Genomic DNA, 72,089 nt, shown 5'->3' with positions numbered 1-72,089 from the left:
CCATTGTACGAGATAAATCCTTCTCATGGTTAGGATAAATCTGACCACTTGGCGACCCTGTTTAATGCTGAGGTCCGTGGATTTCCAGCTGATTTTAGTGATGACTTTTCTAGATTTTTCGTCAACCTACAGCTGGTCTGAACGACAACTTCATGACCTAAATCAAGAAGCGCGTGTCTTTTTCGGAAGACTTTACTTCCTTTTAATGATGGAATTGATTCATCGTGTAGATCCATCTCTTCTTTTCTTTCATCGGGTAAAACAGTTTAGTTTAGTCCAAAGCAAAAGTATTTTCAGTTATTTGTTACAAATATATGTGACATATGTTTAAAATAACTTGGTAAATTTTCCCACACTTGGCTTTTTATTTTTCTTTTTATCGTCCTCTATTCCATTTTAAATGAATTTTAACATTTTAGTTTGTTTCTCAATTTATGTCCTTTCCGAGGTAACAATAATTTCGGTGTTAAAACCTAGTTTTATCGTTCATAAATATGTATAAACATGATTTGAATTCATTTAATTGAAAATTTTTAAAAATTTTACTAGAATTGGGTAGTCAGTATATAAGACTAGGGCTGTTCTTTTTTTATCAGAGAGCACTAGATTCTAATACAACTACTGCTTTACTAGTATTTTTAATGGTAACCAAGTGTTTAATATAAAAATTTTAAAATCCGAAAGAATTTAATCCCTTCCCACACTTAAGATCTTGCAATGCCCTCATTTGCAAGAAATCAGTAACAATTTAAATTATTGAGGGTGATTTGTGTGAAAATGATTAAATTTTTACCAAAGTTTCCAAATATATTGGCGTTTGTTTGCTGAATGATAAATGGTGCACATCATTTGTTCATTCCGTCTTGTTGTTATTTCACATGTATTTTGCATCATTGTCGTCAAAATTACTTGCTTTTGCTGAACTTAATGCCAGTCTTTGAAAATGCGTTGTTTTACCCTGTTGTGTACATAAGATAAACTGCAAACATATATACATATTTTTGAAGTTTGGTTTATTACCCCACATTCAAAAATTATTAAAATCTAAGAATAAAAGTTAGATAATTATAAAAATGATTACAATATTAACAAAAATATTAAATACATCAATAATTACAAATTACATAATAATAAAAAAAAAATAAGTAAACTAAGGATGATATTGGTACCAATAGGGATTCCACGCATAACCATAAGTGCTATAGAATGCCTCGGCAGGGTCATACGTAGGATATGGTGGCTGCATCTCTATCGACCAAGGAGGGAAGACGGGTTTCGGTGTAGGAATATAGTTTCTACCTATGTGTTGGCAATGCGCTATGATCTGGTTCTGATGAACTTGCCAATCTTCAAATGCTCTCTGTCTAGCATTTTCGTATTCCTGAGAAGCTATAAACCTATGAATTTCTTGCCCCCCTCCTACATTACCTTGTTCCTGGTTTCTCTCTACCTGTGGATGTCTACCATTGTATCGTACTGCGGCGTTATTTTGCCGCTTCAACACTTTCGCACCATGGTATACATTTAAACCTATAGTGTCGCGGGGTTCTGGCTCTTCTACTAATAATCCCCCCCGACTTATATCCACACCGAGATATTCACCAATCAAAGTAATAAAAATACCACCTCCTATTATGCTATGTGGACGCATCCCTCGAACCATAGCTGATAAATAATAACCCACACAATATGGTATACTTACAGCGCTGTGTGGGTCTCGAATACACATATGGTAAAACAAATCTTGTTCATTTACCTTTTCTTTGTTTTTACCCCTTTGTGTAATCGAGTTAGCTAAAAATCTATGTATTACTCTTAATTCGGCTCTATCTATATCCAAATAAGAGTAGTTTCCCCCTTTAAAACGGTGATGGCTTGTCATTTGACTCCACACACCGTGTGTATCAAAATTTTCATCTATTTTCCTACCGTTTAGTATCAATCCTCTACAATCGGCAGACGCTAACTCCTCAGGCGTATATATACGTAAAGCCTGAGCCATGTCTAGTAAAGACATGTGGCGCATCGAACCGCCTAACAAAAATCTAACAAAAGAACGATCGGTTAAACTAGCTACCCGATCATTCAACTCTATACTACATAACAACTCTTCACACCATACTTTATATACAGGTCTGCGTATGGTGAATAAACATATCCAGTCATTAAAAGAAGAATTACCATACCTCTGTACCAGTAATTCCCTAATTGGCCCGGCCAATTCTACAGCTTCCAAGGGTCCCCATTCTATGACCCTCGGTACCTCAACAACCTTAGAGTGAAGAGTATGCAAACCCCGTTGATATTTTGGATAATCTATCCAAAGTCTGTCAAATCGCAGGTTCGGGTGCAACTGTTCCAAGTGCATATCTGAAAAGGTCATGACTGGATGAGGTACATCCTGCTTGTAGTAGTTATCTACCTCCTGTTGTTCCAAGTTCTCAGCAGGAGCATGGCGGGCTTGGGATGAAGATTCACCCCTTTCATTCTGTAAAACACATCAAACACAAATTTTGTGCATCCAAATATGCATTAGTGTCAGCAAAATCATCAATCAAAATAATTACAATGACATTATCAATTTATATCAAACTTAAGCTTATTTTCACATTTTTATCAAATCTACACTTTTTCAAATAAGCATATACGAAAATTTTCGCCAAGTTCATAAGCATTCAACTCAAATAATATGTCAAAATAATCATTACTAGCAAATAAACAAGTCTCAAATGGCATTATCTTTCAAAAATCAAGTTCATGAATTTTGGACTTGAAAAAGTCCACTTTAATTCTCAAAATCATGTTTAGGCTCAAAGTTTGGATCATTTAACTACCTAGACATGTTACACTACTCAATTTAGCCACAATTCATGACAAAAATCGGCCATAACCTGTTTATATCAAAAAGCCCCAAATTGCTCAAGAACACAAACCCTAGATTCTAAAGATTTTGAAGTTTTTGGCTTCAAATCATGTTAACAAGCATCAATCTAGGTTATACATGCATAATATACTAACAATTTAACACTAATTACACTAAAAATTAACAAAATTCAAATTATGAAAATATGCTCAAGAACACACTAAAATTCGGATTTAAAGGTGATTTGGGGTGTAATTGTACCTGTTTTCTTGAGTAGTTCCTAGATATCATCCTTCTCAACATGATTTTAGCAAAAAATTTGGTGATTAACGGTTAAAAATTGAGATTTTTGGGGGTGAAATTCGTGGGTTTTCGGGTGCAGTTTCGCTGTTATTTGGGTGTTTATGTGTGTGTGTGAGTTATCTGATCGAGCAGCTAGTTTTATTTTTTTTCTGTAATTTTGTCCCTCCGCGAGTCGCGGAGGTTTTCACTTAAAACTCCGCGAGTCGCGGAGTCATTTTTTTTTTTTTTTTTTTTTTATTTTTTATAATCTTTAACTTATAAAACAATTAAGAAATTAATTTTAAAATTTTGTTTCCCTTGTTATTTAGGACGAGGTCGTTTCGGATCGATGTCCTAGTCCGTCCCTCGACAAAATTTTAAAATTTGTCTTTTTGTAGCGATTGTTTTAAAAGCTAAGATTTTTGGGTTTTTTAATGTTTTTGGCATACTTTAAATCAATAAGATTAAAAATAATGATAATAAAAGTTCTCGTCCCTCCCTCGGGTAAAGCAATTTCGGTTCAGAGACCTAGTCTTCAACTTACGACGAATTTTAAAAATCATATTTTTAACTTAATGAGATAAAGTAAATTTTTGTTTTTAAATTCACACGACTTAAATATAAAATTCAAAATTAATATTAAAAATTCAAAATTCACACCAAACTTAAAATTTGAAATGCATAAAATTAAAATTTCATATTTTAAAACTTAAAAATTCACACCAAACTTAATTTAAAAATTCATAAATTCATACCAAACTTATATTAATTTTTCAAATATTTACAATTTTAAAAATATTGTTTTTACAAAGTTTACAATATTAATTTAAGATTTAAATATTAATTTTAAAAAACATGGTAAAAATAAAATTGAAAATCTTTTTGTCTTTTTATCCCACTTTAATCAATCAAATATTATCAAAAATATGCGCCCCTCTTTTCGGTAAAGTAATTTCGGTTCCAAGACCTAATTTAACTCATGACGAATTTTTGAAATATTTTGGTTTGATTGTTTAAAGATATTTATACCTTAAGAATAAACGTTAAATTTCGCAGTGATGTAATAAATTTTTGAATGATATCAATAATTTCGGTCGCCAAACCTAATTTTATTTAATACCAATTTAATACTTTTTAGCGAACAAATTAGCGTTTATTATCAAAAGGTTAAAAATAAAAATAAAAATAAAAACTGTACAGACATACCTGTGAAATAGATTTCTTAGTTATATGATCTATTATATTCATAAGATAGTCGGTTTAATTGGTCTTCCATGGCTGCATAGGCGTAACCTCGAGCATTCATTGTCTTTTCTTCTAAACATATGAACGGTCCGTCTCTGCATAAAGTAACAAATTCGGTATTTGAATAGGTTTGATTATTTGAACATTTACCTCCATGTGACCATTTTCCGCATTTGTGACATTTTTCTAGGTGTCGTGCTCTTCTTTTTGCTGCGGATTTTGATTTTCCTTTACCAAATTGTAACTTATTATCTTCGCATCTGGATCCTTTTCTAACTCCGTCCATTCTTTCTCTGATTACTGATACTAATTCACTCGGTAGTATGTCATTATTTCTTTTAGTGATCAAAGCGTGTAGCATTAGACCATGGTTTAGTTCACAGGCAGTCTTCATTACGTAAAAACCTAAAAAAAATAAAAATTCAGAATGGGGGGAGAAGACTAGTTCTTTAGGGTCTGCTAGGGAAAGACCATACGTGTTCCATTTTCGAGAACTACACGAAAACAGACAATCTAACTCTAACAGAAATTCATATTATTCTTTAAAGACTTGATTCTCCCCACACTTAGTTAGCTGTGGTATCGAAATTGTGATTAACTTCGTTGTCGACTTCCATCGGACCATGTATGTAATGTTTAACTCTGTGACCATTAACTTTAAATTCAATCCCATTTGAATTTATCAATTCTATTGTTCCGTATGGGAAAACTCTTTTTACTATGAATGGTCCAGACCATCTTGATTTCAATTTTCCAGGAAATAGCTTGAATCGTGAATTGAAAAGAAGAACTCTGTCTCCTTCTTTGAATTCTTTTGAACTTCTGATTCTTTTATCATGCCATTTCTTCGTTCTTTCTTTATAGATTAACGAATTTTCGTATGCTTCATGTCTTAATTCTTCTAATTCGTTTAGTTGACTTAATCGTAGACGCCCGGCTTCATGTAAATCAAGATTACATGTCTTCAAAGCCCAAAATGCTTTGTGTTCAATTTCTATTGGAAGATGACATGCTTTTCCATACACAAGTCTAAAAGGTGTGGTTCCAATTGGAGTTTTGTAGGCTGTTCTAAAAGCCCAGAGTGCATCCTCCAATTTAATGGACCATTCCTTTGGATTTGATCCTACGGTTTTCTCTAGAATACGTTTTAAAGCTCGGTTTGTATTTTCAACTTGTCCACTTGTTTGTGGATGATATGCGGTGGAGATTTTATGAGTTACTCCATATCTTTTAAGAACTTTCTCAAGTTGATTATTACAGAAATGAGTACCCCGATCACTTATTAAAGCTTTCGGTGTTCCAAACCTTGCAAAAAGACGTTTTAAAAAGTTGACTACAACTCGTGCATCGTTAGTTGGGAGAGCTTGTGCTTCCGCCCATTTAGATACATAGTCAATGGCTACGAGTATATATAGATTATTATGAGATTTTGGAAATGGACCCATAAAGTCAATACCCCAAATGTCAAATACTTCACATACTTGGATGACATTTTGTGGCATTTCATCACGTTGACTTATTTTTCCGGCCCTTTGACATGCATCACAGGATTTGCAAAGAAGGTGTGCGTCTTTGTAAATTGTAGGCCAATAGAATCCAGCTTCATAAACTTTTCTTGCTGTTAGTTGAGGCCCATAATGCCCTCCTGTTGGTCCTGTGTGACAATGGTTTAAAATTTTACTAGCTTCATCTCCAAATACACATCGGCGTATTATTCCATCGGGACAACTTTTAAACAGATGTGGATCTTCCCAGAAATAGTGTTTTATATCACTGAAGAATTTCTTTCGTCTTTGGTACGATAATCCTTTTTCAAGGAATCCACAAACTAAGTAGTTTGCATAGTCTGCAAACCATGGGATTTCTTTATAATCTATCTTCAATAGATATTCATCAGGAAAGTTTTCTTGTATGGCCGATTCATTTAGAACTTCTAATTCGGGATTTTCAAGACGAGAAAGATGATCAGCGGCGAGATTTTCTGCTCCTTTTTTATCTCGGATTTCAATATCAAACTCTTGTAAGAGTAAGATCCAACGGATTAATCTTGGTTTAGCATCTTGTTTTGAAAATAGGTATCTAAGAGCAGAATGGTCGGTATAGACCACCGTTTTTGCTAGAACGAGATATGATCGAAATTTGTCAAAAGCAAAGACAATAGCAAGGAGTTCTTTTTCAGTAGTTGTATAGTTCGTTTGTGCTCCTTGTAATGTCTTACTAGCATAATATATAGGTTGAAATCGTTTTTCAATCCTTTGTCCTAAAACGGCTCCCATTGCAAAATCACTTGCATCGCACATTAGTTCAAATGGTAGATTCCAATTTGGTGTTATCATGATCGGTGCATTAGTGAGTTTTTCTTTAAGAATATTAAAAGATTTGATACATTCATCTGAAAAGATGAATGGCGCATCCTTTTCTAGGAGTTTATTCATAGGAGTGGCAATTTTAGAAAAATCTTTTATGAAACGTCGGTAAAAACCGGCATGCCCTAGAAAACTCCTAACTCCTCTAACATTTGTGGGATGTGGAAGTTTAGCAATTACATCTACTTTAGCTCTATCCACTTCAATTCCTTCTTTTGAAATTTTATGTCCAAGAACGATGCCTTCTTTAACCATGAAATGGCATTTCTCCCAATTAAGTACTAGATTTGATTTTTCGCATCTAATTAGCATTCGTTCCAGATTAACTAGACATGATTTAAATGTATCACCGAAGACTGAAAAGTCATCCATGAATACTTCCATGCATTCTTCTATCATGTCGTGAAAAATCGCCATCATACACCTTTGAAAGGTTGCAGGGGCGTTGCAAAGTCCAAATGGCATGCGTTTGTAAGCAAAAGTACCATAAGGGCACGTGAATGTGGTTTTCTCTTGATCTTCGGGTGCTATTGGAATTTGAAAATATCCGGAAAATCCATCTAGAAAACAATAGTAACTATTTCCGGCTAATCTTTCCAACATTTGATCTATGAAAGGTAAGGGAAAGTGATCTTTTCTGGTGGCGTCATTTAATTTTCTATAATCAATACATACACGCCATCCTGTTACAGTCCTAGTAGGAATAAGCTCATTTTTCTCATTTGTAATGACAGTCATGCCACCCTTCTTAGGTACGCATTGAACTGGGCTTACCCATGGACTATCAGAAATTGGATATATCAAACCTGCATCTAGCAGTTTAATAATCTCTTTCTTAACTACATCTTGCATATTAGGATTTAGTCTTCGTTGGCGTTGCACATACGTTTTATGACCTTCTTCCATAAGGATTTTATGTGTGCAATACGAAGGACTTATTCCTTTAATATCATGAATCTTCCATGCAATGGCTGGTTTATGAGCTTTCAACACAGAAATGAGTTGTGATTTCTCATTTTCAGTAAGAGAAGACGATATTATTACAGGTAATTCAGATTCACCATGTAAATAAGCGTATTCCAAATGGTTTGGAAGTGGCTTTAACTCTAATTTCGGAGGTTCTTCTATTGATGATTTATATCGATATCTGTCTTCTTCTTTTAGCATTTGAATTTCTTCTGTTGTTGGTTCATATCCATTAGCTATAAGTGTAGCTAACATTTCAGCTTCATCAATTGGTTCATTTCCTTCTCCTAAAGAACATTCTCCTGTTCCTTGTAATTCTGGAAATTCTTTTAATAATTCTGCATGTGCATCTATAGTTTGAATATAATAACATGTATCATCTGTAGATTGTGGTTGTTGCATGGCTCTATCCACTGAAAAGGTAACACTCTCATCCTCTATACTTAGGGTCAGTTTCTTACCGAACACGTCTATCATTGCTTTAGCCGTGTTTAAGAATGGTCTTCCTAATATGAGAGGAACTTGAGAATCTTCTTCCATGTCCAGAACAACAAAGTCTACTGGAAATACTAAAGTACCAACTTTAACTAGCATGTTCTCCATTATCCCTCTAGGATATTTTATTGATCTATCGGCTAGTTGTATGCTTATTCTGGTTGGTTTCAATTCTCCAAGGTCTAGTTTAGCGTATAGTGAATACGGCATTAGATTTATACTAGCACCTAAGTCTGCCAATGCTTCTATTGAACTAAGACTACCCAGAAAACATGGAATTGTGAAACTTCCTGGATCAGATAGTTTTTCTGGTATCTTATTCAACAGCACTGCTGAACAATTAGCATTCATAGTAACAGCCGAGAGTTCTTCCATTTTCTTTCTATTCGTGATTAGATCTTTCAAGAATTTAGCATACCTTGGCATTCCTGAAATCACATCAATGAAAGGAAGATTTACATTTATCTGTTTAAACATATCCAAGAATTTGGATTGCTCGGCTTCAAGTTTTTCTTTCTTCATTTTACTCGGGTAAGGAAGTGGTGGTTGGTATGGTTTAACATAAGGTTTATTCTTAACTGTGTTATCTTCATTAACCTTTTCAATTACCGGTTCTTGTTCCTTATCTTGATCAGGTTGTGGTTCTTGTGGAATAGGAATAGTTTCATCAGAAGTTACAGGTATTTCAGGTGTTTTAAGTGTTGTACCACTTCTTGTGGTAATAGCTTTAGCTGTTTCATTCCGGGGGTTAGCATTTGTATCGCTAGGTAAACTTCCCGGTTTTCTTTCACCTATTAACCTTGCTAAGTTACTCACTTCTTGTTCCAGATTTTGAATAGAAGCTTGTTGATTTCTAAATGCTTGAGCATTTTGTTCATTTGTTTGTTTTTGAGATGTGAAAAACTGCGTTTGAGTTTCAACTAGCTTCGTCATCATATCTTCTAAATTCGGCTTTTTATCATCGGTTTGTTGTGGTGGTTTGTTTTGAAAATTCGGTTTTTGCTGATTATAAGTATTATTGGATACTTGTTGATTGCTAGGACCTTGTTGGTTGTTGTATGGAATATTTCGGTTATAATTCTGGTTTTGATTGTAAATCGGTCTTGGCGGTTGATAATTATTCTGATAATTATTTCCAGGCCTTTGGTTTATGTATGAAATATTCTCTCTTTGTTCCATTGTTAATTCATTACTGAGACAATCTTTTGTCAAATGTGGTCCTCCACACTGCTCACAACTAATTCGTATAGCATGAATATCTTTAGTCATCTTTTCCATTCGTCTCTCGAAAGCATCTATTTTTGCTGAAATGGAATCTAAGTCATGGCTAGAATCGGCTCTAGCTGCTTTAGATGATCTAATGATATCTTTTTCTTGGTGCCACTCATGTGAGTGGGAAGCAGTGTTATCAATAATTTTGTAAGCATCAGTTTCGGTTTTCTTCATAATAGAACCACCAGCTGCTATATCTATGTCTTTTCTTGTAGTGATGTCGCATCCTTGGTAAAATATTTGTACTATTTGACAGGTGTCTAAACCATGTTGCGGACATCCTCTTAATAACTTTCCATATCTTGTCCATGCCTCATATAGAGTTTCATTTGGTTTCTGTGTGAACGTAACAATTTCTGCTTGAAGTCTTACGGCTTTAGATGCAGGAAAGAATTGTTTAAGAAATTTATCAATTAAAACGTCCCATGTATCGATCGCCCCTTCAGGTAACGATTCCAACCAATCTTTGGCTTCTCCCTTTAAAGTCCAGGGAAATAACATGAGATATATCTGTTCATCCTCCACTTCTCGTATTTTAAATAGTGTGCAGATCCTATTAAAGGTACGTAGATGTTCATTTGGATCTTCCTTCGGCGCACCACTAAATTGGCATTGATTAGTCACCATGTGTAGAATTTGTCCTTTGATTTCATAATCTGGCGCATTAATGTCTGGATGAGTAATTGCGTGACCTTGGCCAGTGCGTTTAGCTCTCATTCGGTCTTCCATACTTAAAGGTTCCAGATTCTCCATAATTGAATTTGTTGAATCGGTATCACTAGATGATTCTGATTTAATAGTTCGTTCCTCAACAATCTCTGTTTGAATGATTGGTGGTTCCGGAGGAAAGTTTAATGGTTCAGGATCTACGAACCGTTCCTGAATATTTTCTGGATTCTCAATTGTGAGGTCGGGTTCAAAAAATGGATTATCGGAAATTTGAACTGAAGTACTTGGTCGACTGGATGACGATTCTAAAGAAAAATCAACGGCGGTTATATTTGTTAAACGATGTCTTGATCGAGTTACAGGTGGTGAACGTACAAAAGGTGGTGAACGTCTTGCTCGGTGCATTCACTGAATATTCTATTAGTTTTAAAAAGGAAAGAAAAATTATAATAAGTTATCCAATCAATAGACTTTTCTGATTTTGCCCACGTTTCGAATAGCCAAAAGATGCAGCAGAGGGGCAGGATTCGTTTGGTCTCAATATAATTGAGGACTGTTTGGCTCCAATAACCCGGTCCACGTACAAATCCAACTATTACTACGAACCAGAAAATTTTGATGTCTATTAATTTAACCACTTAAAATAAATTTTCGTAATTTTAAGAAATTTAGATAAGAAGTAGAAAAAAATTCTAAGTCCTAAAACTAGAATAGCGAGAAATAAAAGAGAAAAAGAGTTCGTCGAAAAATGTCGAAAAAGAAAAATGGTTGAAAAATAAAAGGTGACGGAAAAATAAAAGGAACTTATCAAAACTTAAAAATACTTAACTAATTTAACCTTATTACTACAACTAACTTAAAATTATAATCGCAAATTGAAATTACTAATTGGAATGATAATTGATACATAGTAAAAGGTCTAAAAATATTAAAGCTTACAGGAAAAACTAAATCCCAAATGGAAATAACTTAAAAAGAAACTAAAACTTAAAAAGGCGTCGCAAAATTCTAAAGCACCTATATCTTAGTCTAAAGAAAAGGCACTTAAGGAATTCTACGGCAAAGCCTAAAAATCTAAGAGTAAAAATAACTATAGCAAAAACTAAGTTTAAAATTAATTATGAGCTAAAAATACAAAAGTTACGCTACAACGATTAAAAAGGTACAAAATATAAAAATATACAAAAAGTTGTAAAAAGTACAATTTTTATAAAAATATTATTTTTATGTTATTTATTTAATAAACTATTAATTTTACAATTTTAATAAAACTAATTAAACAAAATACATATATAAAGTAAAAAGTAAAAATAAAACTAAAATTAATAATAATAATAATAATAATTAAGTTAAATAATAATAATAATAAATTAAAACTCCGTAATTAATGCAACTTTAGGGTTTTGTCCGTGTGTCAGAAGACCTCCGCGAGTCGCGGCAAATAAAGAGGAAAACCCCGCAAGTCGCGGGGTTCAGGAATTCAGTTGACAGCTTTTGTTTTTACGCGTTTTTCTTTTTATTTTTTTTTATTATTTTCTGTTTTCTGTTTTTAATTTAAATAAACGATTTTTAATAAAATTTATATTTTTATAAATTAAAATAAAGATAAAGAAACTTATAAAACTTAAATATTTAACAAAATCCTAAAAATACTTATATTTTTGTTTTTCTTTTTATATTTTTGAATATTTAAAACGTATTTTTACAAAAGCGAATTTTTAATAAAAGTAACTAAAATTTTAATTTTTTTTTTTTTATATATTAGCGTTGCGCTTCCGGCTTTTAAGATACTTCCCCGGCAGCGGCGCCAAAAATACTTGATGTCAAAGCAGAGGGGTATAAAATACTATTAAATTTTAGCAGAAAATACTATTAAATACGATACAATTTTACACAAGATATTTATTTATTTATAGAATGGATATACTTAAACCTTGCTACAACACTTATAGGCAGTGTACCTAATCGTACAGTAGTGTAGTTTTTAGTAAGTCCGGTTCGTTCCACAGGGAAATCTTTAAACAAAGCTCAACGCTATATTAGTTTACTTTTATAAAAATACAAATATATATATATAAGTAATATTATTATTATAAAGGGGGGTTTTACCGTTTAATGACCGGTTTGTCGATTTTTAAACTTTAGTCGCAGTTAAAACCTAATGTAAAATATAAAATAAATACAAGACTTTAAATTAAAGCGTAAAGTAAATAATGATAATGAAATTGCGAATAATAAAAATGCGATAAAATAAAATTGCGATAATTAAAAAGTACGATAATTAAAAGTGCGATTAAATAACAATAAATAAAAGTGCGATAATTAGAAGTGCAATTAAATATAAAATAAAGGAATTTAAATATGAAATAAATGAATTATGCTTATTTAAACTTCCGTAATCATGATGTTTGACGTGTTGATTTTAGTTTTATGCCCATGGGTTAATTGTCCTTTGTCCTGGATTATTCAATATGTCCGTCTGGTTTTTGTCCATAACAGTCCATCAGTCATAAATATAAATTGCAAGTGTCCTTGTCAAATTATTATTATACCCGAAGATAAATATTCCAACTAATTGGGGATTCGAATTGTAACAAGGTTTTAATACTTTGTTTAATGAATACACCAGGTTATCGACTGCGTGTAAACCAAGGTTTTACTACTTTGTTAACAATTACACCAATTACCCTTGAATGTAATTTCACCCCTGTTTTAATTATTCTAGTGGCTATTAATCCATTCCCGTGTCCGGTTAAATGAACGATTATTCGTACATATAAATACCCAGCCCATCGTGTCCGATCGAGTGTATATGGTAATTTATAGGGACGCCCAATTGTAAATCTTTATATTAACATTAACAAACTTTCATTTAGTTAAACAAATATAAAGCCCATTAATAGCCCATAGCCTAGTTTCCACAAGTGTCGTTCTTTTATCCAAACCCCAATTATGGTACAAAGCCCAATTACCCAATTTTAGTAATTAGCCCAACATCATGATTACTTCGTTTTAAACAAGCATAATAATAACTTAGCTACGAGACATTAATATAAAAAGGTTGAACATAACTTACAATGATTAAAAATAGCGTAGCGTTACACGGACAGAATTTCGACTTACACCCTTACAACATTCGCTAACATAACCTTATTATTAGAATTATAATTAAAATTAAAATATAAATTATAAATATAAATATATTACGTATATATTGAGAGAGATTGAGAAAATAAGATGATAAATTCGATCAGAATTCGGTTGGCTTTATAGCCAGAAATGAAATTTGGGGCTCCGCGACTCGCGGCAAAAAGCCCTTCAAACTCCGCGAGTCGCGGAGAGGTATTTTCAATTCACACCCTTGGAGTTTCTGGCTGCCGACAGTTTTTAATATATATATATAATATATATATAATTAATATAATTAATTATATATTATATTATATTTATATACATAGTTAACTTGTAATTTTTAGTCCGTTGCGTCGAGCGTTAAGAGTTGACTCTAGTCCCGGTTCCGGATTTTCGAACGTCCTCGCGTACAATTTAATATCTTGTACTTTGCGTTTTGAATCTTGTACTCTTGTGATTTCGAAACGTTTCTTATCAATAATTGGAACCTTTTTGATTGTCTTTTGTTCTTTTGAGCTTTTTGGTCGTTTGCGTCTTCAAATCGTCGAATCTGTCTTTTGTCTTCACCTTTTATTATTTAAACGAATATCACTTGTAAATAGAACAATTGCAACTAAAAGCTTGTCTTTCTTGAGGAATAATGCTATGAAATATATGTTCGTTTTTAGCATTATCAATATGCGGTGCTCATGTCCAAACGCGTTCCCAACGCTTCTTGTAACGTACGCCAAAATCTAGAGACGAAACGACCATCTCTGTCGGAGATAATCGATAAAGGTACGCCGTGTCGGGCTACAATCTCCTTAATGTAAAGTCGTGCAAGTTTCTCCATTTTGTCGGTTTCTTTCATGGCGAGGAAGTGCGCGGATTTGGTGAGGCGATCGACAATGACCCAAATAGTATCATAACCGCCCGACGTTTTCGGTAATTTGGTGATAAAATCCATCGTGATCATTTCCCACTTCCATTGCGGGATCTCGGGTTGTTGGAGTAATCCGGACGGTCTTTGGTGTTCGGCTTTGACTTTAGCGCAAGTCAAACATTTGGCAACATATCTAGCAACTTCCTTTTTGATGTTCGGCCACCAATATTGTTCTCTAAGGTCGTGGTACATCTTATTGGCACCGGGGTGAATCGAGTATCGTGACTTATGGGCTTCATCTAAAATAAGGCTTCGTAGATCCCCATAACTAGGCACCCAAATTCTTCCGGCGAAATGTCGGAGTCCGGTTTCTTTAACTTCGAATCGAGAGGTGAGGACGTTCAAGTGTTCGAGGGAGATGTTTTCATCCTTGAGAGCCTCATCTTGGGCTACCCGAATTTGGCTATTAAGGTTGGTGTGAATGGTGATGTTTAAAGCTCGGACACGGAGAGGCACCGCTCTTTCTTTTCGGCTTAAGGCATCGGCTACTACATTTGCCTTCCCGGGATGGTAACGAAGCTCGCAATCGTAATCGTTTAAGGTTTCAATCCACCTTCGTTGTCTCATGTTTAGTTGCTTTTGATCGAAAATGTGTTGGAGACTTTTGTGGTCGGTAAAGATAGTACTCTTGGTTCCATAAAGATAGTGTCTCCACATTTTAAGTGCAAAGACAACGGCTCCGAGTTCGAGATCATGCGTCGTGTAGTTTCGTTCATGAATTTTGAGTTGTCGAGAAGCATAAGCAATGACTTTCGTTCGTTGCATCAATACACACCCAAAACCATGTTTTGAGGCATCGCAATATACAACAAAGTCATCATTGCCTTCGGGAAGTGACAAGATAGGAGCGGTGGTTAGCTTCGTTTTCAAGATTTGGAATGCGGATTCATGTTCGGTCGCCCAAATGAATTTCTTTCCCTTGTGAGTCAATGCGGTTAGAGGACGTGCAACCAAAGAGAAATTTTCGATGAATCTACGATAGTACCCGGCGAGACCCAAAAATTGACGAATGTGAGTAGGAGTAGTAGGAGTCTCCCATTTGCTAATGGCTTCGATTTTCGTTGGATCGACTTTAATACCTTGGTCACTTACAACATGACCAAGAAATTGAACTTCCTTTAACCAAAATTCACACTTGGAGAATTTGGCATAGAGTTGTTCTTGTCTTAAAAGTTCAAGCACAAGTCGGAGGTGTTCCTCGTGTTCTTCTTCGCTTTTTGAATAGACTAAAATATCATCGATGAACACGATAACGAATTTGTCAAGATACGGTTTGCACACGCGGTTCATAAGATCCATGAACACCGCCGGTGCGTTAGTGAGACCAAATGGCATGACAAGGAATTCATAACTACCGTAACGAGTCCGGAAAGCGGTTTTGGAGACATCTCCCCCCTTAACCCTTAATTGATGATAACCCGAGCGGAGATCGATTTTCGAATATACACAAGACCCTTGTAGTTGATCAAAGAGGTCATCGATGCGAGGAAGAGGATATCGGTTCTTAACCGTCAATTTATTTAGTTCACGATAATCAATGCACATTCGTAGGGATCCGTCTTTCTTTTTAACAAACAAAATCGGAGCGCCCCAAGGTGAATGGCTAGGTTGGATAAAACCACGATCAAGTAGTTCTTGGATTTGACTTTGCAATTCTTGCATTTCGGATGGAGCGAGTCTATATGGTGCACGTGCTACGGGTGCGGCTCCCGGAATAAGATCGATTTGGAATTCAACCGGTCGATGAGGCGGAAGACCCGGCAATTCGTCGGGAAATACATCGGAATAGTCACTAACAATTGGCACATCATCGATGTGCTTCTCATCGGACTCGACTTTCTTAACGTGAGCAAGGATCGCAAAACAACCCTTACGGAGTAGTTTTCTAACTTTAACACACGAAACGAGGTTGAGTCCGGTGCAACTCTTATCGCCATAGACGATCAAAGGTTCACCATTCTCGATAGGAATTCGGATTGCGTTAAGATCACAAAGAATGTGAGATTTCGTTTTGACTAACCAGTTCATACCGATTATTACATCAAAGCTTCCTAGTTCCATGGGTATCAAGTCAATTTCAAATTCCTTACCCAAAATGTTTAACGTACACCCCCGGTAATATGTGTTGGCACTTAATAGTTTCCCGTTAGCCACTTCAATGGTATAAGTGGTATCTAATGGAAGAGGTGGAGTGCTAAAAGAATGAGTCAAAGTCTTGGATACAAAGCATTTATCGGCACCCGAATCGAATAAACAGGAGACATAAGAATTGTTGAGAAGAAACGTACCCGTGACTAGTTCAGTGTCATCCCGGGCTTCCTCGGTGTTGATGTTGAAAGCTCGGCCGCGCGTATTGGTATTATCTTTCCTTTTCGGGCATGCATTTCTATAATGACCCGTTTGACCACATTCGTAACAAGTGCCCGTCTTTGGTGCATTGGGCCACTTTCGAGCAACGGGAGTGGCACTTTTACAATCGTTGGCCTTATGACCAACTCCTTGGCACCGGTGGCAAATTAACTTGCCACATTCACCAAAGTGATGTTTGTTGCATTTGTTGCAAAGAGGTAGATTCCCGGCATAACCCTTCTTGCCGTCGGAAGTGAAAGATTTCTTGGCAAAGTTGTTGTTGCTTGATTGGGAGGGTTCCCACTTTCTTTTGTTGCCGCCCGATTTATCCTCGGCCTTAGGTGCCGGAACTACGATTTCGTCAACCGTTTCAATTAGTTGGCGAGCCATGTTCATAGCGGCTTGATGAGTAGTGGGTTTGGATGACATCACCCCTTGTTTGATGCTTTTTGGAAGACCGAGCATGTAGAGCTCAATCCTTTGAGATTCGGGGTTAACGAGATTAGGACACATCAAGGATAGTTCGGCGAAGCGTTGATTATAAGCTTTAAGATCGTTTCCGACCGCTTTCAAAGCTCTTAGTTCTTCCTCAAGCTTTCGGGTTTCTTCGCGCGGAAAATATTCAACAATCATCTTTTCCTTTAGATCGGCCCAAGAGAGGGCATGAGCTTCATCGGTACCCACCGATTGAACATAGGTGTTCCACCATGTTAGAGCAATTCCGGAGAAAGTGTGAGTGGAGTATTTGACCTTGTCTTGGTCCCGACAACCGCTTATGCTAAAGACGGCTTCCGTTTGCTCAAACCATCGGGTGAGCACGACCGGTCCCCCGGTTCCATCAAAAGTGTGAGGTTTGCACCCCATGAAAGCTTTATAGGAGCATCCCTCGTTTGAGTTTCCGGCTCCATTGTTGTTGTTATTGTTGTTGTTGTTGTTGTGGTTGTTATTATTATTGTTGTTGGATGAGTGACCGGCCATGGCCGCATCTACGGCGGTTGCTATCATCCGTTCGAGAGCTTGTTCGGGAGTTTCATTGCGGCGTACACGACGAGGAGCCATTGTTCCTTCAAGACACAAGAATATCATTGATTAGTATTCTCAATAATACTAACCGTGATATAGAATAAAGATAAAGAGAAGTTTTTCCTCGACTCGCCTTAAATTCTTTATGTCATAATGTCGGAACGTTCATATGAGTCACCGTAATATAATCCCGGAAATTATATTACCCTGATTCATATGTGCATTCGACATCATTTCATATAGTCAAGGTGGCGTGTCAATCAAATTAAACAACGTGAGATTAAGATGAACTAAGAGTAGATATGAGTAGAAGCGTTCGAGTATAAATGCACAAGTAGTCAAGTAATTCCTACTTCAAGTCTATATGCCGGTTGTAGTCTAGACTCACCAATGTACCCTATGACTCGGGGTCGACACCAATGAACTCTAAATCCCTACAACCAACGCTCTGATACCATCTGTAGCGACCCGACCAAATCGTCATTGACGGCGTCGTCTACTTAGGTCCCGTTACGTGGTCATAAGTCTTTAAAACAACGTTTGACCAAAAGATATGTCGCCTTCATTTCAAAATAAAGATTGTTTCAAAGTTTACAAGAATTGTTCAACCAATAGTTAAGTTACAACGTTATAATACGAATGAAATCTAGGCGACACGATTTAAAGTAAAGTCAAAAGACGCTCCATGAAATGCACGTATACTCGACATCCAATGCAAGTATCAAATAATGAGCGGAAGCATGTATCATGTATCGTTCAAGGACCTGAGAAAAACATAGAAATCTGTCAACGAAAACGTTGGTGAAATCATAGGTTTAAGTAAGTAAGTACAAGTGAACCACAAGATTTGCATCAATGAAATAATAGTAATACATTCCAAAAGTTTGTTTCACGAGCACCCAATTATCAATGCTTAACATTTCCTTCCATTGAACCCCATCACTTAGTGCTAGAACATACACTGTTTCTCGAAAATATATTTCATTTGTAAACGGTAGCGAACCGTTTGAATGAGGGTTTGTCAAACCCATATGGATCCATACAACATAAGTTCTCGCTTACACCCGGCAAGTGTAACTAATGATAATCGAATTGAGGATTTTGTTCTAAACTCGTATGTAGAATGTTTGTTTTCCTGTACTTGTGTTCACTTAGTAGAAGAAATGTTTATGTTTTCTCATCCCAAATGTAAGTTCAAAAAGAGTAAAAGTGGGACTATGATCTCACCTTGTATGCACGAACCAAAAAGTACTTCGACAAGTAAACGTGCAGTAACAATGCTAGTCTTGACCTAAACAAATAGGTTGTATCAATAACGAAAGTCACGAGGGGTCAAAGTTGTTCAATTAGTCCTATGGCTCAATACGACTCGATTACGAAGCATGTGAAGCAAATAGTCAAGTTTCATGCAAGGTACGCGTATAGAAACAAGTTAGAAAGATTACATAAGTAATTGGTCAAGTTTGATTAAAAGTCAAACTTGGTCGGGTCAAAGTCAACGAAAAAGTCAACACGTTCGGGTCGGGCCTCGAACGAATTTTCTGAAGTTTTTAATCATATATAAGCATGTTGGAACAAGTCTCATGTGAAACGGAGGTCTAGAACGTCCCAAACATTTTTCGTTAAATGACAATCAAAACAGCCCACTTTAGGCTTATGGGACGGCGTCCCAAAAGGCCTAGACGGCGTCCCACTTTGAAGGGCAAGACGGCGTCTTGGACCCCTAGACGGCGTCTAGGTTTGAAAGTCAGGACGTCGTCCTGGGTATTGGGACGGCGTCTTGGCTTGTTTCCAGACCCTGGTTGCTGAAACTCCTAAGTGCACGAGTCCAAACATAAACCAACACAAATTACAACCCGCAAACATTCAAGACATGTATTTTATATCACCGGAAAGGTATTTTGACGAGGAACACAACTATGCACTTATCATCAATCAAACTTTCGCATACAACAACCAAAAACCGCATTTAGTGACCCTCATTCAATGCATATAAGTCATAAATGCTATTTAATGATTCGGTAACCAAAAGACATGAACAATATGCCGTTTCGAAGGTAATTAAGCATACAACACAACCTAACACTTATAATTAACACTTCATGTCATTTAATGCTTCAAAATCCATTCCTAGTTCATGAAACCCTAACCAAAAGTTACCAAATTTCATAATCAAGTTTAAGAGGTTTCTTTGATCAATCTTTACATCATAATGAAGCTAGTAACACTAGGAACAAGATTAAAACATGAAGTCTTAGCATCTAACAACACATGAACACTTAAAACTCAAGATTAAGCATGTTAACTTTCCATATGAACTAGTTACTCCAAAATATCAAAAACGAGCATACAAAACACATAACCAAACTAGACTTGAGCCATAGATACTAATTAACAAACTTATAACTTAAAAATCTCAAGAACACAAAGATTAGTGATTTAGAAAGTTACCCAAAATTGATGAAACCGGTATGAAATCGAAGAGGAGATCACGAGGAGTTCAAATATGTATTTTGTTTGGCAAGAAGATCACTAGCTCGGTTTTGGATGATGAATCTTTGTTCTTGAAGTTGAGAGGAAAAGTTGAAGTATTAAGAAATTGGAAGAGATGAATGAATGGATAGAATGAGAGTTTGACTCTTTGACCTAGTCACAAGTTTCAACATTTGGCAAGATTGGTCCCTCAACTTAAATCGGGTGCGGGAATTACCTAACAAGATAATTCAAACGCATATTAACGAGATGTGTTATAAACATCTAACGGAACTTAAATAGTTAAACGGAAAAGTTGACGGAAAAAGGCGGGATGTTACATTGTATTGTATTTTGGAATTTGTTTTTGTGGGTATCACAAACAGAAAATCGAAAACATGGAGGATAACATAATAGTAGATACAAATACAACAATTACGGTGGATCGGATATCACAGCTTCCTGAATCAATCGTCCATCACATACTCTCTTTTATAAATTCTCCAAGAGACCTTGTTCGAATCAGCGTATTGTCTAAAGAATGGTTTGCTATAACGGCTTCCCTCCCATATCTAGAGTTCAATATTCATCATTTTTATGCAACAAAACCATACAAGAGGAACGTTTTTTTCAACTATGTTGCTTATACCATTTCCAGATTTCGCAATCAAAACTTCTACCTGCACACTTTCAAGCTTATCGCAGAACTTCGTGAGTCTAGAGACGTAGATACGATCGACGAATGCCTTGGATTAATACTTAAGAAATGTTTGCAAGTTTTGGTAATAGATGTCGGTAGAATGATATACGTAGCTAATCGGATGCCAAGGTACCGTTTACCTGACATACTCTTATCTATCTCTTCTTTAACATCTTTGACAATAAAGCAATGTGATCTGCCTTCATCTTTGATTATTGATGGAGTCAAGTTCAAGTCTTTGAAAGTGTTGGAACTTGTGGGCGTCCGTATAAATGAGGAAATGATCAACTATCTAACCACTTGTTGTCCTCTTCTTGAGAGATTATATGTGTTATGGTGTGATGGTTTTACTAAATTCTGTGTTTATGGGAATCAAAATCTTCGAGAAGTTTGGATTGAATATGGTATGGAAGTGAAGAGAATAGATATTGAAGCTCCGAATCTATCTCATCTTTTCATATTTAAATGGTGTCAAACTAGGGATCCATGTATGAACTTGGCAAAATGCAAAAAACTAACTACATTGATTTTTACCTATCTGAATACAAAATTATTATCTGAATTTTCAACCAGATTCCCCTTCATCGAGAATTTGATTTTGTACAATCCCATAGGTTGCAACAACTTGACGTTTTCAAGTGACTCGTTGAGGACATTGGCGCTATATTCACGATGTAAATTAGAAAATATTAAGATTGATGCCCCTAAGTTGCTTTTCTTCAAGTATTCTCATCCTCATAGTTATTCAATGTCTAGTCATTTGGTAAGAAATTCAACTGAGTTGAAAACACAAAAGCTTATGGAATGTTACCCTGGTGATGATGTTGGGAGTCTTTGGTTCCAGCAATTAAGGGGATTTTTTGACAAGAACAATGGATTCAAAGTTCTAAAGTTACATATAAGCGCGGTATCTACCTATATACATCATCTAATCATGTTTTTCTATTTTGATTTAGGAAAATGATATCAATTAATCCCAACTTTATTTTGTATTTACTAATTGTCTTTGCAGAGTTTCGTAGATGTTGTGGAACTGATTGGGATTAAGTCGCCACCTTATGAGATTGAGCATATAGTACTAGAAGTCGACACCATAAAAGAATTATCTGTTTATGTAGCTGTTTTGGATGCTGTAGTTTGGTGTTTCCGTCCTGGATCTCTAACTTTAACATCAAAATTCGCTTTCATTAACTTTGAAGAACGGAACCATATTGTCAAGGTATGAGATATGTTACAATATGTATTGCTCATCGTTGAATAATATCTATGGTAACCATCACAAGATTACTTGGTGTTTGGGTTCTTGATATCCTGATAAAGGTCTCATTTAAACCTCCCTAGTAGTATATCTTTAGGTGGCTAGCTAGGGAAAAGGGTCAGAAACGGCCATGGAATACATTAGTTAGGCCGTGTACATGTGTAAATTACTCTCATTTTCTGGTACACTTAACAGGATAAACCTTATACATTTACCCGTTTTGAATATATTCTTGATCACAAGGATGATCCATTAAACATGATTCATAAATAATAATAAAAACCCTTATTTTTTGTTTTTTAGTTAACATATGACAAGCTACTTCAACAAGAAGATGAAAGCCAAACTAATATTCAGATTGTGTTGTCATCTACTTCCAAAGCTGAAAAACACTTCAGTTCCTTGACTTCATTGTTAACAGCATTACCTAGTGATCAACTAACACAAACAATTACCTTCGTCAAAGTAAAAGGTACACTATCTTTTTTATCAGCTTATCTCTATTCACATGTGCATTAAGCATGGAACTTTATAAAATTTTCGATACTTATTTAGTTTGAAATTTATTTTTTTTGTCCGAGAATGAAGAAAAAAAATTAACTTTTTGATTTATATTACAGATGTTACGTATTTTACATAAGCTGCCCATTTTGGTCAATCTCTATCCTACAACTTTCAATTCTGTGAAGGTTGCACAATACATTGAGCTGATTAGACTTCTTCTACAGTTCGGTGTCCTGCCTGCTTAAGAACTCATTTAGAGACTATGCTGATTAAGGACTTCTTCTACAGTTGTAATATGCTGCAGAGTATACAAATGCTCTACATATTTTGTGCCTTTTTATGTTTACACTTGTTATGATGGTCTTGAAGTTACACATGATAAATGTTTATATACTGCACATATTCAGCTTTATTATTCTTTTAGTTCGGCTAATGTGTTTTTTAAAATGAATGAATGCCTCTGTTTTGCTCAATTGTAAGTTCAAAACAGAGTTGCCTTCGGTTGGAGTGAGTTCAAAACAGAGTCACCTTCGGTTGGAGTGACACCCAAATACATGAACAACGTTTTTTCAAAAATGAATGAATGCCTCTCTTTGGTCACGTCTTAAGTTGCTCAGTTGTAAGTTCAAAACAGAGTCACCTTCGGTTGGAGTGAGACACAAGTTCACGAACGAAGGTAACAAAATTTAAGAAATTGTGAAATACAATCAATTAAAATATTATTCAACAAGAAGAGTAACTTTCTAACTCGTACGTTCAAATGATCGATTGAGATTGAGATTTTGTGAAAATGTTTTCAAACCTTCAACTTTATTACTTTTTTAATTCTACTATTCAATTGAGATTTTGTGAAAATTTTATCGTTCTCAAGTTGATGAGGTGCGTAGACATTAACAATGAAAATGTTCGATTGAGTGGGATGGTATTCCATCATTGATGCTAGCCAATTCTGATTCTTCCAATGATCGATAAGAGACTATTAAGGACTTCTGCTGTAGAAATCATTTAGAGACTATTAAATTTGAATCATTTTGCAGTATATATAATTCATCGTACGTATATTCTGTTTTTCTATGTTTACACTTGTGATGATAGTCAACTTTCACATAACAATGTTTTCAAACTTCAACTTTATTACTCTTTTGATTCTACTATTTAGCATATGTTTAATGTTTACTATAAGCAAAATGAATGACTCTGTTTGGTCGAGTCTTACGTTACTCAACTGTGTTGTCAGTTGGAGCGGGAATATGGTACACGAACAAAGTTAAAAAAAAAAATACCGAGATTTTTTGACACACATTTAACTAAAACATTACTCGTAATAGACAAGAGCTGTAACCCTTCAAACTCATTACTCCATTCCAAAAACCTCAAGTCAACATAACCGATACACAAACAACTAAAATATCAAAAGTTATAAAAGCTTAACAAATGTAACGTTTTCTCCTTTTCACCAATTCACAAACAGGTAAAATATCAAAAGTGAATGTATAAAAGCTTAACAAATGTTACGTTTTCTCCTCTTCACCAATTCAGTTTATAGTTTCCCTGGTCAGTGACGGAATTTGGACATCACTTATGGGGGCCAAAAAATATATGATTGTTTGAATCGCTATATATGTTTTTTGGGTAAAGGGTTACCCCGGTAAATTTTATTAAATAATAAAAAAGAATGATGACAATACAAAGCAAGAGCAACAGGAAAAACCCTGAAGCAAAAAAAACGGGCCAGCTACAAGAACTAAAAAGACTCATAGCAAAACAAAGACAAACATAGACCCTTAACAAGGAATCTGCCATGTCGACTTCAGCATATCAACTCTTGCTGAATCTTTGAACTTGATAGACATAAGTTTTAGGCGAACTGTACTGAATATATCCTCGAACAACTTCACTTCCGAGCTGTGAGACTTTTTAAATATCCGGTTATTCCTCTCTTGCCATATAAAGTACACAACAGCGCCAAAGACTAGCTTAGCAACCACCATACTAGAAACATTTCTAGCAGCCGCAGCCATCATAGAACAACAGATAGCTTTCCAATTCGATACCGCAGGTAAATAAGTCAACGCAGCCATCTTTTTCCAAACTATGTTCGCATAGTTGCATTCAAAAAATAAATGCTCGTGGGAATCAGGGCAAAGTTTACAAAGAGGACAAATAAGCAGCATATTATGAATCTCCCAACTCTTTAATTTGTCTTGAGTCTTTAATCTTTCCCCCATGAGAAGCCAAACAAGAAAAGCATGTCTCAGCACACACTGCGAATACCAAACAATCCGGAACCAATTGACAGAATTTGATCTAGGACGAATGGCATCCCAAACCAGGTTTACTAAAAAATTGCGAGGCACATTATCAATCCCACGCCACATAATCATATCAGGATGAGTAGAGACAATAGGCACACTAAGTTGGCTAAGTAAAGGTTATTTTACAATCCATGAAGATGGCCAGACCCAATTCGTACCACTAATTAACTCACTCACCTTCTTTGTCAACCCCATAGATTGAATGTCACTAGCAGAAACAATAGAGTCCAGACGACCCAAATTACTCCACGAATCAAACCATGCAGATGTAATGTTACCATTTCCAATTTGATGAACAAAAAATTGTTTTATAACTGAATGAATACGCAACAATTTCCTCCAACTCCAACTTGCATTAGCAGTAATCGGAACCTCCCAAAAATGATGTTTCGCTAAGCGGTAAGTATGAATCCATTTAACCCATAGGGTTTGCTTATGACTAAGGATAAGATATATATGCGAGGTCATTAGAGCAATGTTCCAATACTTTAGCCGCTTTATACCTAAGCCTCCTTCATTTTTCGGCTTGCAAACATCATCCCATTTAACTTTTGCCTTACCTCTTTTCATCTCGCCCTGACACCATAAAAAACCTCGAAGAACCTTCTCAATTTCATTAATAGTAGTATCCGGGAGAATGAAGACAGATCACCAATAGATTTGCATAGATGTGAGAACAGAGATCATAAGTTGAAGACGACCAGCAAATGACAGATATTTGTTCTTCCAATCATCAACCTTGTGCTTTACCCGTTCAACCAAAACCTTGCAGTCTCTATGCATAAGGCGTGAAGAAACAAGCGGGACACCAAGATAACGAACCGGCAACTTTCCTTCCTCAAATGGTAAAATATCCAAAATAAGTGTTTTCATCGAGGAAGGGACATTGGCAAAAAAAGCAGTGCTTTTTGGTAGGCTAGGAACCAAACCAGAACACCGCTTAAACTCTTCCAACGAGTCGCGAATAACCGTCACCGAAGCAGAATTTGCATGAGAGAATAAAAAGAGATCATCCGCAAAGCAAAGATTAATAATCTTGAGTTTGTCACATTTAGGATGATATTTGAATCCCTTTGATCTTCGAATATTCCTCATGAGCATCAACGAAAGAACTTCCAATATAAATCCTATATATGTTAGGCTTTGAAATCATTATTCGTTTAAACAAATTAATTTAAAATAGTTTTCAATATAAATGATTCAGTCTTATTGAAGACTTAGAATAGGTTACAGAGAATTAGAGAGTAACAAAAATATAATAATGATAATATAAAATGAAGGAAGAAAAATAAATTAAATAAATAAAATAAGGCATATGCAAATAATAGCTCGCGTTTACTTTATCCTTCGGGTTACACATTTATGTATAATGGAGGCAGTGAACGGGAACTGTCTGTAAACTGTCAAACACCTTTTTGAGTTGATCGAAAAGAAGGTTTTGGTGCACAAGATAAGTTTACAGGTGATGATGATATGGTTGATATTTGGGAGATGTTTAGCTACAACTTAAAAGGTTGTTATAATGTGATGGATCGGGTGGGTGGATTTCACGGTTTCCAATGAAGATTATGTCCATCAATAGTTGCGGGTCAAAATTGTTTTGGAAATGTAAATGGATTCGAGAATTATAAGTATATCTAATATTCAATTTCTTGGTTATAGGAATCTAAGATGACACGGTTACAAATGTCATGATTGAGATCTTTATGGGGGAATCATAATTTTGATTATGTGTTAAGCTTGGCGAGGGGTTTCTCGAGTGGTATCATCTCCATTTGGAATCCCTCTGTTTTCTTGAAAAGTAATCTTTAGTGTGACGATCATTTTGTATTGTTAAAGGTGTTTGTATTTGAGAAGACTTGGAGGTGTATATGGTTAACGTGTATGTGCCTCAACATCTAAATGAAAAATTAACTATGTGGCAGAAAATTTCAAATTTCATGACAATGATGTGGGAGATTACATTCTTTTTGGTGATTAGAATGCGGTCAGAGTTGAAGGTGAACGTTGTGGCACGGATTATTGTGTTATTGAGGTGGGTCATTTTAATGATTTATATTGATATTAATATGCTTTATGATTGTGGTTTGCAGTTTACATGGAGAAATAAGGCCGGTAACAAATTCAGTAAACTTAATCGTTACTAAAAATGTTCTTGATAGTGTAGAGAAGATATCAATGGAGCTGTTCTTCAGCTAGTTATTCGGATCACTCTCCTATAATTCTATTTCAAGACAAGGTGGATTTCGGTCCGACTTATTTTAAAATATTCGATTCTTGGTTTGCTAGAGAGGATTTTGACTCTACTATTCGAATGGCTTGGGGTATTGTCAATGTTGATCCGAATTTTGTGTCACTTCTAAGTTTTGCATGTTGGAGTAACATCTTAAACAATGGATTCATAACTCACGGGCAAATGAATCTTCACATTTGAAAGAGGTGGTTAAAAAAATTGAGGAGCTCGATGTTATCATTGATGAAGGAAATGCAGATATGGTTAGGATGCTAAATAATATGTTTCAAGAAAGAGACGTTTCAAGAAAGAGAAGAGATATCGAAATTCGCCTCCATTGATTTGTTGCAAAAATCGAGAATTAAATGGGATGTTGAGGGCGATAAAAACTCGAAATTCTTTCATTGCTAACTCAAACAAAAACGAAGAATTCAACAAATCCAAGGCTTGATGGTTGACGGTACATGGATTGTTAATCCGGGGGCTAAAAAGAATCATTTTTTTAATTCTTCAAAACCAAATTCGATGAGTTTCACATAGGTGCTGATTTCATTAATATTAATCCTCGTGTTATGTTAAGATGTTGATGAAGCACAAAATTTACAATGTGAGTTTGAGGACATTGAATAAAACAGGAGGTATGGGAGTGTGGTAGCTCGAAGGCACCAGGTCCAGGTCCTGACAGTATTTCTTTCCGTTTTATCAAACAATTTTGGGATTTGTTTTCAGTTTGATATTTGCAAGGACATTCGGAATTTTTTTGTGACATCCACCATGCAATGAGGTGCGAATTCTGCATTGTATTCCTTAATTCTGAAAGACAAGAATCCGGTTCTTATCACAAATTTTCGCCCGATATCATTGGTTGTTTTTTTCTACAAAATTGTTACTATACTTCTCACTAATCGGATGCTTACAGTAATCGATATAACCATAAGTCCAGCGCAGTCCGCATTTATTTTGGGACGGCAGATTTTAGACGGTCCTTTAATGTTCACTGAGATCATGTCTTGGTATAAAAAACTGAGCCTAAAAATGCGTCTATTTAAGGTTGATTTCGAGAAGGCATATGACTCGGTGAATTGAGACTATTTATTTTTCATGTTATCATCGTTAGGTTTTGACCCTGTTTGGTGTAGATAGATTTTGGGGTGCGTACGGAATTCCAGAACGTGTGCTTTAGTAAACAAGAGCCCGACAGGAGAGTTATCTATTGAAAGAGGGCTAAGACAGGGAGACCCTTTAAGCCCGTTGCTTTTTATTATAAACATGAAAGGTCTTCACTTAGCGTTTCGACGAGCCATGTAGAGTAATTTCATTAAAGGCTTTTAGGTTGGGGTGACAACGTTCGACTCTCTCATTTTCTATATGCTAATAATGTTATTATGTTTTCGGATTGGAATTGACACAGGCTAAATCATATACTTCGTATTTGATAATGCTAAAAACGAACATATATTTCATAGCATTATTCCTCAAGAAAGACAAGCTTTTAGTTGCAATTGTTCTATTTACAAGTGATATTCGTTTAAATAATAAAAGGTGAAGATAAAAGACAGATTCGACGAATTGAAGACGCAAACGACCAAAAAGCTCAAAAGTACAAAATACAATCAAAGAGGTTCCAATTATTGATAAGAAACGTCTCGAAATTACAAGAGTACAAGATTCAAAACGCAAAGTACAAGATATTAAATTGTACGCAAGGACGTTCGAAAATCCAGAACCGGGACCAGAGTCAACTCTCAACGCTCGACGCAACGAACTAAAAATTACAAGTCAACTATGCACATGAATATAATATAATATATAATTAATTCTTAAAATTAATATATATATTATATTATATTTAAAAACCGTCGGCATAAGAAAACAAGCTCATGTGAGCTGTAAATAGAGGCCATGCGATCGCATGGCCTGGAGGAAGAAACTGAAATGTCCCGTTCTTATTGATTAAAAACGTTCCATATTAATTGATTTCGTTGCGAGGTTTTGACCTTTATATGAGACGTTTTTCAAAGACTGCATTCATTTTTAAAACAAACCATAACCTTTATTTCATAAATAAAGGTTTAAAAAGCTTTACGTAGATTATCAAATAATGATAATCTAAAATATCCTGTTTACACACGACCATTACATAATGGTTTACAATACAAATATGTTACATCGAAATCAGTTTCTTGAATGCAGTTTTTACACAATATCATACAAACATGGACTCCAAATCTTGTCCTTATTTTAGTATGCAACAGCGGAAGCTCTTAATATTCACCTGAGAATAAACATACTTTAAACGTCAACAAAAATGTTGGTGAGTTATAGGTTTAACCTATATATATCAAATCATAATAATAGACCACAAGATTTCATATTTCAATACACATCCCATACATAGAGATAAAAATCATTCATACGGTGAACACCTGGTAACCGACATTAACAAGATGCATATATAAGAATATCCCCATCATTCCGGGACACCCTTCGGATATGATATAAATTTCGAAGTACTAAAACATCCGGTACTTTGGATGGGGTTTGTTAGGCCCAATAGATCTATCTTTAGGATTCGCGTCAATTAGGGTGTCTGTTCCCTAATTCTTAGATTACCAGACTTAATAAAAAGGGGCATATTCGATTTTGATAATTCAACCATAGAATGTAGTTTCACGTACTTGTGTCTATTTTGTAAATCATTTATAAAACCTGCATGTATTCTCATCCCAAAAATATTAGATTTTAAAAGTGGGACTATAACTCACTTTCACAGATTTTTACTTCGTCGGGAAGTAAGACTTGGCCACTGTTGATTCACGAACCTATAACAATATATACATATATATTAAAGTATGTTCAAAATATATTTACAACACTTTTAATATATTTTGATGTTTTAAGTTTATTAAGTCAGCTGTCCTCGTTAGTAACCTATAACTAGTTGTCCACAGTTAGATGTACAGAAATAAATCGATAAATATTATCTTGAATCAATCCACGACTCAGTGTATACGTATCTCAGTATTGATCACAACTCAAACTATATATATTTTGGAATCAACCTCAACCCTGTATAGCTAACTCCAACATTCACATATAGAGTGTCTATGGTTGTTCCGAAATATATATAGATGTGTCGACATGATAGGTCGAAACATTGTATACGTGTCTATGGTATCTCAAGATTACATAATATACAATACAAGTTGATTAAGTTATGGTTGGAATAGATTTGTTACCAATTTTCACGTAGCTAAAATGAGAAAAATTATCAAATCTTGTTTTACCCATAACTTCTTCATTTTAAATCCGTTTTGAGTGAATCAAATTGCTATGGTTTCATATTGAACTCTATTTTATGAATCTAAACAGAAAAAGTATAGGTTTATAGTCGGAAAAATAAGTTACAAGTCGTTTTTTTAAAGGTAGTCATTTCAGTCGAAAGAACGACGTCTAGATGACCATTTTAGAAAACATACTTCCACTTTGAGTTTAACCATAATTTTTGGATATAGTTTCATGTTCATAATAAAAATCATTTTCTCAGAATAACAACTTTTAAATCAAAGTTTATCATAGTTTTTAATTAACTAACCCAAAACAGCCCGCGGTGTTACTACGACGGCGTAAATCCGGTTTTACGGTGTTTTTCGTGTTTCCAGGTTTTAAATCATTAAGTTAGCATATCATATAGATATAGAACATGTGTTTAGTTGATTTTAAAAGTCAAGTTAGAAGGATTAACTTTTGTTTGCGAACAAGTTTAGAATTAACTAAACTATGTTCTAGTGATTACAAGTTTAAACCTTCGAATAAGATAGCTTTATATGTATGAATCGAATGATGTTATGAACATCATTACTACCTTAATTTCCTTGGATAAACCTACTGGAAAAGAGAAAAATGGATCTAGCTTCAATGGATCCTTGGATGGCTCGAAGTTCTTGAAGCAGAATCATGACACGAAAACAAGTTCAAGTAAGATCATCACTTGAAATAAGATTGTTATAGTTATAGAAATTGAACCAAAGTTTGAATATGATTATTACCTTGTATTAGAATGATAACCTACTGTAAGAAACAAAGATTTCTTGAGGTTGGATGATCACCTTACAAGATTGGAAGTGAGCTAGCAAACTTGAAAGTATTCTTGATTTTATGAAACTAGAACTTTTGGAATTTATGAAGAACACTTAGAACTTGAAGATAGAACTTGAGAGAGATCAATTAGATGAAGAAAATTGAAGAATGAAAGTGTTTGTAGGTGTTTTTGGTCGTTGGTGTATGGATTAGATATAAAGGATATGTAATTTTGTTTTCATGTAAATAAGTCATGAATGATTACTCATATTTTTGTAATTTTATGAGATATTTCATGCTAGTTGCCAAATGATGGTTCCCACATGTGTTAGGTGACTCACATGGGCTGCTAAGAGCTGATCATTGGAGTGTATATACCAATAGTACATACATCTAAAAGCTGTGTATTGTACGAGTACGAATACGGGTGCATACGAGTAGAATTGTTGATGAAACTGAACGAGGATGTAATTGTAAGCATTTTTGTTAAGTAGAAGTATTTTGATAAGTGTATTGAAGTCTTTCAAAAGTGTATAAATATATATTAAAACACTACATGTATATACATTTTAACTGAGTCGTTAAGTCATCGTTAGTCGTTACATGTAAGTGTTGTTTTGAAACCTTTAGGTTAACGATCTTGTTAAATGTTGTTAACTCAATGTTTATAATATCAAATGAGATTTTAAATTATTATATTATCATGATATTATCATGTATGAATATCTCTTAATATGATATATATACATTAAATGTCTTTACAACGATAATCGTTACATATATGTCTCGTTTAAAAATCATTAAGTTAGTAGTCTTGTTTTTACATATGTAGTTCATTGTTAATATACTTTATGATATGTTTTCTTATCATAGTATCATGTTAACTATATATATATATCCATATATATGTCATCATATAGTTTTTACAAGTTTTAACGTTCGTGAATCACCGATCAACTTGGGTGGTCAATTGTCTATATGAAACATATTTCAATTAATCAAGTCTTACCAAGTTTGATTGCTTAACATGTTGGAAACATTTAATCATGTAAATATCAATCTCAATTAATATATATAAACATGGAAAAGTTCGGGTCACTACAGTACCTACCCGTTAAATAAATTTCGTCCCGAAATTTTAAGCTGTTGAAGGTGTTGACGAATCTTCTGGAAATAGATGCGGGTATTTCTTCTTCATCTGATCTTCACGCTCCCAGGTGAACTCGGGTCCTCTATGAGCATTCCATCGAACCTTAACAATTGGTATCTTGTTTTGCTTAAGTCTTTTAACCTCACGATCCATTATTTCGACGGGTTCTTCGATGAATTGAAGTTTTTCGTTGATTTGGATTTCATCTAACGGAATAGTGAGATCTTCTTTAGCAAAACATTTCTTTAAATTCGAGACGTGGAAAGTGTTATGTACAGCCGCGAGTTGTTGAGGTAACTCTAGTCGGTAAGCTACTGGTCCGATACGATCAATAATCTTGAATGGTCCAATATACCTTGGATTTAATTTCCCTCGTTTACCAAATCGAACAACGCCTTTCCAAGGTGCAACTTTAAGCATGACCATCTCTCCAATTTCAAATTCTATATCTTTTCTTTTAATGTCAGCGTAGCTCTTTTGTCGACTTTGGGCGGTTTTCAACCGTTGTTGAATTTGGATGATCTTCTCGGTAGTTTCTTGTATAATCTCCGGACCCGTAATCTGTCTATCCCCCACTTCACTCCAACAAATCGGAGACCTGCACTTTCTACCATAAAGTGCTTCAAACGGCGCCATCTCAATGCTTGAATGGTAGCTGTTGTTGTAGGAAAATTCTGCTAACGGTAGATGTCGATCCCAACTGTTTCCGAAATCAATAACACATGCTCGTAGCATGTCTTCAAGCGTTTGTATCGTCCTTTCGCTCTGCCCATCAGTTTGTGGATGATAGGCAGTACTCATGTCTAGACGAGTTCCTAATGCTTGCTGTAATGTCTGCCAGAATCTTGAAATAAATCTGCCATCCCTATCAGAGATAATAGAGATTGGTATTCCATGTCTGGAGATGACTTCCTTCAAATACAGTCGTGCTAACTTCTCCATCTTGTCATCTTCTCTTATTGGCAAGAAGTGTGCTGATTTGGTGAGACGGTCAACTATTACCCAAATAGTATCAAAACCACTTGCAGTCCTTGGCAATTTAGTGATGAAATCCATGGTAATGTTTTCCCATTTCCATTCCGGGATTTCGGGTTGTTGAAGTAGACCTGATGGTTTCTGATGCTCAGCTTTGACCCTAGAACACGTCAAACATTCTCCTACGTATTTAGCAACATCGGCTTTCATACCCGGCCACCAAAAATGTTTCTTGAGATCCTTGTACATCTTCCCCGTTCCAGGATGTATTGAGTATCTGGTTTTATGAGCTTCTCTAAGTACCATTTCTCTCATATCTCCAAATTTTGGTACCCAAATCCTTTCAGCCCTATACCGGGTTCCGTCTTCCCGAATATTAAGATGCTTCTCCGATCCTTTGGGTATTTCATCCTTTAAATTTCCCTCTTTTAAAACTCCTTGTTGCGCCTCCTTTATTTGAGTAGTAATGTTATTATGAATCATTATATTCATAGATTTTACTCGAATGGGTTCTCTGTCCTTCCTGCTCAAGGCATCGGCTACCACATTCGCCTTCCCCGGGTGGTAACGAATCTCAAAGTCGTAATCATTCAATAATTCAATCCACCTACGCTGCCTCATATTCAGTTGTTTCTGATTAAATATGTGTTGAAGACTTTTGTGGTCGGTATATATAATACTTTTGACCCCATATAAGTAGTGCCTCCAAGTCTTTAATGCAAAAACAACCGCGCCTAATTCCAAATCATGCGTCGTATAATTTTGTTCGTGAATCTTCAATTGTCTAGACGCATAAGCAATCACCTTCGTTCGTTGCATTAATACACAACCGAGACCTTGCTTTGATGCATCACAATAAATCACAAAATCATCATTCCCTTCAGGCAATGACAATATAGGTGCCGTAGTTAGCTTTTTCTTCAATAACTGAAACGCTTTCTCTTGTTCATCATTCCATTCAAATTTCTTCCCTTTATGCGTTAATGCAGTCAAGGGTTTTGCTATTCTGGAAAAGTCTTGGATGAACCTTCTGTAGTAACCAGCTAGTCCTAAAAACTGGCGTATGTGTTTCGGAGTTTTCGGGGTTTCCCACTTTTCAACAGTTTCTATCTTTGCCGGATCCACCTTAATACCTTCTTTGTTCACTATGTGACCGAGGAATTGAACTTCTTCCAACCAAAATGCACACTTTGAAAACTTAGCGTACAATTCTTCCTTCCTCAATACTTCTAACACCTTTCTCAAATGTTCACCGTGTTCTTGGTCATTCTTTGAGTAAATAAGTATGTCATCAATGAAAACAATGACAAACTTGTCAAGGTATGGTCCACACACTCGGTTCATAAGGTCCATGAACACAGCTGGTGCATTAGTTAAACCAAATGGCATGACCATAAACTCGTAATGACCGTAACGTGTTCTGAAAGCAGTCTTTGGAATATCATCTTCTTTCACCCGCATTTGATGATACCCGGAACGTAAGTCAATCTTTGAATAAACAGACGAGCCTTGTAGTTGATCAAATAAGTCGTCGATTCTCGGTAGTGGGTAGCGGTTCTTGATGGTAAGTTTGTTCAACTCTCGGTAGTCGATACACAACCTGAATGTACCATCTTTCTTCTTGACAAACAAAACAGGAGCTCCCCACGGTGATGTGCTTGGTCGAATGAAACCACGCTCTAAAAGTTCTTGTAATTGGCTTTGCAGTTCTTTCATCTCGCTGGGTGCGAGTCTGTAAGGAGCACGAGCTATTGGTGCAGCTCCTGGTACAAGATCTATTTGAAATTCAACGGATCGATGTGGGGGTAATCCCGGTAATTCTTTTGGAAATACATCGGGAAATTCTTTTGCAATGGGAACATCATTGATGCTCTTTTCTTCAGTTTGTACTTTCTCGACGTGTGCTAGAACAGCATAGCAACCTTTTCTTATTAGTTTTTGTGCCTTCAAATTACTAATAAGATGTAGCTTCGTGTTGCCCTTTTCTCCGTACACCATTAAGGGTTTTCCTTTTTCTCGTATAATGCGAATTGCATTTTTGTAACAAACGATCTCCGCTTTCACTTCTTTCAACCAGTCCATACCGATTATCACATCACAACTCCCTAACTCTACTGGTATCAAATCAATCTTAAATGTTTCGCTAACCAGTTTAATTTCTCGATTCCGACATATATTATCTGCTGAAATTAATTTACCATTTGCTAATTCGAGTAAAAATTTACTATCCAAAGGCGTCAATGGACAACTTAATTTAGCACAAAAATCTCTACTCATATAGCTTCTATCCGCACCCGAATCAAATAAAACGTAAGCAGATTTATTGTCAATAAGAAACGTACCCGTAACAAGCTCCGGGTCTTCCTGTGCCTCTACCGCATTAATATTGAAAACTCTTCCACGGCCTTGTCCATTCGTGTTCTCCTGGTTCGGGCAATTTCTAATAATGTGGCCTGGTTTTCCACATTTATAACAAACTACATTGGCATAACTTGCTCCGACACTACTTGCTCCGCCATTACTCGTTCCGACACCATTTGTTCCTTTCGTTCTATTAACCCCTGGTCCGTAGACCTCACACTTCGCCGCGCTATGACCATTTCTTTTACACTTGTTGCAAAATTTGGTGCAGAACCCCGAGTGATTCTTTTCACACCTTTGGCATAGCTGCTTCTGATTGTTGTTGTTGTTGTTGTTGCGGTTATTATTGTTGTTGGGATGATTGTTGTAGTTGCTGTTGTTGTTGTTGTTGTTGTTGGGCCGTTTGTTGTAGTTGCGATTGATGTTGCGATTGTTGGGATAATTGTTGCGATTATTGTTGTAATTGCTGTTGTTGTTGTATTGGTGATTCTTATCACCGTTTTCCTCCCACTTTCTTTTGACTTGCTTCACATTGGCCTCTTCAGCAGTCTGTTCTTTAATTCTTTCTTCAATCTGGTTCACTAGTTTGTGAGCCATTCTACATGCCTGTTGTATGGAGGCGGGCTCGTGTGAACTTATATCTTCTTGGATTCTTTCCGGTAATCCTTTCACAAATGCGTCGATCTTCTCTTCCTCATCTTCGAATGCTCCCGGACACAATAGGCACAATTCTGTGAATCGTCTTTCGTACGTGGTAATATCAAATCCTTGGGTTCGTAACCCTCTAAGTTCTGTCTTGAGCTTATTGACCTCGGTTCTGGGACGGTACTTCTCGTTCATCAAGTGCTTGAATGCTGACCATGGTAGTGCGTACGCATCATCTTGTCCCACTTGCTCTAGATAGGTATTCCACCATGTTAACGCAGAACCTGTGAAGGTATGCGTAGCGTACTTCACTTTGTCCTCTTCAGTACACTTACTTATGGCAAACACCGATTCAACCTTCTCGGTCCACCGTTTCAATCCGATCGGTCCTTCGGTTCCATCAAATTCCAAAGGTTTGCAGGCAGTGAATTCTTTGTAGGTGCATCCTACACGATTTCCTGTACTGCTAGATCCAAGGTTATTGTTGGTATGTAGTGCAGCCTGTACTGCGGCTATGTTTGAAGCTAGAAAAGTACGGAATTCCTCTTCATTCATATTCACGGTGTGTCGAGTAGTCGGTGCCATTTCCTTCAAAATAGTTAAATGGAACAAGTTAATCATACAGAATATTAAGAGTAGTTAATAGTATTTCGTAGCATAATATGAACTCATTTATAAAAGCTTTTTCTTCATATTAGCGTTTTATAAGTTTAAATTCGGGTAGTACCTACCCGTTAAGTTCATACTTAGTAGCTAATATACAATTCAACTACTACAATTCTATATGAAAAACTGATTATAATAATATTTCGCGTTCAAACTTTTATACAATATTTTACAAACTTACAATACCGCTTATTTTACATAAAGCATGAAATATAGCACACAATAACTTTGATACAAGATAGTTGTGAAGACAATTCTAGCTAGTACACAAGTCGTTCAGCAAAGGCAATAAAGACACGTAATTCATACGTCCAGAAACAAGTCATGCATTCTGGTTTTACTAGGACTACTTCCCATCCTTGGTCTTGTGCAACATAACCGTTATGGCCGTTGATAAGACAGCGTGTTGTAACGTCATCAAAGGGACGAGGGTTACGTAATGTCCAACAGTCCCGTAATAATCTAAAAACCTCATTTCTTACCCCAATTACCGACTCCGTCACTTGTGGAAACGTTTTGTTTAATAGTTGTAGCCCGATGTTCTTGTTCTCACTTTGGTGAGAAGCGAACATTACTAATCCGTAAGCATAACATGCTTCTTTATGTTGCATGTTAGCCGCTTTTTCTAAATCACGAAGTCCAATATTCGGATATATTGAGTCAAAATAATTTCTTAACCCGTTGCGTAAAATAGCATTTGGGTTCCCCGCAATATATGCGTCAAAGTAAACACATCGTAACTTATGGGTTTCCCAATGTGATATCCCCCATCTTTCAAACGAAAGTCTCTTATAAACCAAGACATTCTTGGAACGTTCTTCGAATGTCTTACAAACTGATCTCGCCTTAAATAGTTGTGCCGAAGAATTCTGGCCGACTCTAGACAAGATTTCATCAATCATGTCTCCGGGTAGGTCTCTTAAAATATTGGGTTGTCTATCCATTTTGTGTTTTTAAACTGTAAAATAGACAAGAGTTAGTTTCATAAAAAAAATACTTATTAATACAAGCAATTTTTACATATATCATAAAGCATAAGAACACTATATTACATATATTACACCACACGAATACAACTATCTTATTCCGACTCGCTCGTTTCTTCTTCTTCGGTTTAGGTTCGTTTTGCCAAGTTTCTAGGGATATATGATGTTCCCCTAATACGAGCCGTCGTTGTCCACATTGGTTTAGAAAAACCTGGTGGTTTAGAGGTTCCCGGGTCTTTGTTACAACTTAAGGACTTCGGGGGTTGACGATACATATAAAGTTCATCGGGGTTGGAATTAGATTTCTCTATTTTTATGCCCTTTCCCTTATTATTTTCTTTTGCCTTTTTAAATTCAGTTGGGGTAATTTCTATAACATCATCGGAATTCTCGTCGGAATCCGATTCATCGGAGAATTGGTAATTCTCCCAATATTTTGCTTCCTTGGCGGAAACACCATTGATCATAATTAACTTTGGTCGGTTGGTTGAGGATTTTCTTTTACTTAACCGTTTTATTATTTCCCCCACCGGTTCTATTTCTTCATCCGGTTCCGATTCTTCTTCCGGTTCCGATTCTTCTTCCGGTTCCGACTCTTCTTCCGGTTCCTCTTCGGGAACTTGTGAATCAGTCCACAAATCATTCCAATTTACATTTGACTCTTCATTATTATTAGGTGAGTCAATGGGACTTGTTCTAGAGGTAGACATCTATCACATAATATCAAACACGTTAAGAGATTAATATATCACATAATATTCATATGTTAAAAATATATAGTTTCCAACAAAAATGTTAAGCAATCATTTTTAAAGAAAACACGGTCGAAGTCCAGACTCACTAATGCATCCTAACAAACTCGATAAGACACACTAATGCAAATTTTCTGGTTCTCTAAGACCAACGCTCGGATACCAACTGAAATGTCCCGTTCTTATTGATTAAAAACGTTCCATATTAATTGATTTCGTTGCGAGGTTTTGACCTTTATATGAGACGTTTTTCAAAGACTGCATTCATTTTTAAAACAAACCATAACCTTTATTTCATAAATAAAGGTTTAAAAAGCTTTACGTAGATTATCAAATAATGATAATCTAAAATATCCTGTTTACACACGACCATTACATAATGGTTTACAATACAAATATGTTACATCGAAATCAGTTTCTTGAATGCAGTTTTTACACAATATCATACAAACATGGACTCCAAATCTTGTCCTTATTTTAGTATGCAACAGCGGAAGCTCTTAATATTCACCTGAGAATAAACATACTTTAAACGTCAACAAAAATGTTGGTGAGTTATAGGTTTAACCTATATATATCAAATCATAATAATAGACCACAAGATTTCATATTTCAATACACATCCCATACATAGAGATAAAAATCATTCATACGGTGAACACCTGGTAACCGACATTAACAAGATGCATATATAAGAATATCCCCATCATTCCGGGACACCCTTCGGATATGATATAAATTTCGAAGTACTAAAACATCCGGTACTTTGGATGGGGTTTGTTAGGCCCAATAGATCTATCTTTAGGATTCGCGTCAATTAGGGTGTCTGTTCCCTAATTCTTAGATTACCAGACTTAATAAAAAGGGGCATATTCGATTTTGATAATTCAACCATAGAATGTAGTTTCACGTACTTGTGTCTATTTTGTAAATCATTTATAAAACCTGCATGTATTCTCATCCCAAAAATATTAGATTTTAAAAGTGGGACTATAACTCACTTTCACAGATTTTTACTTCGTCGGGAAGTAAGACTTGGCCACTGTTGATTCACGAACCTATAACAATATATACATATATATTAAAGTATGTTCAAAATATATTTACAACACTTTTAATATATTTTGATGTTTTAAGTTTATTAAGTCAGCTGTCCTCGTTAGTAACCTATAACTAGTTGTCCACAGTTAGATGTACAGAAATAAATCGATAAATATTATCTTGAATCAATCCACGACTCAGTGTATACGTATCTCAGTATTGATCACAACTCAAACTATATATATTTTGGAATCAACCTCAACCCTGTATAGCTAACTCCAACATTCACATATAGAGTGTCTATGGTTGTTCCGAAATATATATAGATGTGTCGACATGATAGGTCGAAACATTGTATACGTGTCTATGGTATCTCAAGATTACATAATATACAATACAAGTTGATTAAGTTATGGTTGGAATAGATTTGTTACCAATTTTCACGTAGCTAAAATGAGAAAAATTATCAAATCTTGTTTTACCCATAACTTCTTCATTTTAAATCCGTTTTGAGTGAATCAAATTGCTATGGTTTCATATTGAACTCTATTTTATGAATCTAAACAGAAAAAGTATAGGTTTATAGTCGGAAAAATAAGTTACAAGTCGTTTTTTTAAAGGTAGTCATTTCAGTCGAAAGAACGACGTCTAGATGACCATTTTAGAAAACATACTTCCACTTTGAGTTTAACCATAATTTTTGGATATAGTTTCATGTTCATAATAAAAATCATTTTCTCAGAATAACAACTTTTAAATCAAAGTTTATCATAGTTTTTAATTAACTAACCCAAAACAGCCCGCGGTGTTACTACGACGGCGTAAATCCGGTTTTACGGTGTTTTTCGTGTTTCCAGGTTTTAAATCATTAAGTTAGCATATCATATAGATATAGAACATGTGTTTAGTTGATTTTAAAAGTCAAGTTAGAAGGATTAACTTTTGTTTGCGAACAAGTTTAGAATTAACTAAACTATGTTCTAGTGATTACAAGTTTAAACCTTCGAATAAGATAGCTTTATATGTATGAATCGAATGATGTTATGAACATCATTACTACCTTAATTTCCTTGGATAAACCTACTGGAAAAGAGAAAAATGGATCTAGCTTCAATGGATCCTTGGATGGCTCGAAGTTCTTGAAGCAGAATCATGACACGAAAACAAGTTCAAGTAAGATCATCACTTGAAATAAGATTGTTATAGTTATAGAAATTGAACCAAAGTTTGAATATGATTATTACCTTGTATTAGAATGATAACCTACTGTAAGAAACAAAGATTTCTTGAGGTTGGATGATCACCTTACAAGATTGGAAGTGAGCTAGCAAACTTGAAAGTATTCTTGATTTTATGAAACTAGAACTTTTGGAATTTATGAAGAACACTTAGAACTTGAAGATAGAACTTGAGAGAGATCAATTAGATGAAGAAAATTGAAGAATGAAAGTGTTTGTAGGTGTTTTTGGTCGTTGGTGTATGGATTAGATATAAAGGATATGTAATTTTGTTTTCATGTAAATAAGTCATGAATGATTACTCATATTTTTGTAATTTTATGAGATATTTCATGCTAGTTGCCAAATGATGGTTCCCACATGTGTTAGGTGACTCACATGGGCTGCTAAGAGCTGATCATTGGAGTGTATATACCAATAGTACATACATCTAAAAGCTGTGTATTGTACGAGTACGAATACGGGTGCATACGAGTAGAATTGTTGATGAAACTGAACGAGGATGTAATTGTAAGCATTTTTGTTAAGTAGAAGTATTTTGATAAGTGTATTGAAGTCTTTCAAAAGTGTATAAATATATATTAAAACACTACATGTATATACATTTTAACTGAGTCGTTAAGTCATCGTTAGTCGTTACATGTAAGTGTTGTTTTGAAACCTTTAGGTTAACGATCTTGTTAAATGTTGTTAACTCAATGTTTATAATATCAAATGAGATTTTAAATTATTATATTATCATGATATTATCATGTATGAATATCTCTTAATATGATATATATACATTAAATGTCTTTACAACGATAATCGTTACATATATGTCTCGTTTAAAAATCATTAAGTTAGTAGTCTTGTTTTTACATATGTAGTTCATTGTTAATATACTTTATGATATGTTTTCTTATCATAGTATCATGTTAACTATATATATATATCCATATATATGTCATCATATAGTTTTTACAAGTTTTAACGTTCGTGAATCACCGATCAACTTGGGTGGTCAATTGTCTATATGAAACATATTTCAATTAATCAAGTCTTACCAAGTTTGATTGCTTAACATGTTGGAAACATTTAATCATGTAAATATCAATCTCAATTAATATATATAAACATGGAAAAGTTCGGGTCACTACAGAAACTCCATGCGATCGCATGAGCATCTTTTTCAGTTCACAAGGCCTATAAAATCGAGTGTTTGGTGCATCATTCAACATATATCAATCTCTCTCTATATACGTAAATATATATATATATATATATATTTATATTTTAATTTTAATTTTAAATCCTAATAATAAGGGTATGTTAGCGAATGTTGTAAGAGTGTAAGTCGAAATTATGTCCGTGTAACGCTACGCTATTTTTAATCATTGTAAGTTATGTTCAACCTTTTTAATTTAATGTCTCGTAGCTAAGTTATTATTATGCTTATTTAATCCGAAGTAATCATGATGTTGGGCTAAAAATATTAAAATTGGGTAATTGGGCTTTGTACCATAATTGGGGTTTGGACAAAAGAACGACACTTGTGGAAATTAGACTATGGGCTATTAATGGGCTTTATATTTGTTTAACTAAATGATAGTTTGTTAATTTTAATATAAAGATTTACAATTGGACGTCCCTATAAATAACCATATACACTCGATTGGACATGATGGGCGGGGTATTTATAAGTACGAATAATCGTTCATTTAACCGGACACGGAAATGGATTAATAGTCTATGGAATTATTAAAACAGGGGTGAAATTATGTACAAGGACACTTGGCATAATTGATAACAAAGTATTAAAACCTTGGGTTACACGCAGTAGATAACCTGGTGTAATTATTAAACAAAGTATTAAAACCTTGTTACAGTTTAAGTCCCCAATTAGTTGGAATATTTGACTTCGGGTATAAGGATAATTTGACGAAAACACTCGCACTTTATATTTATGACTGATGGACTGTTATGGACAAAAACCAGACGAACATATTAAATAATCCATGACAAAGGACAATTAATCCATGGGCATAAAACTAAAATCAACACATCAAACATCATGATTACGGAAGTTTAAATAAGCATAATTCTTTTATTTCATATTTAATTTCCTTTATTTTATATTTAATTGCTCTTCTAATTATCGCACTTTTATTTATTGTTATTGTATTTAATTGCACTTTTAATTATCGTACTTTTTAATTATTGCAATTTTATTTTATCGCACTTTTATTTATTGCAATTTCGTTATCGTTATTTATTTTACGCTTTAAATTAAGTCTTTTATTTATTTAATATTTTACATTAGGTTTTAACTGCGACTAAAATTTTTAAAATCGACAAACCGGTCATTAAACGGTAAAAACCCCCTTTTTATAATAATAATATTACTTATATATATATTTGTATTTTTATAAATTAAGCTAATATAGCGTTAAGCTTTGTTTAAAAGATTCCCTGTGGAACGAACCAGACTTACTAAAAACTACACTACTGTACGATTAGGTACACTGCCTATAAGTGTTGTAGCAAGGTTTAAGTATATCCATTCTATAAATAAATAAATATCTTGTGTAAAATTGTATCGTATTTAATAGTATTTCCTTATAAAATTTAATAGTATTTTATACCCCTTAGCTTTAACATCAAGTATTTTTGGCGCCGCTGCCGGGGATCAATTTCTTGCTTAAACGCCGGAAGCACAACGCTAATATAAAAAAAAAGATTTTTATTTTTGAGTTTACTTTTATAAAAAATACGCTTTTGTAAAAATACGTTTTAAATATTCGAAAATATAAAAAAGAAAAAAAAATATAAATATTTTTAAGAGTTTGTTAAATATATAAGTTATATAAAAGTTTCTTTATCTTTATCTTTATCTTTATTTTATAAAAATATAAGTTTTATTTAATTTATATTAATATATTACATAAATATATAAAACAGTAATATAATACAGCAAAACAAGAGAGAAAAAAAATTACTCGAGTCCAGTCCTGTAGCAGCCCAGTGTCTGGCCCGAAAACCTAGCCCATGCGATCGCATGGCTTGGTAACTTAGAAATCATGCGATCGCATGAGCTCTGCTGACACGCCACAGTTGACTGCAACCTGCATTAATTATGGATTATAATTATTATTATTATATTTAAACCCTAATTAGGGTTATATATTATATATTTTAGTTTAGTTTATTTATTTAATTTGTATATTTAGTTTAATTAGTTTTAAATAAGTAATAAAATTTATAGTTTTATTAAATAAATAATATAAAAATAATATTTTTATAAAAATTGTATTTTTTATAACTTTTAGTATATTTTTATATTTTATACCTTTTTAATTGTTTTAGCGTAATATTTATGTTTTTCGCTCATATTTAGTTTTAATCCATAGTTTTTGCCGTAGCTTATTTTTATTTCTAGAATTTTAGGATTTGCCGTAAAATCCCTTAAGTGCTTTTTCTTTAGACTAAGATTTAAGTGCTTTAGAATTTTGCGACACCTTTTTAAGTTTTAGTTCCTTTTTAAGATATTGCCATTTGGGATATAGTTTTACTTGTAAGCTTAAATATTTTTAGACGCAACTTTTAATTTTTTAGTTTTTAGTTCCTTTTTAAGTTTCAACGCGCTACTTTCTTATTTTTATTTTTCGACGCCTTTTACCTATGTATCAATTATCACTCCAATTAGTAATCTCAATTTGCAATTTTAATTTTAAGTTAGTGATAGTAATAAGGTTGGGTTAGTCGAGTGTTTTAAAGTTATATAAGTCACTCTTTTTCTTTCTTATTTTTCGACGCCTTTTATTTTTCAACCCTTTTTCGACCTTTTTCGACGCGCTCTTTTTCTTTCTTATTTCTCGACATTCTAGTTTTAGGACATAGATTTTTATTCTTCTTCTTATTTAAATTTCTTAAAATTACGAAAATTTATTTTAAGTGGTTAAATTGATAGACATCAAAATTTTCTGGTTCGTAGTAATAGTTGGATTTGTACGTAGACCGGGTTATTGGAGCCAAATAGTACTCAATTATATTGAGACCAAATGAATCCTGCCCCTCTGCTGCATCTTTTGGCTATTCGAAACGTGAGCAAAATCAGAAAAGTCTATTAATTGGATAACTTATATAATTTTTCTTTCCTTTTAAAAACTAATAGGATATTCAGTGAATACACCGAGCAAGACGTTCACCACCTTTTGTACGGTCACCACCTGTAACTTGATCAAGACATCTAGCTAATATTACCGCCATTGATTTTTCTTTAGAATCATCATCCAGTCGACCAAGTACTCCAATTCAAATTTCCGATAATCCATTTTTTGAACCCGACCTCACAATTGAGAATCCGGAGAATATTCAGGGACAATTCATAGATCCTGAACCATTAATTTTTCCTCCGGAACCACCAATCATTCAAACAGAGATTGTTGATGAACGAACCATTAAATCAGAATCCTCTATTGATTCAGATTCAACAAATTCAATTATGGAAAATCTGGAACCTTTAAGTATGGAAGACCGAATGAGAGCTAAACGCACTGGCCAAGGTCACGCAATTACTCATCCAGACATTAATGCGCCAGATTATGAAATCAAAGGAAAAATTCTACATATGGTGACTAATCAATGCCAATTTAGTGGTGCGCCGAAGGAAGATCCAAATGAACATCTTCGTACCTTTAATAGGATCTGCACACTATTTAAAATAAGAGAAGTTGAGGATGAACAGATATATCTCATGTTATTTTCCTGGACTTTAAAGGGAGAAGCCAAAGATTGATTGGAATCGTTACCTGAAGGGGCGATTGATACATGGGACGTTTTAGTTGAAAATTTTCTTAAACAATTCTTTCCGGCATCTAAAGCCGTAAGACTTCAAGGAGAAATTGTTACGTTCACACAGAAACCAAATGAAACTCTATATGAGGCATGGACAAGATTTGAAAAGTTATTAAGACGATGTCCGCAACATGGTTTAGACACCTGTCAAATAGTACAAATATTCTACCAGGGATGCGACATCACTACAAGAAAAGACATAGATATAGCAGCTGGTGGTTCTATTATGAAGAAAACCGAAACTGATGCTTACAAAATTATTGATAACACTGCTTCCCACTCACATGAGTGGCACCAAGAAAAAGATATCGTTAGATCATCTAAAGCAGCTAGAGCCGATTCTAGCCATGACTTAGATTCCATTTCCGCAAAGATAGATGCTGTCGAGAGACGAATGGAAAAGATGACTAAAGATATACACTCAATACGAATTAGTTGTGAGCAGTGTGGAGGACCACATTTGACAAAAGATTGTCTCAGTATTGAACTAACAATGGAACAAAGAGAGAATATTTCATACATAAACCAAAGGCCTGGAAATAACTATCAGAATAATTATCAACCGCCAAGACCGATTTACAATCAAAACCAGAATTATAACCGAAATGTTCCATACAACAACCAACAAGGTCCTAGTAATCAAAAAGTATCCAATAATACTTACAACCAGCAAAGACCTAATTTTCAAAACAAACCACCACAAACCGATGATAAAAAGCCGAATTTAGAAGATATGATGACGAAGCTAGTTGAAACTCAAACGTAGTTTTTCACATCTCAGAAACAAACCAATGAACAAAATGCTCAAGCATTTAGAAATCAACAAGCTTCTATTCAAAATTTGGAACAAGAAGTAAGTAACCTAGCAAGGTTGATAGGTGAAAGAAAACTGGGAAGTCTACCTAGTGATACAAATGCTAACCCCCGGAATGAAACATCTAAAGCCATTACCACAAGAAGTGGTACAACACTTAAACCACCTGAAATACCTGTAAATTCTGATGAAGCTATTCTTACTCCACAAGAACCACAACCTGAACAAGATAAGGAAAAAGAACCAGTAGTTGAAAAGGTTAATGAAGATAACACAGTTAAGGCTAAACCTTATGTTAAACCATACCAACCACCACTTCCTTACCCGAGTAAAATGAAAAAGAGAGACTTGAAGCCGAGCAATCCAAATTCTCGGATATGTTTAAACAAATAAATGTCAATCTTCCTTTCATTGATGTGATTTCAGGAATGCCTAGATATGCTAAATTCTTGAAAGATCTAATCACAAATAGAAAGAAAATGGAAGAACTCTCGGCTGTTACTATGAATGCTAATTGTTCAACAGTGATGTGGAATAAGATACCAGAAAAATTATCTGATCCAGGAAGTTTCACAATTCCATGTTTTCTGGGTAGTCTTAGTTCAATAGAAGCATTGGCAGACTTAGGTGCTAGTATAAATTTAATGCCATATTCACTATACGCTAAACTAGACCTTGGAGAATTGAAACCAACAAGAATAAGTATACAACTAGCCGATAGATCAATAAAATATCCTAGAGGGATAATGGAGAACATGCTAGTTAAAGTTGGTACTTTAGTATTTCCAGTAGATTTTGTTGTTCTGGACATGGAAGAAGATTCTCAAGTTCCTCTCATATTAGGAAGACCATTCTTAAACATGGCTAAAGCAATGATAGACGTGTTTGGTAAGAAATTGACCCTAAGTATAGAGGATGAGAGTGTTACCTTTTCAGTTGATAGAGCTATGCAACAATCGCAATCTGCAGATGATATATGTTATTATATTCAAACTATAGATTCACATGCAGAATTGTTAGAAGAATTTCCAGAATTACAAGGAACAGGAGAATGTTCTTTAGGAGAAGGGACTGAACCAATTGATGAAACTGAAATGTTAGCTACACTAATAGCTAATGGATATGAACCAACAACAGAAGAAATTCAAATGCTAAAAGAAGAAGACAGATATCGATACAAATCATCGATAGAAGAACCTCCGACATTAGAGTTAAAGCCACTTCCAAATCATTTGGAATACGCTTATTTACATGGTGAATCTGAATTACCTGTAATAATATCATCTTCTCTTACTGAAAATGAGAAATCACAACTCATTTCTGTGTTGAAAGCTCATAAACCAGCCATTGCATGGAAGATTCATGATATTAAAGGAATAAGTCCTTCGTATTGCACACATAAAATCCTTATGGAAGAAGGTCATAAAACGTATGTGCAACACCAACGAAGACTAAATCCTAATATGCAAGATGTAGTTAAAAAAAGAAATTATTAAACTGCTAGATGCAGGTTTAATTTATCCAATTTCTGATAGTCCATGGGTAAGCCCAGTTCAATGCGTGCTTAAGAAGGGTGGCATGACTGTTATTACAAATGAAAAAAATGAGCTTATTCCTACTAGGACTGTAACAGGATGGCGTGTATGTATTGATTATAGAAAATTAAATGACGCCACCAGAAAAGATCACTTTCCCTTGCCTTTCATTGATCAAATGTTGGAAAGATTAGCCGGAAACAGTTACTATTGTTTTCTAGATGGTTTTTCCGGATATTTTCAAATTCCAATAGCACCCGAGGATCAAGAAAAAACCACATTCACGTGCCCTTATGGTACTTTTGCTTACAAACGCATGCCATTTGGACTTTGCAACGCCCCTGCAACCTTTCAAAGGTGCATGATGGCAATTTTTCATGACATGATAGAAGAATGCATGGAAGTTTTCATGGATGACTTTTCAGTCTTCGGTGATACTTTTGAAACATGTTTAATTAATCTTGAACGAATGCTTATTAGATGAGAACAATCAAATCTAGTACTTAATTGGGAGAAATGCCATTTCATGGTTAAAGAAGGCATCGTTCTTGGTCATAAAATTTCAAAGGAAGGAATTGAAGTGGATAGAGCTAAAGTAGATGTAATTGCTAAACTTCCACATCCCACCAATGTTAGAGGAGTTAGGAGTTTTCTAGGGCATGCCGGTTTTTACCGACGTTTCATAAAAGATTTTTCTAAAATTGCCACTCCTATGAATAAACTCCTAGAAAAGGATGCTACATTCATCTTTTCAGATGAGTGTATCAAATCTTTTAATATTCTTAAAGAGAAACTCACTAATGTGTCGATCATGATAACTCCAAATTGGAATCTACCGTTTGAACTTATGTGCGATGCAAGTGATTTTGCAATGGGAGCCGTTTTAGGACAAAGGATTGAAAAACGATTTCAACCTATATATTATGCTAGTAAGACGTTACAAGGAGCACAAACGAACTATACAACTACTGAAAAAGAACTCCTTGCTATTGTCTTTGCTTTTGACAAATTTCGATCATATCTCGTTCTAGCTAAAACGGTAGTCTATACTGACCATTCTGCTCTTAGATACCTATTTTCGAAACAAGATGCCAAACCACGATTAATCCGTTGGATCTTACTCTTACAAGAGTTCGATATTGAAATCCGAGATAAAAGAGGAGCAGAAAATCTCGCAGCTGATCATCTTTCTCGTCTTGAAAATCCGGAATTAGAAGTTCTAAATGAATCGGCCATACAAGACAACTTTCCGGATGAATTTCTATTGAAGATAGATTATAATGAAATTCCATGGTTTGCAGACTATGCAAACTACTTAGTATGTGGATTCCTTGAAAAAGGATTATCGTACCAAAAACAAAAGAAATTCTTTAGTGATATAAAACACTATTTCTGGGAAGATCCACATTTGTTTAAAAGTTGTCCAGATGGAATAATACGCCGATGTGTATTCGGAGATGAAGCTTGTAAAATTTTAAACCATTGTCACACAGGACCAACAGGAGGGCATTATGGGCCTCAACTAACAGCAAGAAAAGTTTATGATGCTGGATTCTATTGGCCTACAATTTACAAAGACGCACACCTTCTTTGCAAATCCTGTGATGCTTGTCAAAGGTCCGGAAAAATAAGTCAACGTGATGAAATGCCACAAAATGTCATTCAAGTATGTGAAGTATTTGACATTTGGGGTATTGACTCTTTCCAAAATCTCATAATAATCTCTACATTCTCGTTGCCATTGATTATGTATCTAAATGGGCGGAGGCACAAGCTCTCCCAACTAACGATGCACGAGTTGTAGTCAACTTTTTAAAACGTCTTTTTGCAAGGTTTGGAACACCGAAGGCTTTAATAAGTGATCGGGGAACTCATTTCTGTAATAATCAACTTGAGAAAGTTCTTAAAAGATATGGAGTAACTCATAAAATCTCCACTGCATATCATCCACAAACAAGTGGACAAGTTGAAAATACCAACCGAGCTTTAAAACATATTCTAGAAAAAATCGTAGGATCAAATCCGAAGGAATGGTCCATAAAATTGGAGGATGCACTCTGGGCTTTTAGAATAGCCTACAAAACTCCAATTGGAACCACACCTTTTAGACTCGTTTACGGAAAAGCATGTCATCTTCTAGTAGAAATTGAACACAAAGCATTTTGGGCTTTGAAGAAATGTAATCTTGATTTACATGAAGCTGGACGTCTACGGTTAAGTCAATTAAACGAATTAGAAGAATTAAGACAAGAAGCATACGAAAATTCGTTAATCTATAAGGAAATAACGAAGAAATGGCATGATAAAAGAAACAGAAGTTCAAAAGAATTTAAAGAAGGAGATAGAGTTCTTCTTTTCAATTCACGATTCAAGCTATTTCCTGGAAAATTGAAATAAAGATGGTCTGGACCATTTATAGTCAAAAGAGTTTTCCCATACGGAACGATAGAATTAATAAATTCAAATGGGATTGAATTTAAAGTTAATGGTCACAGAGTTAAACATTATATAGATAGTCCGATGGAAGTTGACAACGAAGTTAATCACAATTTTGATACCACAGCTAACTAAGTATGGGGAGAATCAAGTCTTTTAAGGATAATATGTATTTCTGTTAGAGTTAGATTTTCTGTTTTCGTGTAGTTCTCGAAAATGGAACCTGAATGGTCTTTCCCTAGCAGACCCTAAAGAACTAGTCTTCTCCCCCCATTCTGAATTTTTATTTTTTTTTTAGGTTTTTACGAAATGAAGACTTCCTGTGAACTAAACCATGGTCTAATGCTACACGCTTTGATCACTAAACGTAATAATGACACACTTCCGAGTGAAATAGTATCATTAATCAGAGGTAAATTGGACGGAGTAAGAAAAGAATCCAGATGCGAAGATAATAAGTTACAATTTGGTAAAGAAAAATCAAAATCCGCAGCGAAAAGAAGAGCACGACACCTTGAAAAATGTCACAAATGCGGAAAATGGTCACACGAAGGTAAATGTTCAAATAATCAAACCTATTCAAATACCGAATTTGTTACTCTATGCAGAGATGGACCGTTCATATGTTTAGAAGAAAAAACATTAAATGCTCGAGGTTAAGCCTATGTAGCCATGGAAAACCAATTAGTCCGACTATCTTATGAGTGGGCTAGAGCATATCACTAAGAAATCTATTTCACAGGTAAGTTTGTACAGTTTTTATTTTTATTTTTATTTTTAACCTTTTGATAATAAACGCTAATTTGTTCGCTATAAAGTATTAAATTGGTATTCGATGAAATTAGGTCCTGCGACCGAAAATGTTGATATCATACAAAAATTTATTACATCACTGCGAAATTTAACGTTTATTCTTAAGGTATAAATATCTTTAATCAATCAACTCAAAATATTTCAAAAATTCGTCATGAGTTAAATTAGGTCATGGAACCGAAATTACTTTACCGAAAAGAGGGGCTTATATTTTTGATAATATTTGATTGATTAAAGTGGGATAAAAGCCAAAAAGATTTTTAATTTTATTTTTACCATGTTTTTAAAATTAATATTAAATTAATATTGTAAACTTCTTTAAAATTGTAAATATTTGAAAATTTTAATATAAGTTTGTATGTTTAAAAACAAAAATATAATATAAGTTTGGTGTGAATTTTTAATTTTTAAAATATGAATTTTTAATTTTATGCATTTTAAATTTAAGTTTGGTGTGAATTTAAAAACAAAAATTTACTTTATTTCGCTAAGTTAAAAATATGATTTTTAAAATTCGTCGTAAGTTGAAGACTAGGTCTTTGAACCGAAATTGCTTTACCCAAGGGAGGGACGAGAACTTTTATTATCATTATTTTTAATCTTATTGAATTAATGTATGCCAAAAACATTTAAAAAAAAAACCCCAAAAATCTTTACTTTTAAAAACCACGCTTTAAATTGACAAATTTTAAAATTTTGTCGAGGGACGGACTAGGACAACGATCCGAAACACCCTCGCTCCTAAAAAGAAGCAAATTGTTAAAATTATATTAATTTTATGTTTTATAAAGTGTAAGTTAAATATATAAAAAAAAAAAAAAAAAACCTGAAAAACACTATAGCCGGGCACCCATGCGATCGCATGGGATTCTCCCTACACCTCCATGCGATCGCATGGAGGCAAATTTCGGGCCAGACTCAAAATGCCAGTCGAGCTGTTCTTCTCCACACAACACACACACATACCCTAAAATCTCTCAAAATCTCACCAATTTTTATCATTTTTCCACCGTAATTCGTCATTTTTCTTGCTCTAATCATGCCTAGATTCGCATTCTTCAGCAAAAAGGTAAAAATTACGCCCCTAAACTCTATAAATTCCTAGTTTTTGTGATAATTAACAATATTTTACCTAATGCAATTTTGTTGATTTCTAGTGTAATTAGTGTTTAATTGTTAGTATTTTATGCATGTATAACCTAGATTGATGCTATTTAACATGATTTGAAGCCAAAAACTTCAAAATTTTTAGAAATCTAGGGTTTGTGTTCTTGAGCAATTTGGGGTTTTTTGATATAAACAGGTTATGGCCGATTTTTGTCATGAATTATTGCTAAATTGAGTAGTGTAACATGTTTAGGTAGTTAAATGATCCAAACATTGATCCTAAACATGATTTTTGGAGATTAAAGTGGACTTTTTAAGTCCAAAATTCATGAACTTGATTAATTTGATGTAATTGCCATTTGAGACTTGTTTAATTATTAGTAATGACTATTTTAACATGTTATTTGAGTTAAATACTTATGAACTTTGTATACATTTTCATATGTGCTCATTTGAAAAAGTGTAGAATTGTGAAAAATTGTGAAAATGTGTATAAGTTTAAGTTTGATTTAACATGTTTTTGTGATTGTTTTAAGTTGTTATTTTGCTAACACTAATGCATACTTGGATGCACAAATTTTGTGTTTAATGTGTTTTGCAGAAAGCCGATACGGGAGGTTCAGGAGCATCATCATCTAGACAGCCTGCTCCAGCTCCAGAACCAGAAATGCAATATGAACCTGAACAACAACCACAACAGGAACCACAACATCAGCCTGAACAGCACGTACCCTATTATGATCCGCTACAGTTACCTAATGAATTCACAGTATTTCTGTAGTGACCCGAACTTTTCCATGTTTATATATATATTAAATGAAATTGTTATTTACATGATTAAGTGTTTCCAACATGTTAAGCAATCAAACTTGTTAAGACTTGATTAATTGAAATAGGTTTCATATAGACAATTGACCACCCAAGTTGACCGGTGATTCACGAACGTTAAAACTTGTAAAAACTATACGATGACATATATATGGTTATATATATAGTTAACATGATTTTATTATAAGTATGTATCTCATTAGGTATTTTAACAATGAGTTATATACATAAAAATGAGACTATTAATTTAAGAAACTCGAAAACGATATATATAACGATTATCGTTATAACAACGTCTTACTAGGTACATATGAATCATATTAAGATATTGATACACTTGGTTAATTATGTTAAATGATAAGTAAATATATTATTAAGTGTATTAACAATGAAATACATATGTAAAAATAAGACTACTAACTTAATGATTTCGAAACGAGACATATATGTAACGATTATCGTTGTAACGATATTTAACTGTATATACATCATACTAAGATATATTATATATCATAATATCATGATAATATAACAATTTAACATCTCATTTGTTATAATAAACAATGGATTAACAACATTCAACAAGATCGTTAACCTAAAGGTTTCAAAACAACATTTACATGTAACGACTAACGATGACTTAACGACTCAGTTAAAATGTATATACATGTAGTGTTTTAATATGTATTCATACACTTTTGAAAGACTTCAAGACACTTATCAAAATACTTCTACTTAACAAAAATACTTACAATTACATCCTCGTTCAGTTTCATCAACAATTCTACTCGTATGCACCCGTATTCGTACTTGTACAATACACAGCTTTTAGATGTATGTACTACTGGTATATACACTCTAATGATCAGCTCTTAGCAGCCCATGTGAGTCACCTAACACATGTGGGAACCATCATTTGACAACTAGCATGAAATATCTCATAAAATTACAAAAATATGAGTAATCATTCATGACTTATTTACATGAAAACAAAATTACATATCCTTTATATCTAATCCATACACCAATGACCAAAAACACCTACAAACACTTTCATTCTTCAATTTTCTTCATCTAATTGATCTCTCTCAAGTTCTATCTTCAAGTTCTAAGTGTTCTTCATAAATTCCAAAAGTTCTAGTTTCATAAAATCAAGAATACTTCCAAGATTGCAAGTTTACTTCCAAGTTTTCTAAATCCATTCCAAGTAATCATCCAAGATCAAGAAACCTTTGTTACTTACAGTAGGTTATCTTTCTAATACAAGGTAATAATCATATTCAAACTTTAATTCAATTTCTATAACTATAACAATCTTATTTCGAGTGGAAATCTTACTTGAAATTGTTTTCGTGTCATGATCCTGCTTCAAGAACTTTCAAGCCATCCAAGGATCCTTTGAAGCTAGATCTATTTTTCTCATTTCCAGTAGTTTTATCCAAGGAACTGGAGGTAGTAATGATGTTCATAACATCATTCGATTCATACATATAAAGCTATCTTATTCGAAGGTTTAAACTTGTAATCACTAGAACATAGTTTAGTTAATTCTAAACTTGTTCGCAAATAAAAGTTAATCCTTCTAACTTGACTTTTAAAATCAACTAAACACATGTTCTATATCTATATGATATGCTAACTTAATGATTTAAAACCTGGAAACACGAAAAACACCGTAAAACCGGATTTAAGCCGTTGTAGTAACACCTCGGGCTGTTTTGGGTTAGTTAATTAAAAACTATGATAAACTTTGATTTAAAATTTGTTATTCTGAGAAAATGATTTTTATTATGAACATGAAACTATATCCAAAAATTATGGTTAAACTCAAAGTGGAAGTATGTTTTCTAAAATGGTCATCTAGACGTCGTTCTTTCGACTGAAATGACTACCTTTACAAAAACGACTTGTAACTTATTTTTCTGACTATAAACCTATACTTTTTCTGTTTAGATTCATAAAATAGAGTTCAATATGAAACCATAGCAATTTGATTCACTCAAAACGGATTGAAAATGAAGAAGTTATGGGTAAAACAAGATTGGATAATTTTTCTCATTTTAGCTACGTGAAAATTGGTAACAAATCTATTCCAACCATAACTTAATCAACTTTTATTGTATATTATGTAATCTTGAGATACCATAGACATATACAATGTTTCAACCTATCATGTCGACACATCTATATATATTTCGGAACAACCATAGACACTCTATATGTGAATGTTGGAGTTAGCTATACAGGGTTGAGGTTGATTCCAAAATATATGTAGTTTGAGTTGTGATCAATACTGAGATACGTATACACTGGGTCGTGGATTGATTCAAGATAATATTTATCGATTTATTTCTGTACATCTAACTGTGGACAACTAGTTGTAGGTTACTAACGAGGACAGCTGACTTAATAAACTTAAAACATCAAAATATATTAAAAGTGTTGTAAATATATTTTGAACATACTTTGATATATATTTATATATATTGTTATAGGTTCGTGAATCAACCAGTGGCCACGTCTTACTTTCCGACGAAGTAAAAATCTGTGAAAGTGAGTTATAGTCCCACTTTTAAAATCTAATATTTTTGGGATGAGAATACATGCAGGTTTTATAAATGATTTACAAAATAGACACAAGTACGTGAAACTACATTCTATGGTTGAATTATCGAAATCGAATATGCCCCTTTTTATTAAGTCTGGTAATCTAAGAATTAGGGAACAGACACCCTAATTGACGCGAATCCTAAAGATAGATCTATTGGGCCTAACACACCCCATCCAAAGTACCGGATGCTTTAGTACTTCGAAATTTATATCATATCCGAAGGGTGTCCCGGAATGATGGGGATATTCTTATATATGCATCTTGTTAATGTCGGTTACCAGGTGTTCACCATATGAATGATTTTTATCTCTATGTATGGGATGTGTATTGAAATATGAAATCTTGTGGTCTATTGTTACGATTTGATATATATAGGTTAAACCTATAACTCACCAACATTTTTGTTGACGTTTAAAGCATGTTTATTCTCAGGTGAATACTAAGAGCTTCCGCTGTTGCATACTAAAATAAGGACAAGATTTGGTGTCCATGTTTGAATGATATTGTGTAAAAACTGCATTCAAGAAACTGATTTCGATGTAACATATTTGTATTGTAAACCATTATGTAATGGTCGTGTGTAAACAGGATATTTTAGATTATCATTTAATCTACGTAAAGCTTTTTAAACCTTTATTTATGAAATAAAGGTTATGGTTTGTTTTAAAAATGAATGCAGTCTTTGAAAAACGTCTCATATAGAGGTCAAAACCTCGCAACGAAATCAATTAATATGGAACGTTTTTAATCAATAAGAACGGGACATTTCAATTTCCCCCACATCCACCTGTCGAATACCCAACAATTCCGGAACACACATTGCATCCTAATTTGAGATTCGACAGACGATGGAGAGATTACCCGGCATATCAAAGTAATAAGTTCAAATTAGTAACAAAAGAGGTAGAGGTGCCAAGGGTAATTGATTGGAATCCTTTGGAAACGGTCCATCTAGCTGACCGTGTTAGACAGCATTTGGTACAAAGGTATGGTAGTTCTTCTTTTACAGATTGGGAACATCTTTTCATCATTCGTCGACCTGTATATAAGGAATGGTGTGTTGAGTTAATGAGTACTATAGCGTTAACCGTAGATGTAGATAGGTTAGATGATAGAAGTTTTCTTAGATTTATCCTTGGCGGTAGGATGTACAGGATGTCCATGATGGACATGGCCAGGGCATTATAGATTTACACTCCTAGTGAATTGTTACTACCCGATTGTATGAGCTTGATTTATCGTGGGGAAAGGGTAGATAGGAACTTTGACGCTGACGCCGTTTGGAGGCGTATGTCAAACTATAATGTTTTTACACTAGGAGAAAAACACTCCTACTTACATATTAACAAAGCTGAGCTTCGTGTGATTCATAGATTTTTGGCTAACTCGATTACACAAAGAGGTCACAATAAGGAGAAACTGACCTTACATGATTTATTCTACCTAAAGTGTATTCGGGACCCGAGAAGCTTTGTTAATATTCCTTACTGTGTTGGTTTTTATTTATCTAAAATGGTAGAAGGAATGCAGGAAGGGAGTATAATAGGAGGAGGTATTTTTGTTACTCTCATTGGAGAGTATTTAGGTGTTGATAGGAACCAAGGGGGTCCATTACAGGTTTGTAGAGAACAGGTTGAGCCTTTAGGATTGAAAGTTTATGTGGGTGCTAAGGTATTGAAAAGTAGACGCAACCAGGCAGTACCCTATGAAGGTAATCATCCACAGGTAGAAAGGGGTTCAGACGAAGAAATAGAGGAAGCGGAAGACATCAGGGATGTCATTCGAGATGCTATTCTTGACGTGCACGTTCGTATAGATGAGGAATCAATGACGAGCGCGGCCAGACATAGTATGTACGAGCAGTGGAACTCCGAGCGAGTATACGAGGATTATAGGCGACGCCAACACGATAGCTGGTTAGCTCATCAGCACCAAATCATGAGCCAGCTATCATATCAGGTACCAAATAATTACGTGCCTACTCGACCTGCTCATTTTCCGCCACACAGCCCCAATATCCGACCACCCTTTAACCGATATGACTATAACCAAGCCTATCAGGACACCTATAACCAACAATGGAACCCACCTGACGAGATGAACTGGAACCCCTATCCAGACTAATTTGGTTCCATTTGGTTATTTTTATGATTGTTATGCTTTTATCTTTTGACTTTTTCATGTTTAAACTTATGTTATTGGATATATTTGTATAATTTTTATCATTTTTATTATTATTGTGTACTAATATTTTACATTTAGGATTTAAAAGTGGGATATTAAGTCCCATTTCAAATTGCCATGCATGTTTATATTTGTATGTATGTATATTGTCGATTGTACAAAACAGGGTAAAACAGCGCATTTTCAAAGACTGACATTAAGTTCAGCAAAAGCTAGTTTTGACGACAAAATGAAAAACAAATGTGATGTAACAACAAGACTGAATGAACAAATGATGTGCACCATTTATCATTCAGCAAACAAACGCCAATATGTTTGGAAACTTTGGTAAAATTTAAAATTTTTTGATTTATACACTTGGTTACCATTAGAAATACTAGTAAAGCAGTAGTTGTATTAGAATCTAGTGCTCTCTGATAACAAAGAACAGCCCTAGTCTTATATACTGACTACCCACTTCTAGTAAAATTTTTCAAAATTTTCAATGAACTCAAAATCATGTATATACATATTTATGAACGATAAAACTAGGTGTTAACACCGAAATTATTGTTACCTCGGAAAGGACATAAATTGAGAAACAAACCAAAATGTTAGAATTCATTTAAGAATGGAATAGATGAGAACAAAAAGGCAAATAAAAGAAAATAAAAGCCAAGTGTAGGAAAATTTACCAAGTTATTTTAAACATATGTCACATATTTATGTAACAAATAACTGAAAATATTTTTGCTTTGGACTAAACTAAACAGTTTTACCCGATTTACTGTAAGAAAGATGGATCTACACGATGAATCAATTCCATCATTAAAAGGAAGTAAAGTCTTCCGGAAAAAAAAACGCGCTTCTTGATTTAGGTCATGAAGTTGTCGTCCAGACCAGCTGTAGGTTGACGAAAAACCTAGAAAAGTCATCTCTAAAATCAGCAGGAAATCCACGGACCTCAGCATCAAACAGGGTCGCCAAGTGGTCAGACTTATCATAACCATGAGAGGATCTGTCTCGTAAAATGGGGAGGACACCGTGCAAATTAGCTGGATAAGACTAATGAATCAGATCCCAGAAAGGATAATATCCTTAAAGATCAAAAATCAGCTTTTAAGACTGATATTACTCAATCCTAGAGATTGGCCTTAAAGATTGAGAATTCAAACTCATGGAATTCAATGATATCTAAACTCGAGCTTGAACGAGAAAATATTTTGATCAAATTATAAACCGATTTGTTTTCTGAAAACCCATTTTCAATGCGTTCATTACCATTGAACGTAAAATCCTAGGAATTCAACTGGAATTCATTAGGTCACCTGAACCAAATCGGGTGTCAACCGTAAGAACGGTGGTTGCATAGCATGGTCAAAGACAGGACCTTGCGCCAGACCAAAAAATTATAAGGGTAAGCTTTACTATTACTCCTACCAAGGATAGTAATTGCGTCCGACACGTTATAAGACCATAATTAAAAGCATGTTAGGGGACATTGCCTTAACAGTTGCTTGTTCAACGCTTTCCTTTACAACCGGACGGTAGTTTATCGAAAGGTAATATTCGGAGCAAGTATACTGGACGTGTTGCTTTCCTAATAAAAGGTTAGCAAGTGGGTGACACAAAACCGCAAGTTTTGAGCTAAAATTTTCAAATCTGAAACCCACCAAACCCACAAAAATATTTTGCAAACACCGGTGAAGGGTTATTCCGGAAAACTTATCTAGGGTAAAAGCTAGATTTAATTTTCAAAAAGATCAAATATTTTCATAAAGATCCAATTTCCTTAATGGATCTAAATTTTATAGTCATGTGGGACTGTAAACCATATCATTACTACCATTGTTAATACCGCCGTAAAGAAATCACTGATGTACAAAGTGTGAAGAATAAAGAAGTGATTCTAGTATTTCAAGACTATATTGCTTGAGGACAAGCAACGCTCAAGTGTGGGAATATTTGATAATGCTAAAAACGAACATATATTTCATAGCATTATTCCTCAAGAAAGACAAGCTTTTAGTTGCAATTGTTCTATTTACAAGTGATATTCATTTAAATAATAAAAGGTGAAGACAAAAGACAGATTCAATGAATTGAAGACGCAAACGACCAAAAAGCTCAAAAGTATAAAATACAATAAAAGAGGTTCCAATTATTGATAAGAAACGTCTCGAAATTACAAGAGTACAAGATTCAAAACGCAAAGTACAAGATATTAAATTGTACGCAAGGACGTTCGAAAATCCGGAACCGGGACCAGAGTCAACTCTCAACGCTCGACGCAACGGACTAAAAATTACAAGTCAACTATGCACATGAATATAATATAATATATAATTAATTCTTAAAATTAATATATATATTATATTATATTTAAAAACCGTCGGCATAAGAAAAAAAGCTCATGTGAGCTGTAAATAGAGGCCATGCGATCGCATGGCCTGGAGGAAGAAACTCCATGCAATCGCATGAGCATCTTTTCCAGTTCACAAGGCCTATAAAATCGAGTGTTTAGTGCATCATTCAACATATATCAATCTCTCTCTATATACGTAAATATATATATATTTATATTTTAATTTTAATTTTAATTTTAAGTCCTAATAATAAGGGTATGTTAGCGAATGTTGTAAGAGTGTAAGTCGAAATTCTGTCCGTGTAACGCTACGCTATTTTTAATCATTGTAAGTTATGTTCAACCTTTTCAATTTAATGTCTCGTAACTAAGTTATTATTATGCTTATTTAATCCGAAATAATCATGATGTTGGGCTAAAAATATTAAAATTGGGTAATTGGGCTTTGTACCATAATTGGGGTTTGGACAAAAGAACGACACTTGTGGAAATTAGACTATGGGCTATTAATGGGCTTTATATTTGTTTAACTAAATGATAGTTTGTTAATTTTAATATAAAGATTTACAATTGGACGTCCCTATAAATAACCATATACACTCGATCGGACACGATGGGCGGGGTATTTATATGTACGAATAATCGTTCATTTAACCGGACACGGGAATGGATTAATAGTCTATGGAATTATTAAAACAGGGGTGAAATTATGTACAAGGACACTTGGCATAATTGATAACAAAGTATTAAAACCTTGGGTTACACGCAGTCGATAACCTGGTGTAATTATTAAACAAAGTATTAAAACCTTGTTACAGTTTAAGTCCCCAATTAGTTAGAATATTTGACTTCGGGTATAAGAATAATTTGACGAGGACACTCGCACTTTATATTTATGACTGATGGACTGTTATGGACAAAAACCAGACGGACATATTAAATAATCCAGGACAAAGGACAATTAACCCATGGGCATAAAACTAAAATCAACACGTCAAACATCATGATTACGGAAGTTTAAATAAGCATAATTATTTTATTTCATATTTAATTTCCTTTATTTTATATTTAATTGCACTTCTAATTATCGCACTTTTATTTATTGTTATTGTATTTAATTGCACTTTTAATTATCGTACTTTTTAATTATTGCAATTTTATTTTATCGCACTTTTATTTATTACAATTTCATTATCGTTATTTATATTACACTTTAAATTAAGTCTTTTATTTATTTAATATTTTACATTAGGTTTTAACTGCGACTAAAATTTTTAAAATCGACAAACCGGTCATTAAACGGTAAAAACCCCCTTTTTATAATAATAATATTACTTATATATATATTTGTATTTTTATAAATTAAACTAATATAGCGTTAAGCTTTGTTTAAAAGATTCCCTGTGGAACGAACCGGACTTACTAAAAACTACACTACTGTACGATTAGGTACACTGCCTATAAGTGTTGTAGCAAGGTTTAAGTATATCCATTCTATAAATAAATAAATATCTTGTGTAAAATTGTATCGTATTTAATAGTATTTTCTTGTAAAATTTAATAGTATTTTATACCCCTTAGCTTTAACATCAGTATTCTTGAAGTATTTTACTTGGGGTCGGGTTTGAGGATTAACGTTTCTAAGTCTCATGTATTTGGTATCGGCATTGAGAATTCTAGAATTTCGCCTTTGCGACTGAAACGGAATGTCGGATAGGTACATTTCCTACTAACTATCTCGGTGTTCCAATCGGTGCCAACATGAAACTTATTTCAATTGTGACCACTTGGTTAATAAATCTGAAATAGATAGTCCACTTGGAAGTCATCCTTAATCTCTTCAGACGGTCATTTGACTTTAATCAAATCGGTGATTGGAAGTCTCAGGATTTACTTGATGTCAATCTTTAAGTGCCCGGAAACGGTTATAAAAAAACTTGAATCTATTTGAGTTGGATTTTTTAGGGTGGTTCCGAAATGGTGAAAAGATGGCATGGGTCAAGTGGGATTACATTTTAGCTACTTTGATCGAGGCTGACTAAATGTTGGAAGCCTCAAGGCTTTCAATTTAGCATTATTTCACAAATGAAGATGGCGATATCTAGTTAATCCGGACGAGTTTTGGGTGAAAATTATGAAGTCGATTCATGGTAGATTGTTTGAAAAAACAACGGGTAATGCTAGTAGTCCATGGGCCTCGTTGTCTACTGTTGTACCAAAAGTATTGTGGGTGAAATGCTCCCTACGAGTATATTACATATGGACGTGGGTAATGGTCAAAAGTGCGATTTTGGCACGATTTATGATACGAACATTCATGTTTATCTTTTTGTTACATCGTGTTTTCCACTTGGATGTATCAAAGGAGGATGTTTTAGCTAACAAGTGGTCAAACGCTGAATGGCAATGGACATGGTCTAGAGATTACATTGGGGGTCGAAACATACAACTCCTTAATGATCTACAAAATGACTTACGATATGTTTACTTACCTCATTGTGATGATAGATGGACGTGCTCCTTGAACTATGACGACATCTTCATGGTGAAGGCTACTAGGGACTTTATTGATCACGCAACGCTTGGTGTTTCTGCTATGAAAACCGAATGGTATAATTTTATTCTAAGGAAAGTGAATATATTTTTATGGACGTTTATGTTAAACTATCTTCCGATTCATTGGAATATTTCTGAGAAATGTTTAGAGATTAACTTCATTGTGTATCTGGTTTGCAACAGTGGAATTGAAACTCCGGATCATTTGTTTTTTGGATGCCCGTTGGCTACCGATGTATGGCGAAAAATCAGGTTATGGACAGACTGTAATATGCCTCTCTTTTTTTTTTTTAATTTTGGGAGAGCTACATGTTTGGATCGATGGCCTACAGGTGAAATCTAGTAACAAAGTTCGGATCATTGCGGGGTGGTTACTCTCCTATGCGTGCTATGGCGCTTTCGTAACATCAATAATTTAATGATTCTTTTTGTAATAGAAGTAGCGTTCAAGAAGTAATTAGAAGTTTTACTTTTCGTTGGTTTAAACATAGAGGTCATCAAGTTTCCATTTGGAACTTATGCCTCTCTAATATATTGTAATTTTCCCTTAGCATCTTACTCAGAAACGTTTTATAAATCAAAATTTTGGCTGTAATAATAATAATAATAATAACCATACAATGAGAAATCCTAGTCAAGGTTGCAAAATTCGCTATTCGGTGATTAATCGGTCGGGACTTTAGAAAGATTAATCGGTAATTCGGGAATTAATCGGATTGTACTGTATACATCTAAATATTAAATTTCGAAATTATAAGTGTGAATATAGAAAAAAAACCATAAATATAAAAATAAACATTAACATAACTGTCTAAAATTATTCATTTTGCTCAAAAACTATAAAGTTATAGTGTAAATTCATGTTAAAATGTTAATTATTTTTTACTTTGACCAATTTTGATTATTAAATTCGATTTTGACCCATCAATTGACGTTGACCGTTTAGTTAAATGGATTTTTAAAAATCAGGATGGATTTCTCTTAAAAATGATTAATCCGGAATTAATCAACGAGTAATTGAGTTTTTTTCCTAGTAATAAATTTCTCTTTCTTAAACTGGTTCTAATTCTCAACTTGTTGGAGCTGAGGGGTGCAAATTGTAAAATGAGAGTCCTACGTTTTGAGTCCAGGTCATGACTTGGGGGATCATACGTAAATAGAAAACACTTTCGGCCCCCTTCTTTTACTTTTCTTTCACTCACAAAAATGGTGATGAAATTTAGGGATTAATTGACGGATCAATCAATCAATTACCCATTTCAAATTTTTAATCTCTTGTGTGTATTCAAGAGAAATCAAGGTGAGATTTTGTATAATCTGTTTAATTTATCTATATGCAAAAGTGATTGCCCAAAATCATATATGTAGTTGCAGGTTTGATCTCATCTTGCTGTGTTTAATCGATTTTATTTCGAGTGAATTTGTTTAATCATTCTCTGATTGATGTTAATTACCTATCTGCACATATAATTTCTATTACAACAAAATATGATTAACATTGAATATGAATTTCAAGAAAAAGGGGGAATTGGAGCAAAAAGGTAGCAACTTTACCCAATTTCTCATTACATGTACTTAAATTTTTTGTTATTTTTTAATTTAAGGTCTCTAAAATGTCTTTACCTTCAAAAAGGTCTCTTTTTTTTCTCATCAATATGAAAATATAAGGTGTTTTAAGTGTATTTGTATTCTGATAATTTTACCCTTTTCACAAGTCTCACAGTGCGTGCTGCACACACGAAGCGTCACCATTAATTTTTTAGGTGTATGTATAGATTATATTAGTTTATTTAAGCTATAAAAATGAGGAGGTGTTTGGTTACATGGATATAAAATGGAATGTTACGATATATGTTTACAATATGAGAAGTAATCTATATAAGTACTATATGACCCTGTAATTAGTTAACCCACATATCACATATCAACATGATCTTAATTAAGTGACATATGGCATACTTAATTATGCATGTTTGATGGCAACTTGTGTAATGTTTTTAAGATTTATCAACATTAGTATATTTTTATCAGGGTATTTGCTATTATCAGTTGATCAGTACATATTAGGAATGCTAAAAATTCTGATTTTGGGTTGACTGTCTTAATTAAAAATTCCTTTAGTAAAATGCTTTCAATAATATATTGATGAAGATCAATCAGGAAAATGGATCAAGCTTATAAGTTATTATGTTTTGTAGTCGGTTTTTATTTGTTTAGTCTGTTATGTTATTATGTTTGATCAGTTGGATAAATGATGAACATTTTGAACTTGACCTTATTATGTTTGATCTGTAGGCCATGCGAACACCGTTTTTCAAGTTTCTGATGGGTACTGATTATAAAATTGGGAATATGAAGGATAACATAACTGAATCAACAGATCGAATATCACAACTGCCCGAATTCATAGTCCATCACATACTCTCATTTTTGGATTCTCCATTACACCTTGTACGAATGAGCGTATTATCCAAAAACTGGTCATCTTTAACATCTTCGTTCCCGATTTTGGATTTCAATATCAGTAAATTCAGCACAGCGTTGCATGAATCCAAATGCCCGTTTCACAAAAATAGTGGATATATTCATGACAACTTTATCAAGTATGTTGACTATACAACATCAAGATTTTGCAAGCAAAATGTTAGTGCCCGAAAATTAACCCTCGATACCGTACTACAAGAGCCTGCAGAAATAGATACTATTCGTAGATGCCTTGATTTAATTTTAAAACAAGGCGTGCAGGAATTTGTAGTGAATATACTTGGGTCGCCTAAACATTTACCGATGTTTCGTTTGCCTAACACATTATCATCCGTTTGTTCGTCAACGTTGACTTCTTTGTATATACGTAGTTGTGTGTTGCCTTGTTCGTTCATGGTTGGAGATGTGAAGTTCAAGTCGTTAAAGGTGTTGTCTTTTCATAAAGTTCGTATAGATGAGGAAGTTATCAAGTATTTAAGCACTAATTGCCCTCTTTTGAAGGAGTTTAATGTTAAAGATTGTTACGGTTTCAAAAGATTTTGTGTTCACGGGCATCAAAACCTTGAAAAAGTTCGAATTTACTATAATCGTGGAGTTGAAAGTATATATATTGAAGCTCCAAATCTACATTATCTTCTTTTAATGGATTGGGAAGGTAAAGGTAGACCATCGATGAACTTTGGTTTATGCAAAAAACTAACAACGTTGTCGTACTACGAGTATCCGTCCCCGAATGGGTTAGCTAAATTTTCATCAAATTTCCCGTTTGTTGAAAACTTGTTTTTGAAACTCGCTAATAATTGCAACAATTTGAAGTTGTCTAGCACTTCGTTAAAGACATTTGTGTTACATTCTCGGTGTGATTTGGACGAAATTGACATCTATACCCCTAATTTGACTCTATTCGAGTACAAAGGCCATCCGCATATCCCTAATCCTTCATTAAGGGATTTAACGCATTCGAAAGCTCGTATGGAATGTTCCCCAACGGAAGATGTCAACATTGTTTGGTTCCAGAAATTGAGGCGATTTTTGGGAAAGCAAAACGGTTATAAAGATTTGAAGTTGCAACTTAGCACGGTATTGTATATATGTATATATGTATTTGTAGTTAGTCACTACTCCCTAGCAAAGATATTATATAATTTCAGGATTTTTCTAGCGACAATCGTTACGGCCTTCGTTAACACGCTAGAAGGTGTTGTACATAGCGGTTAATTATTATTATTTATAGGGTGGCGGTTATTCAGATGTACAACACTTTTAAGCGTCTTAATGACAGCCCTTAGGATGTCATTACAAAAATACAATAATTCCAATATTAATTTGTATTTATTTTTATTTTTATTTTTTTTAGAGTCTCATAGATGTTGAGGAGTTAAAGGCGATTAAGTCACCACCTTATGAGCTTGAGCACGTTGATCTAGAACTACACTCCATTAAAAATACAGCGGTTTATATATCTGTTATGGAAGCTGTTTTTTGGTGTTGTCATCCTCGATCTGTAGCAATAAAAATAAATGCGATCTTTTTTTCCTTAGATCTTAAAGAACGGAGGCGTGCGGTTAGGGTACGAGTTATTTGTGCTATCTTAATGAACTGTTTATAACCTATTTGATGTATTATTGCATTTGCATTTTATTGTAGCATGTTTTTTTCTATAACTAAGTAAAGATATCAAAATTAAACTTTATAATCTATAGTTATATTTATTTATTTTCAGTTTACTTACAATAAGCTACTTCAACAAGAAGATCGAGGCGATACTAATATTCAGATTGTGCTGTCTTCGTCTTCAAAACCCAAAAAGCAATTCAGGAACTTGAATTCATTGATAACAGCTTTAGCGCGTGTTCAACCTGGACAAATCATCACCTTCACAAAGGAAGAAGGTGCCCCTTTTATAATTATCACTATCATTATTAACATTATTATTGTTGGTATTATTATTATTATTATTTTTTTAGGATTTTTCTAACGACCGCCCATTAGGGCTTAGGGCTGTCGTTTGAAGAATTTTTTTTTAAAAATTATTATCTGATATACTATACTATGCTACTTCTGTAGTTTTTTTTTTATTGATGAATTTTATAAAAAAGAAAACTATCTAGCAAGGAGCTAGAATAGAGGAGTCCAAAGGCTTAATGATCCAAGCAATACAACATGAAACTAAATAACTTTGGCTTTTAAGCCTAGAAGAAAAAAACAATATGAAAAAGAAAGAGCTAGAATAGAGGATTATCTGCTACTTTTATATACATTTGTGTAACACATTTCTCTTCTTTTATTGTTTAATCCAAACAGTTGTCCAAGAAGCTGGATAATGAATCAATCAAATGTATGCAATTGTTGAAATCGCTTGATGCGTTGGATTAACTGAGAAATATGTCAGTTACAATGGATGATGTGTTCGGTTGAATCAGTTGCAGAGGATCTCTTATAATTGTACTACTTTTCGGTATTTAAATATGTACCTATGGATCTGAAGTTTAATAACTATGTCATCTTATATATATTAGAGAAGTTTGGTTTCAATAACTGAATTGTTAAGATAAATTCGGATTTAATTATTGAACATTATTTTGTTAGACTTCTTGTTTTGCTTTGTGTGCAAATTCACTAAAAGTGATGTGTGATGTCACCACAAATTCACATTACTAATGGACACTGTAAAACACTATTTATGGATGTTTGTGGCGCGTGCACAATAATATAGTCTTGTACTCTTGTATGAATCAAGTGCGTAGTAGGCACTATAAATGTAGGAGTCGATGTGAATTCATTGTCACGTAGGGAGAAAATAATACTTGGGCAACCTTGTTTAAAAAGTCTAAAAAGGAATTTATAGTTATGGGAAATTAAATAATAAAATTGAAGTAACACAAGTTACAAACTTTTTGAGATTTACTCAAAATCGACTTGGTACAGTTGTGTGCTTGATCTCGATCTACTCGAGTTTGATTTTGATTCGAGATCGAGTAATATAGTAAACGGCTCTAGTTATTGAGTCGACAGCAAGCGTCGATTTATTGGCGACTTGACTGACTCTTAGAGCCTAAAGTAAATTTCAGCAAGGATTTAAAACCCATGGAAATTTGATTTTACCATTTTCATGGCGTCTCAATTTTATTTTATTATTTTAAATTTTTTTTCCTACTTATTGGCCGAAGGTCCGCTTGAAAGCAATCTCTATATCCGTAGAATAGAGAGAGAGATGACTTTATCTACTTTTGAGAGTGTTTTTACTCTGGGTGGAGAAATGACTTGTCTTTATTCTCGTATAGGGGAAGGATTGAAGGATTGTCTACATATCACCTCCCCTATACACCACTTAGACCACTTGTATCGGCGTCAAGTGACGAGGTCACTTGCCCATGTGGATGTGAGGACCCGTCCTAATCCATTCGGACGAAGTCCATATCGATTATAAACGATTCACAACAGTTGATTACATCGCGAGGTACTTGACCTCTATATGATACATTTTACAAACATTGCATTCATTTTGAAAAGACAATATTTCATTACATCTAAAGTTGACAGACATGCATACCATTTCATATTATATCCAACTATAATTGACTTAATAATGATCTTGATAAACTCAACGACTAGAATGCAACGTCTTTTGAAATATGTCATGAATGACTCCAATTAATATCTTTAAAATGATCAAATGCACAGCGGAAGATTTCTTTCGTACCTGAGAATAAACATGCTTTCAAGTGTCAACCAAAAGGTTGGTGAGTTCATTAGTTTAGCATAAATAATCATTTCATAATTTTAATAGACCACAAGATTTCATATTTCCATTTCTCATAAACATACGTCCCATGTATAGAGACAAAAAATATCATTCATATGGATTGAACACCTTGTAATCGACATTCACAATATACATATAAGAATATCCCCATCATTCCGGGATCCTCCTTCGGACATGATATAAACTTCGAAGTACTAAAGCATCCGGTACTTTGGATGGGGCTTGTTGGGTCCGATAGATCTATCTTTAGAGTTCGCGTCAATTAGGGTGTCTGTTCCCTAATTCTTAGATTACCAGACTTAATAAAAAGGGGCATATTCGATTTCGATAATTCAACCATATAATGTAATTTCGATTACTTGTGTCTATTTCGTAAAACAGTTATAAAAGTTGCGCATGTATTCTCAGCCCAAAAATATAAAGGGTAAAAAGGCAAATGAAACTCACCTAATGTATTTTGTAGTAAAAATACATAGAACGACATTGAACAAGTATAAGGTTGGCCTCGGATTCACGAACCTATATTAATCGTATATCTATTAAAACATATAATGAAAATCACATAATTTCATTTATTAATATATGTTATTTATGTTTATTTTGTATATATATCTAAAATGATTAATATAGTCATATTGATATCTATATATACTTAGTATTATATTAAAATACCTAATTTGTTATATATAAGTATTTATATAGATAATGTTAATATGTTTTATATACCGTTATATGGAGTATCAATATAATTATATTATATATAATAAGTGTGTCTTTATGTATAAAATATTTATTTGTTGAAAATGATACTTTTGACATTAATGATCTACTAATGATAATAATAATAACTTTATTAATAATGATAATACTAATATTAATATTAATAAAAATAATAATGTTACTTACAATACTAATGTTTAGTAATAATAATAACAATACTCTTATTAATCATTTTAATACTAATAATAATAATTTTTCATTGTAATAATAATAACACTTATATTACTTTTAATAATAATGATGATCTTACAAATTTTAGAATGATAATAATATTCCTAATATCAATAATCTTAATCATAATATTATTAATAATAATCATAATAATAATAAAACTAATAATAATAATAGCAATAAAGATATACTACCTCAAGAGTTTATAAGGTTTTTCCAAAAACAAATAGCCACTGCCCGGGCTCGAACCCATGACCTTTCACTTAAGCACAAACACACATAACCACTCCTCCAATGTTATATTTCTGATATATCTTGTAACTTAATTTTATTTAACTTAATATCTGCCTGTTTTCATTTCTCCAATCCATTTATCATCATTTGGCCCAACAGCATAGCTCTCGGCCCATCATCCATTTACGGCCCAACAGTTTATTCACGGCCCAATAAGATCTGTTGTTATTTTAACAAAAAAAAGAAGATTTTTGCCATGGCCGGGGATTGAACCCGCGACCTCTCGCTTCTCATCACAACCTCCAAACCAATGAACTATCCATTACTTTCTGAATTAATTAACACTTTAAATTCTTTTAAATCAAATCTTTCTGCTTTCTTCTTTATTAAGATAATAACACCGCTTTTATCAACATCAATAACCTCACAGCATCCTTTTTATCAACATTATCTTTTTATCGCCATCATTATCATATCATGTATCATTATTATCACCATAACATCATCATTTTAAAATCATTGTCATCCATCCTATATCATCCATTCGTCATCATCATCATCTTTTCTCATCATTATCATTCGCATGATCATCATCGTTTGTTGGGTTGCAAAAAGGAAAACAGCAGTGGTTTTAGAAGTAGATAAAAAGCCTACTGTAGCAGTATTTATGGGACGTTCGAAAGTAATAGGAGTAGTAGACAGGAGACACTATAAGTTGGTTTACTAGGGACTGAACAGAAATAGAAACTGAAGTGTAGATGTTGCTGTGATGGTGGCGGGTCTGTGGTGTTCGAAGAATACGGCTGTAGTAATCAAAGAAAAAAAAAATAACAGCGGTAATCGTTTAACAGGGTGGTTGAAGATAGGGTTGTTTGCATCGAGGTTTAACACAGAAAACATAAATATAGATTGCAGCAGAAGTGTTGGGTCTCGATCAATTCTAATGGGTTTGATAGCGAAGGTTATTAGTTGTAGGCCGTGATGGTGGAAGGTGTCGTAGTGGTAGCAGTCGGTTTAAATGAGGTTGCAAATCACACAGGAAGACAAACAACAAAGCAAAAAGGGTTTGATAGATAATTGAACAGGAAGAAACACAAAGAAAGTTTAATGATTATGGTTGTTGTCTAAATGATGAAGGTGGTGTTGCTACGGTAGAGATGGGTGTTCGAAATAATCGGAAAACAGAAACTAGTTTGCAGGTGGTTCGATGAATGATGGCTGTGGTGGGATGGGTCTTCGGACCTAGTTAAGAGAGAGAGAGAGAGAGAGAAGTGGCGGATGGAGGCAGCGGTTTGCAGAGATGGTTGGGTTTGTCCCAGGAATAGGGTAGGAACAAGGGAGTAATCATAAAAGATGAACAAGTTGTGGTGGTGGTTCTAGTCTTAATCGAGCAAGGGTGATGGGTTTTTCATGGGGGTGATCGACAAGATGTTTGAGGGTGGTGATGGGTTATCGATATGATGTAAGTTGGCGGAGGATATGGTGCTCCGGTGGTGGTAACTTGGGTGGCCGAAGTTTCATGGTGAATAAGAGGTGGTGAGGATGTTTTTAAACTCACATATGCGTACATATAGATATAGATATATGAATTGTAATAATTATAATATTAATATTAATAATAATTAACAAT

General features: G+C 34.1%; 3 protein-coding genes and 1 non-coding gene across 5 annotated transcripts; 2 read left to right on the top strand and 2 right to left on the bottom strand.

Moving 5' to 3' along the window:
• The first annotated feature begins 20,454 nt into the window (after nt 1–20,454).
• On the top strand, nt 20,455–21,720 carry LOC139863876 (F-box/LRR-repeat protein At5g02910-like). Its single transcript, XM_071852478.1, has one exon. The coding sequence runs from the start codon at nt 20,455–20,457 to the stop codon at nt 21,718–21,720; it is 1,266 nt and encodes a 421-aa protein (XP_071708579.1).
• Nucleotides 21,721–24,302: 2,582 nt separating this feature from the next.
• Nucleotides 24,303–25,928, bottom strand: LOC139863875 (uncharacterized). Its single transcript, XM_071852476.1, has 3 exons — nt 25,512–25,928; nt 25,011–25,409; nt 24,303–24,782 (listed from the first exon to the last, which is right to left on the bottom strand). The coding sequence occupies exons 1-3, from the start codon at nt 25,926–25,928 to the stop codon at nt 24,303–24,305; spliced, it is 1,296 nt and encodes a 431-aa protein (XP_071708577.1).
• A 19,899-nt stretch (nt 25,929–45,827) lies between these two features.
• LOC139865304 (small nucleolar RNA R71) lies at nt 45,828–45,934 on the bottom strand. The gene has a single exon (XR_011764831.1). It is a non-coding gene; the product is annotated as a small nucleolar RNA R71 (small nucleolar RNA).
• An 18,250-nt stretch (nt 45,935–64,184) lies between these two features.
• On the top strand, nt 64,185–68,090 carry LOC139862518 (F-box/LRR-repeat protein At4g14103-like). Of its 2 annotated transcripts, XM_071851138.1 has the most exons (5): nt 64,185–64,324; nt 65,320–66,588; nt 66,866–67,078; nt 67,232–67,400; nt 67,813–68,089. In XM_071851138.1, exons 2-5 carry the CDS (start codon nt 65,323–65,325, stop codon nt 67,830–67,832), a joined length of 1,668 nt encoding a protein of 555 aa, XP_071707239.1. In that variant the 5' UTR covers nt 64,185–64,324; nt 65,320–65,322; the 3' UTR covers nt 67,833–68,089. The 2 variants fall into 2 exon arrangements, with proteins under 2 accessions (XP_071707239.1, XP_071707240.1); XM_071851139.1 differs by lacking the exon at nt 66,866–67,078 and having other exon boundaries at nt 67,813–68,090.
• Nucleotides 68,091–72,089: the final 3,999 nt, after the last annotated feature.

This window comes from Rutidosis leptorrhynchoides, chromosome 8 (assembly GCF_046630445.1).
Source record: "Rutidosis leptorrhynchoides isolate AG116_Rl617_1_P2 chromosome 8, CSIRO_AGI_Rlap_v1, whole genome shotgun sequence".
Classification (NCBI taxonomy): domain Eukaryota; kingdom Viridiplantae; phylum Streptophyta; class Magnoliopsida; order Asterales; family Asteraceae; genus Rutidosis; species Rutidosis leptorrhynchoides.
This window is presented reverse-complemented; position numbering and strand designations above follow the sequence as displayed.

What these genes read in the sequence shown, in the direction of transcription:
- LOC139863875 (XM_071852476.1), bottom strand. Translation starts at nt 25,928, where the DNA reads ATGAGGAATATTCGAAGATCAAAGGGATTCAAATATCATCCTAAATGT. An exon ending in GTCTTCAACTTATGATCTCT is followed by an intron (nt 25,410 to 25,511) that starts GTTCTCACATCT and finishes TTATGGTGTCAG; the next exon opens with GGCGAGATGAAAAGAGGTAA. An exon ending in CTATGGGGTTGACAAAGAAG is followed by an intron (nt 24,783 to 25,010) that starts GTGAGTGAGTTA and finishes TGGTATTCGCAG; the next exon opens with TGTGTGCTGAGACATGCTTT.
- LOC139863876 (XM_071852478.1), top strand. Translation starts at nt 20,455, where the DNA reads ATGGAGGATAACATAATAGTAGATACAAATACAACAATTACGGTGGAT.
- LOC139862518 (XM_071851138.1), top strand. Translation starts at nt 65,323, where the DNA reads ATGCGAACACCGTTTTTCAAGTTTCTGATGGGTACTGATTATAAAATT. An exon ending in TGAAGTTGCAACTTAGCACG is followed by an intron (nt 66,589 to 66,865) that starts GTATTGTATATA and finishes TATTTTTTTTAG; the next exon opens with AGTCTCATAGATGTTGAGGA. An exon ending in CACCTTCACAAAGGAAGAAG is followed by an intron (nt 67,401 to 67,812) that starts GTGCCCCTTTTA and finishes TAATCCAAACAG; the next exon opens with TTGTCCAAGAAGCTGGATAA.